The sequence below is a fragment of the Lactuca virosa genome, chromosome 3 (genome assembly GCF_052849685.1).
Source record: "Lactuca virosa cultivar CGN04683 chromosome 3, Lactuca_virosa_CGN04683_v6, whole genome shotgun sequence".
NCBI lineage: Eukaryota > Viridiplantae > Streptophyta > Magnoliopsida > Asterales > Asteraceae > Lactuca > Lactuca virosa.
Genome location: NC_136428.1, coordinates 100,072,714 through 100,144,802, shown reverse-complemented (window position 1 = coordinate 100,144,802; position 72,089 = coordinate 100,072,714). Strand labels below are relative to the sequence as shown.

Here is a 72,089-nt window from a genome sequence, read left to right as displayed (position 1 = left end):
ACTCATAAGTTATGGAAACCAAAAGTTTTTGAATTGTTCAAAACTTGTCCTCAAGTTTTGGAATTTGTAAAGTTTCCCCCCATAAATACTTTAATTCCAAGTAAACCCTTAGAATTTTAAAAGTTAAAATTCAATCCTTATACTATTATAATATTAATAGTTAATAGTTATATATATGTATAAGAACAAAGTCAGTCTTATTGGTTAGTAGGCCTCATTCACGAAGCCGGTCTATAAGGGGGGTATAAGGTTACTGCCTATAAAATGGCAGTTTAATGGGTGCCCACTCTCACCCACCACTTCCTTGACTGGTGGAGGGTCGTTAGCCGAACGGGTTTGACAGGGCTATAATTCTCCCTTCATTAAAAGTATAATGATAAATACTAAGTAACTAAATACTTATAAATTCCCAATCTTAGTTACTTAGGAAAATGTGAATTTGGTGCTAACCCATGAAATTACACTTTGTACCTTACCTAGTCGTTGGTGGAGCGTGTGTGGGTAACCGGCACACTAACATGGACTAGTAAGTGTGGCAAAGGGTAACTTAATGTTTATCATAGATCGGTGGAGCGCGTGTGGGTAACCGGTACATCGATTAGGTGATAAAGATTAAGGGTACCAAGTTAATTTGCATGGTTATTTACACCTTGTTTGTGATCCTCGGTATCCCAGTCACAAACTTGAGAGGGCACAATCGAGATTTAAACATGCCATTGAAAAGTTCAATGAATCTCAAAAGATCTAGGAGTTTCAAACCAATTAAAACCTAATACCTATTTCATTTTTCATGGTGGAAATTGGTGAATCGTCATTCTTCTACCTTCAAATATTTTATAGCTTGGATTACGGCATCCCTCTTCCAAGTTATAAAATGTTGTGGTGGGTCCTAGCCTAAATATTTCATATTGGGTGTTATATTAAGGACTTAAATCAACTAACTTGAATTTCTCCCATTGTCTAGTTCAGACAACTATGATCTTCCCAAATCCCTTGGAACAAGCTTTCCTAATGAAGATGATGTCCCGTGGTTGGATCATGGAAATCATACTTCAATTCCTCCACCTCCTCCAATTATTCTCCCTAACCCACAAGTTCTTGAATAGTTCAAGGTCACTCAAGCCCAATTGGCAAGCAAAGTCTATGTGTGCTCACATCATGGAGATGAAGTCACATATTGACAAACCGGTAGAGTTGGGTGTCAAAGTCTTGAGGAAGTTGGTTGTTGACTAGGTTCTTCAATCACTTTCTAAGTCACATAGTGAGTTCCTTTAGGACTACTATATGACAGACCATGGCATGACCCTTAATGATCTTACCTATTTGCTTGGTGCTGCTGAATCAGCAATGATTTGGAGCACTGGTAAAACAAATTAGATTGGAAGATCGACTTCCCAAACTTCCATGGACATTGACAATGGTAACATTGGAAATCCAGAAAAAGATTTCTCTTCCCGATGGAAAGGGATCGGCCATAGTCAACTCGGTTGACCAAATGGTAAAGAGAAAGGCTAAGTCCGAGATAGTCTCGTGTACCATTCCTAAAGAGTCCATATGTTTCTATTGCCAAAGGAAGGGGCATTGGTTGCGAAGCTGCCCTATTTACCTGAAAGATCATAAAGTTGGTAAAGTCAAAAAGTTTGACTCTACTTCGGGTAAAGTCCACTATCTGACTCTATTAAGTTCCTATTTTAAGATTCTTATTACATGATGTGACTAGGTCACATGTTGATGTTTTAAGAATCAAAGAAAAGAGGAAGCTTAAAGGAAGAATATGTTGATTCTGATCGCGAAGATGGATTTCAATCGCATAATCTGAAGATCAGAATATTGAGCTGTTGCTTAAGAGTTGTGATAGATTGCCTAGGAATAAATAACAACATTGTTTTCATATGCATTTGCATTGTAAGGATAAGTTTTTTCCGCAAAGTTTGAAAATAAAAGGAAAAAAGTTTTAATTTTATTTATTTTAAATATCCTTACAATGGCATTTGTGAAAAAATTGTTGTTTATATGATTCCATTGATAGCAATATTGGAAAATGGATTTGATTCTTTCGTTTGTGGTAGTGTCATAATTTACCAAATAAGGAAAGATTCTCATCACCCACGTTTTAGTTGGATAGAATCTTGGAATCGTGCAACTTGTATTGTATGATGAATGAGAATTTTCATCTTTGGGAAATTAAGACTAATTCCTTGATCACATGTATATATGAGTCAAGTGAAGGACTAGAAGATCGGGCACCCTTGCGTGTACGCTGGTCAAGTCCACCACAAAGAACGATAAGGCTATTCGTCATGATTTACTAAAGTTTAGTAAATATGGTTATGCTTACAAGTTTAAGTGTAATTTTGAAACATTGGAAAAAGTTTCAATGTATGGCAGAACGAATGAGAATAATCAAATTAGGCAGAAAGATAAAAGTTTCTCCAATCTGAAGAGATGGGAGAGTACTTGAGTATCTTGTTTTATGATTATCTCAATGATTAAGAAACCATATCACAATTAATCCTCTAAGGATATCTTAGTGCATTTGTTTGACTAAGAAGATGAATCGTGAATTGTTGAAATTGGTTAAAATCAAAAGGATGAATCATACTTCATTCCAAAATTGAGTTTTAGAGTAATACTCCAAGATTGTAACTTGAGTGACATAATCCTTAGAAGTTTTATAACACTTGTCAAATGTAGAGTAAAATGTTATCTTACTGTTGTACATTTGAAATTGGTAAGTTGTGATGTTTTGGATAAAACAAAGACCAACTGAGGCCAATTGTGTGAAGTGTTTGTCTTGATAAGAATCCGCACTAACTCTTGAATATTTGTTTTGTCAAGGAATAGTTCTTGACAAGAGAATCTTATATGTCAAGAGGTCAGTGGGAGTCTTAAAGATCTTGAAAAAGTTTCAAGAACTAATCAAGGGTATTGTTTATCACTAGCACACGACTTGAGGTTTATAACCTATCGTGTTGACATATTCTTATTTCTGTGCCCATTCCAGTCAAAGTTGACTATGCATGTGAGTTCCATGAGTTCTCAATTGTTTGCATAACTACTTGGAAGCAATGGTAGGCCCTTGTGCTACCAAGTGGCAAGAAGTTAAGATTGCACATGTTCAGTCCATATGAGTTTGGATTTGTCACTAACCTTGTCTTGTGATTATGGTTTTGACAAATTCACATGGATAGGAACACATACACCATAAAATCTAAGTGTCATAAGGTTTATCTCCGATCCATGAAAATGATGGTGAGGAAACGCTTTGACTAAGTAGATTTTAAGTAGATAGCAATTGTGATATTGGCATTCTCAAAGTCGTTAGTGGAGCGTGTGTGGGTAACCAGCACACTAACATGGACTTGTGAGAAATGGCAAAGGTCTGAACAATTGAGACTATGATTACTGCATCCCTTTTCCTAGTTCTAAAACTTGTTTAGAAACTCATATGAGCTGTCTAAGGAAAGGTGTATGATTTTGATAAAGTTTTATCAAAGCATCTCGTATCAGAAATATGAACTTTGGTAAGAAAGTCAATAGAGTATTGATTTCTAGAAGTCCAACTGATTTCTGGATACATGTCAAAGCTAGTGGGAGCATAAGTGTTATGCTAATAATTATCATGTTAGTGGGAGCATGATTATTATGTTGAGTTTTGCAATGTTAATTATAGAAAACAAAAGTTTCAATTTGCAAAGCTGCAAGGGTTGAAAAGTTGTTTTGCTATAATTAAGGGAGAGGAAATTATACTTCATTTCAATTCTAAAAGCTTAGATTGAGATTTTAATCATCTGTAGTCAAGGATATATATATATATATATATATGAATTTTATGTTGGAATGGTTCAACATAAGAAAGTTCTATATATATTGCGTTCTCAAAAATTCGATTATGATTACGGCATCCCTCTTCATAGTCGAATTATGAAAACATGGCAAATAAAAAAATATTGTAGCAAAAGACTGGTCTAGGATCATGTCTTTATGTGAGACATCATGAATCGTGTCCCATATGCTTCAGATATAGGATCGATTACATGTGCTATAATATTTATCCTTTCTAAAATTTCCAAATGCCTAGGGCATTAAGAGGGGAAAAGGTCTGGAATTGGATATGACTAAAATGATTAAGCAATTGTCGAGGACAATCTGAGGTTTACCAAAGATTGGTTGCTCATGGACAGCTGGAAGTATGGTGTAAATTTTTGGAAAGGACCATATTGACATATTCTGAAAGGAGGCAACTCTTGTTCAGAAGTAATAGTCAAAATGGGAATCTGTAAATGTTTCCATAGGTGGAAGTTATCCATTAAATCTGTGTAAGATTAGAAAACTTAATGCAAAAAGGATGTTCAAAGGAATGTACTTTGAATTTGAGACTTCGTTTCCATGGAATTGATCTCCATTGGAATACTCTGTAATGTCTGTTGACAAGTCTTTGTGACTTTGTGCATAGTCATTACAAGAGGATCAATGCATATAAGTTTAGAATCTAACAGATTTCGGTAAATGGCAGGATTTTGGAATTCTTACATTTACGATAAGGATTTGGATTGTGAAATGAGCATCATTGGAATCATGTTTAATTGGTCTATTTCACAAAGTAAGGATCATAGACAAACATAGTGTGCATACTTGGAGTATGGCATAACTATTGTTTGGACAAACATAGTGTGCATGCTTGGAGCATGGCATGACTATTGTTTTGATTCAAGTATAAGTTGATTATTTGAAACATTATACAATGAATAATGAGTAATCAATATGATGTTTAAAAAAAAGTGTTTTATTTACTCTCAAAGGTGCTTGGGGCCATATATGATTAGTATTATTCTTGTGTTTCACTTTGCATGTTTTGACTTCCCGAATAACTAGGTTATTCAAGCTCTCCACAGTCAATCATACTTTGGAAGTAGGTATGAATCAATACTGTCATGAATGGGTCTGTAGTTTGTCTAGGTGGCCTAGACATAGCTGCAGTATTCATGAGTGCTCCTGGAATAAGATTCAAGTATTGGATTAAACCCACGCTCATTTGACTCACTTCATGGATTTTATCACGAGTGATCATGAGACGATAATATCTTATATTCTTCAAACGGAGACGTGTGAGTTGTAGTTGCGCGTCGGTTGCACATTGACATATGTAAACGTAACTAGTAACTTGGTTGTTATAAAACATATCGTTGTGTGTAATTTGATGAGTAAGTACAAGCGAACATATGGGTCGAAGTTTATCCATTCCTTTTACCCTTGGAGGGATAAAAGCGATATCTGTGGGCCCCTCGATGATTTAGTGATGACAAACATAAGTGCTCGGTCGGGCCTGGACTGATTTGATTTGTTTAATTAGTCGGTCGTCATAAATCGAAAATAGGGAAACAACAAATGGACAGAGAGAATGATTATAATCCATGTCTCAGTCCATATGAAATCTAGAATGGAGGAATATATGATCTCTTATCTAATGGACACGTCATTGACTAGATCAGAGTTCGACAACGGCTTTTAAGAGCTACGATTGCTAGTCGGGTCGTACTTGCAATAATAGTTATTAGACTTATCCAAGTGGGAGACTGTTGGATTGGGTGTCTAAGCCCATAACTATAATTGGTATGTACTTGACCCGAAAGTAGCATGGTCCATTTGGGTTGCCTTCACCAGGACAATTTGATGGATTTTTGAGAAGAGCTTATTATGATGTGTTAATATATTATAAGTTATAATATATTAATAATCATATAATTTAATTAGTATTGATCAAGAATTAATTTGGAATTAATTTTGTGATCAAAAGAGTCTAATTAGATATATGGGGATTGATTTGGTAAATCGATAATTCTTATAGTGTGGGCCAATTGTTATGGGCTAAACCAATATGGTGGTCCATGGATAGTCCATGGAGGTTTAACCCATTGAGCCTAAGGAAATGAAAGGTCATGGGCATTAGGGTTTTGCATGGATGAAACCCTAGACCTTGTCACACTATAAAAAGGACCCATAGTCACCAAAATCGGCACCTATGCATTCTAAGGAGGAGATAGCCGATTTTGTGTGACAAGAAGCTTCTCTCAAAAAGTCATCTTTTGTTCATGGTGTTTGTGAACCATTTGAGGTGCAACACTTGGGGCACTAAGTTCTTAAAGGCCAAAGTGATTCAAGCAACACCAAACACATCAAGACTTCCAGCCACATAAAAGGTATGTTACACTAACTAGTATCTTGTGTAGTTTACATCTTTGCATGCAAGTTATAGGCTTAATACCTTGGAAATCATTTTCATGCATAATTAGTGAAAACATAGATCCAAGGTATTTAAGGTTGTATGTGCACCATAGGATGTTGTAGTATACTAAAACCCATCAGATAGGTCCCCGATATATTGGTCCGTTCAGGGTGATAGCCCGGGTGGGCAGAGTTGCGTACCGCTTGGATCTACCAGAGGAGCTTAACCAGATCCATAGCACTTTCCACGTCTCTCAGCTGAGAAAATTTTTGGTTAATGATTTCGCTGTGGTACCATTGGAGGACATTCAGGTGGACGATTGTATGTATTATATAAAGAGACCAATGGCCATCCTTGACAAGAAGACAAAGAATCTTCGAAACAAGGTTGTGGAATTGGAAAAAGGAGCAGTGGCAACACCGAAAGGGGTCATAATGGACATGGGAGCCTGAGGAGGAGATGAGAAAGCATTACCCAACATTTTTTGTAGAGGCGGACTTCAAGGACGAAGTCTGATTCAAGTGGGGGAGAATTGTAACGCATGATTTTTCTGGTGAACTCTTAGCGAGAACTATCTCATTTATTTCTTTGACTTGGACTCGAGTATGTTGGGCGTACATATGGTACGTCGGGCGTACTCCAATGCATGCATGATGCGGGGTGTTCCCCTGGTACGTTGGGCGTACCCTTGCATACGCAGGGCGTACGTGAGTTAGGGGAAAACCCTAATTTTTAGGGTTTGCACCCTATTTAAACACATTAAGCCCCCTAAACCATCACCTTATCAACCTTCATTGCCTTTTTGAGCTAAACCTCGGAACCCTAATTTATTTCACAAAAGATTGACCATTGAGTGTGTGTTTTGGTGTGTGTGGTGCATATAGAAGAGGAAAAAGACTTGTAGAGAAGCCTTGGACTAGAGGGAGCTTGTAGATCAAAAAATTTCAGCTTATTGGAGGTATAAAGTCTGAAACTTGTTCATCCTATGTCTAGATCTAAGTTTGGGGAAGAATTTAGCATATTTTGGTCCCATAGATGAACTCTTATGAGTAAATTCTACTCCTGATGTTATGAGGTGTCCTTTTGATGTTTTGAGGTCCTTGATCCATAAAGCTTGTATCTTGATGGTTGTAGATCAACCATGCATGAGTTAGTGACCACTTAATGGAAGTAGAGTGCTAAATCTATGACTTGAGTCCCATTAAGGCATGCTAGGGAATAAAGTTGCCAACTTTATTGTTTAGGACGTCTTTAGGAGGCTAGATCTGAAGTTGGACGTTAGGTATTAACTGATTAAGACCTTAAAAGGAGAACTTGGCCAACTGGGCGTATGTCGGGCGTACGCAGATGTACGCTGAGCATACACCTCTGGGATCCCGATCCTGTGAAGAATTCGAGTACGCCGAGCATACTAATGGTAAGCTTAGCATATTCACCATAGGGTTTTGGGTTTTAGTTTCAGGCCATCTTGCTTGGACCATAAGTCTTTCTGAATTGGGCCTTTACGGATTTGGGCCCATATTGGACCTGGAATGTCTTTTTGGACTTGGGGCTAGTTTGGATTTGGGCATTGGTATGTTAGGCCCAATAAGGGAAGAGTAAAGCAACCTTTTACCCTTAAAGCTGGGATTTATGATTTGGAATCTCGAGTTGGGTTAATGACCTAATTGCTAATTAGGGTTTTATTATTTATGATTTAGTGAGAGGATTTCACGATTCAACAGCTCGGGTGTGACTTGTTTACTTTCAGACTGAGGTGAGTTTTCTTCACTATACTCGTGGGTCGAAGTCACCAATATAGGCCCACTAGATTATGTTGGTAGGATAATAATTGTCTTTGTGACAATTTCATGTATTGCTTGTATATGTTTGTTATCCCTGTGACTCTTACTGTTATGATTAGATGCTAGCTGTAGGGGTGAAATAGATCCGCTATCGGTTGAAAGAGACCGAATGGGTTGAAATACACACACTACTGATTGAAAGAGACCGAAGGAGTTGAAATATACTCTGTACCGATTTAAAGAGACCGAATGGGTTGAAATATACCCAGTACCGGTTGAAAGAGACTGGAGGGGGTGAAATAGACCCATATATATTTTGACTGTATGTGTGTATGGTATGAAATATTTTGGGGGAGCTCACTAAACTTTCTGCTTACGGTTTTCAGTTTATGTTTCAGGTACTTTCAGCTCGAAAGGGAAGAGTCCGGATTGATCGCACTGCATCCGCCCATGTTTTCCGCCTTATGTGATTTTGGGATTTGTACTATAATATTATTTTAATATGATACTCTTTTGGCTGTTTTTGACATGATTATGGAATGTTTTGAAATGAATTAAAAATAAAATTTTTGTCTGAAATTTTGGGGTATTACAAATTTTTAGGTCTTTCAAGTTCTAGAGCCTAATTTTTGTTAACTTACACAGAACCTCTGAAATCTCGGAGTCGGCCCCAATGGCCTTTAGGATGTTCTTCATTTGATTTTAATCGAAATGGTTAAAGATGTGCATTTATGATGTTTGTGGGGATTGAACTTTCTTGAGTGTGAAAAAAAATAAAGATCATTTTTTAGAAATTTAAGACTTTCAAGTTATTACTAGTTTTCTATGTGCAACATAAGTCGTTGTCTTTTTTTGTAAATCAAACGAAATATGTATATCAATATAAATGCACATTAAACATGTATAACCCTCAAAATGGTTGTGGTATAGATGGTCAATATGATTGAATTCCTGCTTTGAGGGCCAAAGTGTAGAATATACTGTTTCATGCCTAAATTGTACTTTTTTTTTTCATTAATAAAGAAGACTCTATTCCCTTTGGACTTAAAATATAACACACTACAAAAAATAGGTCTAAATTTTGAACTTTCTTTTAATAAAATGGATTTCGGCAATGACCTAAAACCATAATTTTCTAGAACTTTGCTTATATAGAGGGCTCAAATATGATATACAACAAAGTTTAAGTGTAAGCAATGGGAAAATAATAACAGTTATGACTTTCAGGAGCAAGACATAACTTTTTGAAATTTAAAGGCCCTTTTGTGACTTTTAGAAAACATATAAGTAACCATTTTTATGTTCTAGAAGTGATTTTGTCTTTTTTATAAGAATGCAATGCAACTATGCAAAGTTACATGGGGTCCAATTCCAAATCTGAATAGATCCACTTGGCTTTCTAGGTTTCTAGCAATAGCAAGCCGAGCCAAACACCATCAACATGACAACATGGGTCTTGTTTGGCCGACAGCCAATCCCACGAAAGACAACATTGATTATAGGTTGTTTAGTCTGTATTTTTATCAATAGTGGTGTCATAAAAAACTACGTTGCAATAAGTTTAAAAAACACGTCAAACACAATCTTTATATGAGTTCTTTAGTTATTACTATCTCAATCAATGTCAAACCATCAACATCATTTTTAGCCACTAAAATGCGTGGCTAATCAATTGGGTTGCCTTTAAAGTTTATCACATGTAATGCTAGTGTTGTTAATTATAGGTTAATTCACATGTGATGTTAGTGTTGTTAATTAATGTTGGTTCGTTCATATTTTAGGCTTGTCCTGTAAGGGTTAAGTGCAAAAAATTACACTTTTTGTTTTATTATCTTTTAATTATCGTATTCCACGAATCTAGTTAGTTATAATTGGATAATTTTCTGAAAAAAAAAATCATATTGTAGTAAGGAAAATAAAGTATGACATTTTGATAAATAAAATTTAAATTTAAAAAATTATAATAAAAGTAATCATAAACCAGATGTTCTATACATAAATAAACCAAAGTACATACTTGTTATCAATGTGAGTGGATTCAATAGCTATTAATTTGTTTATGTAAATTTACATGTTTTTAAATGAGTTTCAATTAGTTTATGCAGTGAGTTATATGATTTTTAATTGAGTTTCAACTGACATACTTTACGTAGCCAATATAACAAAATAATACCTAATCTAGTGACAATCTTGATTAAAGAAATCAACTTGTTTGTACATAAATGTTTAGTCCTTACTCAAATGTGATGTTTGAAAATTGTGAGTACAGAATGTCAACCAAGCATATATCATCCATGGCGTTTGGCCTTTGCCTTTGACTTGGTCTTCTTCCCCACCACCTACTGAAATTTCAGCCTCTGTGCCCTACATAAATAAATTCTGTATTTTTTCACGGATTCCACCCACACCCACCACAAAATTCCAAAATTAAAGTAGGCGTGTTTTACATAATCCTGCATTGAAGTCCATGGTCAAGGAAATCTTAAAATAGAAAAAGGTGAAAGGCAAACAGCTTTCATATGTTCCTATATTGAAATCCTCACCAATACTCCATTTCCTGGGTTTCACCTCTCTCCTTCGTAAATTCTGATTTCTCCCCCACGGGAAATCAAGGAAAAACAGGGGGTTTAATCATGGGGATTTGCTGTTCTTCACGTAATAAAGTTCCTACCACTATTCTCGATCCCAGTTCAGGTACCAAAGAGAAATCTTCACCTTTTTCTTACAGATTTATAGCGTAATCATCGTGGGTTTCGTGTCAAACGTTGACTTACTGTTAAACTTGCATCATTTCATCTTAATTTCTTCGTTATCATGAAAAAATTCAATCGTTTCCCCCTTTTCTTATTGAACTTAGTACACACGTTTGTGGGTTCTGTATATTCTGTTGACTTACTGTAAAACTTGTATTGATTTCATCTCAATTTTGGTAAATTTCCAGCATATATTCTCAGCTCAAGTACATCTAAAGTACTACTTCACTTTTAGTATTTCCCCCAATTCGCATGAATCCGTTTCACTTTTTTTTTCCTTCAAAAACCAATTAATTCCTCTTTATCTTATGATTCTTATCCAATCGAATCGACCGTTAGTATTTTCAAAACTACTTGTTTTTTTTTTTTTTTTTTCCATTAATGGTTTTAGTTTAATCGAGATTATGGTGATACAATCGCAGGGATTTCACAGTCGGTCACCACTAACAATACTACAAGCTCATCATTGTCGTCATCACTGGGTGGTAGCAATGTCTCCCGGAACAGCCAGTTTTGGTCGGCAAGCAGCGGCGATGATCTTGGACCAGGTGGCCAGATCTTGCCTCATCCTAACCTTAAAATATACACCTTTGCTGAACTCAAATCTGCTACAAAGAACTTCAGAAACGACACAGTTTTAGGCGAAGGTGGTTTTGGAAAGGTTCATAAAGGCTGGATCGAAGAGAAATCGATTTCAAAACATGGAACTGGTTCTGTAATCGCTGTGAAGAAATTAAATTCCGAAAGTATGCAAGGAATCGAAGAGTGGCAGGTAATTACACTGTTCACCTGGGGAATCTACATCATGTGCATCATATCACACATGTGACATGTGAATGTTTTAGGGAATAAAAATGGTTAATGAAAAGCACCCACTTAATAATATAAGTTGTTGGATGCAAAATTAGTGCAAACAGAATGTGATTTGGTTATTCTTGTACTTGAAAATTGTTTACTTTTGTCCCCACATGGAATCTTTTCTGTTAGGAGCATTTGGCATTATGTAGAAAGACAAAACTACCCTTGCTAATGATGGTTAATTTTCAAACAGGCTGAGGTAAACTTTCTAGGAAGGCTTTCACATCCAAATCTTGTGAAGCTTTTGGGATATTGTTACGAAGGCAAAGAGCTTCTTCTTGTATACGAGTTCATGCAAAAAGGAAGCTTGGAGAATCATCTTTTCGGAAGTAAGAAATAACAATGTACTTTCATTTCTTTCTATTTTAACATGGTGGTTTAATTTTTTTTTTCTTATTAGCATATTGCACTTTGAAAAATCTTTCCAATTATAGAATTATACTTTGGATTTCATTTCTTTCTATTTATAGCATTTTACTTTTACAGGAGGCTCGACAGTGCAACCGCTTCCATGGGATTTACGGCTCAAAATCTTGATAGGAGCGGCTCGGGGTCTGGCTTTTTTGCATAGTGCAGATATAAAAATTATCTATAGAGATTTCAAAGCATCCAACATATTACTTGATGCGGTAAATTCATTACAACAAAATTATCTATTTTTCAAATGTGATATAGTAATCGCTAATTACTAAGAGGGTTTTTTGTTTTCCATTTTGACAGTCTTATAATGCAAAGCTATCGGATTTTGGGCTTGCTAAAATGGCATCATCTAGTCAATCGCATGTCACAACACGGGTCATGGGTACATATGGTTATGCTGCCCCTGAATACGTTACCACAGGTAATCTTAGTATAGATAAATGGTGTGTTTAAAATATTTTTGAGGTTATATATAATTATATATATAGCTGTTTTATGATTTTCAGGGCATTTGTATGTGAAGAGTGATGTGTACGGATTCGGTGTTGTATTAGTGGAGATGATAACGGGCATGCGGGCACTTGACCAGACCCGCCCGGCTGCCCAACAAAACTTAGTGCAATGGGTGAAGCCCTATTTAGCCAACCGAAGGAAGTTAAAGAATATAATGGACTCACGGTTGGAAGGAAGATACCCTTCAAAAGCTGCTGCCAATGTGGCCCAATTAGCCCTCACGTGCCTTGCACAAGAACAAAAAGGGAGACCATCAATGCAAGAAGTGGTGGCAATACTTGAAAAGGCTGATAGTATTAGTGAAAAGCCAAAAGTGCCTCGAATACATAATTCTTATAGAAATGATCGACAACAGCCTTTGCATCATCGGTCACCTCTTCATGTCAAGCAAGATGTAAGTCGGGGGAGCCAGGGCTCGCCAAGAGGGTTGTGATATATATATATATATATATATATATATATATATATATATATATATATATATATATATTAGTATTAGTTATTATTATTATTTTTATTGTTGTTATAACTGATTTTGGATTTGACGTACATATATAAGTTGGTATATGAGGTATTTTTGTGAAAGTGTCAATTAATGTTCTCTATAAAACATATAATTGAGGAAATATTTTGTATTCTCTTAAAAGTTATAGTGTACTATTTGGATCTGCGATCGGTTACATGTATATAGTGTTTCCAAAAAAGAACTTGCGTCTTGTAATGATAAAGCAAGATAAAACAACAAAAGATTTAGTTGATCGATTGGTTTGAGTACTTCAGTGTAAGAATTGGTTGCATAGTAAGTTTCGTTTTCATTACCATATACGGATGAATTATAAAGCATTAATATCTTTCATTCTACCAACAAGCAGAAGAGGTTTTTTCATATCCGCTTACAGTAAGTGATTATATTAGACATGGCTATGTTAAGGTAACGTTTGGTATGTGAGACTAGACGTGACATAACATAACAAGACTGTTGAGGGTAGTGTTTGACACGGATGAACCAAGTACAAGGTGGGACATAGAACAAGTCAAATGAAATTAAATCCTTAAATCTTAATCCTATCCAAAACCATGAAACAAATAATTTATTGCTAAAATATCCTTAAATACTGTGTAATCAAACTCGCCGCTCTTTCCCATTGCTTTCTACTATCTCTGTTTTGGTCTTTCCCTGACATTGCTTTACAAAATCAAATTTTCAATTCACATAAAGAAATTCTAACGTATGTAAAAAAAGGATTAGTTACTAAATGTGTACAACAAAAACTACAATAATCGAAAATAATGATTTGAAGTTTTGAACAAATAAGATATACAAAAAAAAAAGCTTTGATGACTAAAAAAAGCTCTTTCCCATATGCATAAGTTTTGTTTGTTAGGGAGGAAGGAGTTGTTGCTCTCCTCTCCCCGAAACCGCCATGGACATAGTCGAATCCGCCTAACCCAGATGCTACCGGACTCATCTTCCCAAATTCCTTCTTTGATTTCAACCTCCAACGGGTTCTCTAAACCGCAATACCCCTCTCTTCCTCTCTTGCTCTCATCCCACCCATCCCTCTCCTCCTCCAATTTGTTATGACTCCTTCCTCCCTTAGTACAAAGAAAAAAAAATGTATTTTTAATTTCTTTGCAATATTTCAAAAAGAGATATTTTTAAAATGTATTTTTTATTTCTTTTGAACTTGCCATCACTTTGTCTTTTTTTTTCTTATTAGTTTTAGGCCAATCCGATATGAGTTTTGTTCGAATACGTTATTTGATGTTGTTTTTTTGATATATTTTTTCGTTTTCGAGTTACACATAGGCTAATCAGATTTCGTAAACCGTTATGTCGTAAAAACCAATTTAGATTTAATCGAATCCGATAACTTAAAAACCGGTTTTTATATTTATATAAATAAACTTATGATAAGGAAAGCTAAAAACGATTCTTAAATAAACCTTTTTATTAATCTAAAGAAAAAAATAAAAATCATTATATATTCCTATTAATTAGAGTTAGAATTATTATTATTATATCTATTTTACTATTATAACGTAAAATTAACAAATTTATTTTCTTAAGGTCTAAACGAAAATATTTTGATCCCATTTAATAGGGAAAATGACTTGTTAAGGTAATTACCTTTTCGTCTTGTTTACTTTTAGACAAATTTTTTTGTATACATTTTATCATTTAGCAAGTTAAATGGTTAAATGTATACAAAAAAAAAGTTGCCTAAATGTAAACATTTTTTTTTAGAAATTTCTTAAAACTTTTTATAATTTTTACAACATTTTTATGATATTTTTTCCTATAGATTTTCTAATACAATGTTTTAAATTTTGCTTATAATTTTTTAAAACTTTTCATATAATTTTAATACAAGTTCTTTTAAACCAAATATTTTATAAATGTTTTAAATTTTTTAACATTTTTTTTATATTTTCATATAATTTTTTTTATAACTTTCAAACAATTATTTTTAAACTTTATTTTACAACATTTTTAAAGTGTTTCACATATTTTGTATGATAATTTCATATTTTTTATAACATTTTAAAATACTTTCGTTAAATACTAGTTTAAAAAGTTGTATTAAAAATTAAAAGTTTATAAAATTATAATTAAAGTTGTAATAATTTTAAAACGTTTAAATTATATAGATTTTTTTTTGTTTTCTTATTTGCTACGTAATGTTTTTTTTAAATTTTTTTTAAAAGACCTTCCATACTTATTGTTATATATTTAATTTTATTGTTTTTTAGATACTATTTATTTTAAAAATATTGTATATGCTTAAAAATAAAAGAAAAAAATATAAGAGGCTATATAAAATATTTCACAAAACAAGAACATATTTATTAATTAAAAAGTAAAGTTTTGAATCAATCAGTATATAATTATTATTTAGGAAATTATAGATACTTTAGAAATAACATTTGAAAAATAATACAAACAAATATGAAAAATAAAATCGCTATTAAAAGTGGAGAAAAGAACTTATCAAAGTATTTTATTTTTCGTTTTGTTCACATTTAAAAAAGTTAAATTGTTAAATGTATAAAAAACCGCATAAATATGAACAAACCTACAAAGACAAAAATGATTATCATTTTCCCCGTTTAATATTATGAGAAATGTAAAAATTTTCCATTATTCGACAAACCATGGGTGTCATGGTAGCTAACACCCTGCTCCCGAGTTGTAGCAAAGAAAAGAAGAGAAGAGAAAAGAAAGTAATGAGAGAAAAAAAGAGAAAATAAATTTGTCTTTTGTGTTTCCGAGTTGGAAAGAAATGGAAGGAAAGTTAAGAGTGCGTTTAGTTGTGGAAATTTTTTCATTTTTCTAGGGAAAATTTTCAAGAAAAATGGAAATTTTGAAAACGCGTTTGGTTCGTTCAGTTTTCCAAGAAAATAAAAGTTTTTAGTTTTCCAAATTGTATGTAAATTAGAAAAATGATTTTTACACTTTTCCAAAGTTTTCTGAATTTATAAGATGAAAAATGAAAAATCGTCTGATTTCAACCAAACGCGTTTTGTATAATTTTCATTGAAAATTAAAAATGAAAACTCAACTTTATTTTCTGAAAACATATTCTTAAAAAATGAAAACAAATTTCACTCATCCTAAACATTTTCTTCTTTCTCTTAAAATCCTTCCACGTTAGGAGAGAAAGTCCTTCCATCTTTCCAATTCTTCCTTTAATGAAACTTTGGAGCAATCAGTTTTTCTTACTTTTCCTTCAATGAAACCCTGGAGCAATCAATTTTTCTTACTTTCCTCTCCCATTTCCTTAGCTTTTTCTATCCTTTAATTACCTCTGGAGCGTGGTGTTAAATGTTTTTCTCTGTCTAAAATAATTACCAAAATCCATCGTTCATGTAATCTGAATAAGCTACACGGGTACACACTACACACCTTAACGCGTTTCTGAGTATCCTTTTCAGGCAACATAGGATTACAGAATAGGAGATACTGATCGCTCCCTGATGCGGACGCAACATTCGATCTGATCGAAAACGGAAATCATTTTGACCTCTACCGGCAAACGGCCATGAAAGCTCGATGTAGAAGATTAACAAATTCTTCATCTCGTGTTATTATATTCATTTTCCTGGTAATTATTTTTCAGTTTGAATTAACTTATTCTTGTATACGTATAGTTAAATCATCACATTCTGTCAATTAGGGTTTTTGATTGAAATGGGATCTCTAACACTTACGAATCTCAAGTAACAATTCCAATTGGTTCGGGATCCTTGACTGCGTTAGCCTTACTTTAAGTAACTTTCACCCTGATTTTTGTTGTCAAACTACGACTAGTCAGATGCAAAAGTGCTACTTTTTATGTGACAAACCGAGCACCGACATATTCTGTCTACAGAATTTGTGTGAATGGTAATGGTGGTCATTAACTTGCTTTATTATAGGTTTGTAATCCATCATCAAATTTGAACTTCTCATTTGTAAATTGTAGCCCAAGCTCAAAGCCTAGACTGATTAAGGATTTGAGTTATTGTTTGTCCTAAAGCCTTGCTGGAAACTGTAAAACTTCAATTTCATTTTGATGGACTGAGTATAAATTAATGAATGATTAAATGAAAAAGGGGATGGAGATTTGACTTTATGCATCATGCCTTAGTACTTGGACTATGATATTTCTGTGAACAGAGGAATGATAATAAATTGAACTAGTTTGGGTCATAGATGAAGGCCTTTTCAAGCTATATGTCAGTTCCCCTTAAAAAGTTTGATTTTTGCCATTGTTGAGCATGTTCACCTTTCTTCTGCTTTCTATAAGTGATATCTTATTTCACTTTACCATTTGTGATAGGGAGCAAATATTAACGTCCAATTTGCTTGTGATCTTTTGTCTTGTTTAATCATGTATAACATTCCCTTTCTTGATATATTGTAATCTTAAGTTTTAAACAATCCCTTTATATTTATGTTTACAAACAGGTCCCAATTCACATTACTTTAGTAGGAGCAGATGCATTTGACACTTTAACTATGTAAGATGCCAATCTTTTTTCTTTGTTTTCACATTAAAATTTCCAACTGTTATACATATAAATGTCGCTAAACTTGTTTAAAATTCTTCTACTGAATATTTACACCTTCATCATGTTGTATTTTCTGTTCTTTCAGTCAAAAAGAGATTAATGGCCATCGACCCTTGTTTGACTGTCCCCAGTGTATAGATAAGAAGGTACCATTCTCACCTTACCTTGAAGAACATAAAATAAAGCAATTTTATCTCATGCAAGTTATGAGTTTCTTCTTGGATATGCAGGAACAAGCTAACACAAGCTCTGTGACAGCTGGAAACCATCAAGTGGAGAAGGTAATCAACCACTTTTAGTTATCTTAATGGTGCTCATCAATGATGATGTCACTCTCTTTGTAATCCAATGCAGGATATTGACATAATAGTGACATACACAGACACTTCTGGTGCCATACGTATTAAAACCATCAAATCCAAAGATTTATCTCCTTCATGGGTCTGGAAAAATCCCATTGATGACAATCAAGTCAAAGAGGAGTCAAAGTTACATACACTAAAAGATCAGCCTGACACAAGAATTGAAGCCAACAACGAGCTTTTTGCAGATATAAACAAACAACCACATAAACCATTGTTTCCTGTGCATCCAACAAAGCTCAGGCGTCAGGTAATCACCAACTCCTTTTCTGATAGTAATCACCAATTCCCTTTCCGATGGTAATCACCAATTCCGTTGTAGGCTTTACGCCAGGAAAGAAGGGATCGTCGAACTGCAGAGTTGATCCAAATAGGCGAAAAGAGGGACATTCAAATGCAGGAAGCTGCCATTGAACGTGCTAAAAACTTTGACATACATGTCAAAGCTAAATACAGTATTTGGAGACGAGAATATGAAAGCCCTAATTCCGATTCCACTGTTAAACTCATGCGTGACCAAATCATAATGGCGAAAGCATATGCAAGTATTGCAAAAGCCAAAAATGCAACCGGAATCTATGATTCCCTAATTAAACATTCCAAAAGAAGCCAACAAGCAATTGGAGAAGCCACTTACGATAGCGAACTTAACTCAAGGTATTTCTATTTTCTCAATTTACCGTTTTACCCTTTAATTTTTCATTAAAACTTTCAAACGAATTTCTTCTTTTTCTTATTTGGGTTTTGTTGCGTTGACCAGTGCAGTTGACCGGGCTAAAGAAATGGGGCATATTCTATCTTTAGCAAAAGACCAATTTTATGATTGTATTTTAATGGCAAGAAAATTAAGGGTTATGCTTCAGTCAACAGAGTCAAACGTTGAAGAAGTGAAGAAAAAGAGTGCATCTTTAACACAATTAGCTGCAAAAACTGTACCTAAACCCTTACATTGCCTTCCTTTAGTTCTCACAACAGATTATTTCTTGCTAAGTGAAAAAGAAAAGAACTTTCCAGAAAGCAAGAATCTTGAAGATCCGAATTTATACCACTACGCGATATTTTCCGATAATGTCCTTGCAACATCTGTAGTTGTGAATTCGACTGTTTTACATGCAAAAGAGCCTGAAAAACATGTTTTTCATATTGTGACAGATAAGTTAAACTTTGCAGCCATGAAGATGTGGTTCTTGGTCAACCCTCCTGGAAAGTCAACGATCCAGGTTCAAAATGTGGATGAGTTTACTTGGTTGAATGCCTCTTATTGCCCTGTTCTTCGTCAGCTTGAATCCTCTAGGATGAAGGAGTATTATTTTAAGGCGCACCAGACATCGACATTGACAGCTGGATCGGATAATTTGAAATATAGGAACCCGAAGTACTTATCGATGTTGAATCATTTGAGATTTTATCTTCCTCAAGTGTACCCAAAGATGGAGAAGATATTGTTTTTGGATGATGATATTGTGGTTCAGAAGGATTTGACACCGTTATGGAGTGTTGATTTGGGAGGGATGGTGAATGGTGCTGTGGAGACGTGTAAGGAGAGTTTTCATCGGTTTGATAAGTATTTGAATTTTTCTAACCCTAAAATTTCGGATAATTTTGATCCGTATGCTTGTGGTTGGGCTTTTGGGATGAATATGTTTGATTTGAATGAGTGGAAGAAACGCGATATCACTGGAATTTATCATGGCTGGCAAAATATGGTAAGACAATAAACTCTTATATATGTGCTTTAAGTCTGTGTTTTGTTATACAGGACATGACTTTAATAGTCAAGCTTTCTAGGGCTATTTTCGATGATCAGGATGAGAAGGGCATTTATGTCTTTTTACATAGACGAGAGACCGAGAGTGGATCCCTGTTCTACCTTTTTGGGTGGTACAAAAAATTGCAATTTTTGTCCCACTAACATCAATCTCAGTCCTAGTCCGATGCAAGACATTTGTTATGTCTATGTCCTATATAACAAATGGGCCCATTTGTTACTTAAAATAGGACAAACAACGTGTTGCATTGGACTGGGACAGAGACTGATGTCAATGAGACAAAACTTGTAATTTTTTGTCCCACCCAAAAAGGTGGTACAAAGATTCGCTCTCGGTTTCTCGTCTATGTAAAAAGACGTGAATGACCTTCTCATCCTGATTATCGAAAACAACCCTAGAAAGCTTCCCATGTAACAAAACACTGCCTAATGGTGGATTTCATGATGTTGATAACTAAGAAATATTTGGTTTGGTAGAATGAGGAAAGGACTCTGTGGAAGCTTGGGACGTTGCCACCTGGACTGATAACATTTTATAACCTGACGCATCCATTGGAAAGGAGCTGGCATGTGTTGGGGCTTGGATATGATCCGGCTCTTAACCAAAGTGAAATAAAGAATGCGGCTGTGGTACATTATAATGGGAACTATAAACCATGGTTAGATCTTGCGATTGCTAAGTACAGGTCTTATTGGTCAAGGTATGTGAAGTTTGATAATCCGTATCTTCAACTTTGTAACATTAACAGCTTCATGTTATCATGATATTCTTGTCTCACATTTTTGCTTCTTAGTATATGAATTACATGTAACAAAATTTGTGCACAGCATGAGCATCATATAACGTGATTTACATATTTGGGATGGAGTCGCATGTTTTATACTTCTGATGTTTGACTTTTGTCTTGATAATCTTATGTTTTTCTTAACAATCATATAACTAGAAAATTTTAAGGTAAAATTGGTAAAAAAAAAATGGTGGTTGAATGAGTATTGAAATGCTAACATCTCATTCATTTGCTTTTATTGTCATTTTGTTAAATAAAATTTATTTTTAATAATCTACATACCGACAACCAAAAATATATTTTAAAATTAAGAGAATTATAAAAGGTTGTCATTGATTTTTACGTGTAGAATACTTTACTCATTAGTCAAGTGTGCATGATGTTGAAGGCATCTCAAAAGCCTTGATGTAATAAAGTAGTAAGGCAGGGGCATTTTCGTCATTCTATTAGATTAGGTCTGTTTGTGCGAGTATTAATAGGAGGTCGATATCAGGAAATTGGTATCTTGAAACGTATTTTGTGAGAAATCATTTTGGCACTTGGGAGAGATGTTGACCTTTGGTGTCAAGAATAGTTTGTATTCTTTCGATTATATCTTCGATCATTCAATAAACTTTTCAATTTAAGAAAGTAAACCCTAATGTGTACCATAAAACATAAGCTAGAATTGAGTTGTGATTGGTTGGATCCTAAAGCCGATGATGAATTAAAGGGGGAGAAAGGAGGAACACATGCAAAAGAATAAAAAGCTCAATAACAAAAAAAGTTGAAGCTGAAGGAGCTAAGACAAAAAACCTAGTTTCAGCCAACTCAACAACATTGTAATACAAATGATGGATAATGTGAATACGAGGACGAGACTTTGAATTACATGAACCTATGATAATACACTTCACTATATGATTATAATAAATATGTAACTTTAGGGACATTTGTCACACCCTATGTTCCTAACTATCTAATTTTCTCGTCCATCCCAATTGTCTCCAATTTAGAGAAGTTGAAACATTTTTTTTAGAAATCCTTAATGTTTACTCCTTCATATTTAAAAATTTATTTTATTTTACTCGTGCAATACATAAGTATTAAACCTAGTTAAGAATACGATAGCACACCATAGATATTATGGAATTTTCAAGATGATTTGAAATTATCTTCTCGATCAAGTCTTTATGATTCACTTCCCAAAGTGGAACATGTTTCCAAATATACATGACCCACTTCATACGACTTGCGTGCGAATCACTCGAGATGTTTCCCAAGACATTAATGTCACACCACCCAATGTAATCACAAGTACTTGCAACATGAAAGTCAATTACACATGTATCTTTGCAAAATATAATCAAGGCATCACTAAATAAACAAATAATTTGAATCCTATTACTAATTAAATTATCTCAGATTCTAATGAACTCAGATTTGCAATCTTTAGAATTATTCTAGGCCAGACTTCATGATACAATGATCTAACGACAAATATCGACCACCATCTAAATACACTATCCGATAAATATTTGAAGCTATTCAACACAAATCTTCATGACACAAGGATCTAGTGAAGTTCCAATAACATTGTACATCTCGAGGTGATGTCTAATTTAATATTTGATATGATTTGTTGATTTTACTAATTTATATGAAATAACACTTTTTTAGTAAATAAAATAGTTAGTTTAATATAAAACTCATTTTTTTTTTCAATTATAGAAATAAAATGGTTAATATTAATGATCTAATATATACAATATTTTATTCAAACAATAATCATTACATATCTAAAACAAACTTCTTATATGATAAAAACAACAAAATTGCATAAAAGAATACGAAGAGCAAATAATATCAGTCCACCAAAACTCAAGACGTTGCTCGAGAGACTGAGCTTGGGATATTGAGATTGTAAGATGAGACGCGAAGAAGGACCAAATGATGGTAGGTGAGCAATCGTAATGATAATTGTAAGTTATATATATTCTATTAAGAAAATGAGAAATCACACATTGGAATTTATTAAATACATATGATGTCTATTATAAACAATTATCACATATAATCATTTTCCAAACAAATGCTTTATTTGATTTAAACATAAGCAACAATAAGCTCGAATCATTACTCAAATCCATCAAATTACTATTATTATGTTTTGTTTGGAAAAGTAGCAAATTAATTTTCTTGGGTTGTCCCAATTTTTGAATGTGGGCTCACCGATTTTGACCCTTTTTCCCTTTTAATTTAATAATAAATCAACCGATTTGGCAACTCATCTATATCTTCTCCATCTCAATTCACAAATCTTTTATAGTACTTCGTTTCAATCGCGGTTTGTTTATGTGGAATTGCGGATTCCGTTTCTAGTATTAGGGTTTTTGTTTAATGGGTGTCGAGGGAGAGTCAACTCAAACGGGTGTCTCCACCGTTGACGGTGGCGATGCAGAAATCGCCCTCAACATCCGATGCTCTAACGGCAATAAGTTCTCGGTGCGAGCGAGCCTCGGATCAACCGTCGTCGATTTCAAAGATCTCTTGGCTCAAAACTGCGATGTCCCTGCCAATCAACAGAGGTTGATTTATAAAGGAAGAATCCTCAAGGATGATCAAACCCTAGATAGTTACGGTAAACACTTTTCTTAATCAATTCCGTTATTCGATTTGCGAAGATGTTATCGAATTTATCTGGTATATTTTGTTGACGATTCTTATATTGTTCCGATTAAGTTTCGATGTTGCAAAAAAGAGGTTATCTGCCTGAAACTGTTCTATAGTTCTCCATAGACTCATACATTGCAAATCTAACAAAAGCAGTAACCTTGATCTAACATGTTTACTGTTCTGTTTATAATACTCCGTTAGTCCCTTACGTCCAAACAAAAGCTATAATTTCACTTGAAGACAAAGAGAATACTTTTCATCTCCTAAGATAAGGATTTAATGTTCCTAAAACAAACCCTAGAAGATTAATACTACAAACTGTTGATGATTTTGGTTTACTACCTAAGTTTTCATTTATACTTCTATCTGTAGGCCTGCAGGCAGATCATACAATTCACATGGTGCGTGGTTCTGCTCCTGCTCCAGCTGATGCTCCTCCTGCCATTGGAAACCCTAATACTCCATCACTTGGTTCTCAAGGTGGTGTTCCCAATGAAGGGCTGGGCTTAGGAGGTCCTGGCTCAGGTGCACCCCTATTTCCTGGCCTTGGTTTTGGTGGACTTGGTGGCTCTGGTGCACCCTTTGGGTCTGGACTACCTGAATTTGAACAAGTTCAGCAACAACTAACCCAAAACCCAAACATGATGAGAGACATGATGAACATGCCAGCTGTTCAAAACATCTTAAACAACCCTGAAATCATGCGTGGAATGATCATGAGCAACCCTCAGATGCGTGAAATCATTGACAGAAACCCTGAGCTTGCTCATATCCTGAACGACCCTGCAATTTTAAGACAGACACTTGAAGCTGCAAGGAACCCTGAACTTATGCGTGAGATGATGCGTAACACTGATAGGGCCATGAGTAACATTGAATCATCTCCTGAAGGCTTCAACATGCTTAGACGTATGTATGAAAATGTTCAAGAACCTTTCTTGAATGCCACAACAACTGGTGGAACCACAAATGATCCCGGGTCTAACCCGTTTGCAGCCTTACTTGGGAACCAGGGTCCTGCTGTTAATGTTAACAACAACAACAACAACAACCCTGAAACAACTCCAGGCTCTGCAGCTCCTAATTCTAACCCACTTCCTAACCCTTGGGGTGCCCCTGCTGGTATAAAAGACATTATAAATTTCACATTTAAGACCTTTTCTTTTCTTTTCTTTTTTTAACTATTATATTCTATCTATGCTGAATGTTAATAGGTGGTGTTCAGCCAACAAGGGCACCGAATGTATCTGGGTTAGGTGGTCTTGGTTTACCAGGGGCAGACAGGACAGGTGGCATGCCGGACATGAGCCAGCTGTTGCAGAATCCAGCTGTTTCTCAGATGATGCAAAGCTTGCTTTCAAATCCCCAGTATATGGAGCAGGTATGTTATATATGATACACTATGGTTGAGGTATTGAGTTTTTTATAATTTTTTTTAATGGTGGTATCGGTGATATGAATTTGTAGATTGTGAGTCAAAACCCTCAACTTCGCAGTATGTTCGATTCTAACCCTCAGTTGAGGGAGATGATGCAGAATCCAGAGGTGCTTCGTCAGTTAACTTCACCTCAAATGATGCAGGTATATATGTTTTGGAGTAATTTTGGTTTGTTTTTGTTAACTTTGAGTCTTTGACTGATGGAAATTCGAGTTTGATGATAACTTGATTTATTTTATACAGCAAATGATGTCTTTACAGCAGCTTCTACCTCAGCTTAATCAACCACAATCAACTTTGTAAGTGGAAATCAATTTTTTTACTGTAACTGATTTGATTCAAGTGCCAAAATGATCCAATTAAGTTGGTATTTATGTATTAAGTAAAAAAGAATCACTTGAATGTATCTATTATTAAGTCATGAGTTGGTAAAGTAGCTGAAGGGTTACTGATGTTGTCTGTCTGGATCAACTGTTGTATACATGAGGCCTGTTTCTTTTTCTAAATGACCATTTTAACCTTCCATTTCAAAAAACAAATTTCACAATATTCGTCAATTTTAAGTGCTCAATCTATTAATTTTTCTGTTTCAGGAATCCTACTCAGACTGGTGCTTCTCCAGGTACTAACTAGAAACCTCCATTGTTAATAATTTTTATAAATCATATGCCATTTTAGTATTATTTCAAGTTTTTAATCTGCAGGATCACAAAACAATATGGGATTAGACATGTTGATGAGTATGTTTGGTGGACTTGGAGCTGGTGGCATGGGAGTCCCAAATGTTCCTGATGGTAAGTCAAGTTCTTTTGTAAATTTACGTTTTTACCCCTGAACTTTTATTTATGATGATGATGATGATGATTGTTTTTAATTTGTAGTGGCACCAGAGCAACTTTATGCAACTCAACTGTCTCAACTTCAGGAGATGGGGTTCTTTGATGTGCAAGAGAATATTAGGGCTTTACGTGCTACTTCGGGCAATGTTCATGCTGCTGTTGAGAGACTTTTGGGAAACTTTGGTCCATGATGGTGATGATGTGGCATTCTTTTTGTTTTATTTAAGGATGACCTGTTGGGGCATGTAATGTTAGTTGGTTTTTTCTTTAAAGTATTCTTTGTGGACAAAGAAAGGGAGGGAGGGATGTTGGATTTTGTGTTTTGAGGGGGTGGTGGGAGTGTGAATAATGAACAGACTAGAAAGAATTATTATGGTTGGTGGAGTTTAAATTATTGGTCTCCCTTGAACAAATCTTTTGTTGTTTATGTACAAACAGATTTCATAGTTTATTGCTGCTGTTTTTTTTTTTTTTATCATGTTTCTTTATGGATTTCATTTACTCATGTATGCATCATCTTTGAAATGATTTGAGGAGACATGTTGATTCATGGATTTTGACTTTAGGGGATTTTTCAAAACTTTTGCAAAAAAAGCTGTGAAAAAGGTTCATTCCCCTGTTGTGGGAGGGAGCTTCTTACTCGAATCTTTTTCAACCAAACTTGTAAAATCACAATTTCTTGGTTGAACATTTTTTTTATTGTTATGGTAGGTCTTGTAGTTTTAGAGCCAATTATTGATAACCAACCCATATAAAAAACAATAAAATATTATAGATCAAAATTAATGTGTAATTAAAAGTTAAACGATCTTAATCCATAGGTCTTGCTATTAACCCTTATATGTATTCCCATAGTTTTGTTTTCCTCGTATATAATTATACACTTAGTATTCCTTTCTAAGCTCTAAAACCCTAACTTTTAGTTAACGGGTAAACATTGATGTTCTTGAACTAAAATATGTAATATATGTGCATTCATATATAAATATTACAAATATACCATTGATGTTCTTGAACTAAAATATGTAATATATATGTGCATTCACATATAAATATTACAAATATACCATTAGGGATGACAAAAATATCCGAACTCGGACACTTTTGGGATGGTTATGGTTATGAGATCGGGTATGCGATTTCTTCTAAATTTTTTTGTAGGTTTGATGATATTAGAGTTATACCCGTCCGATTACCTGAACCCATTTATCCGTCCCTATCTCCATCCCCGAACCATTTATAGTTTATGATATTATATTTTTATTATTAATATACATATGATTTTGGAAATTATTTTACAATATTATATGTGAAATTAGAAATAGAAAGTTTGTTATGTAATTACGGCTTACTTCTTAATATGAAAATTGTTAATATTATTTTTAATATTTACGTTACGACTTTGATTAGTTTATTATGAAATACGAATACCATAATTTTTGTATGGTCATGATTATATTAATGTAAGATTTGTTAGAAATTAAACTTATTGATATTGTTAGAATTGAAATTATTAAAAGAATACAAGTAATTTTTTGAGTCAGGCTATGATCGGATTTTAAGTAATGAAAGTTTTAATGGCTAAAATTTAACCTATTAAAATCATAAGTAAGATACTCGATACCCATAAGAGCCATAAACCTGTGATTATTTATTGGGAAAATGACTTATTAAGGTAATTAACTTTTCGGTATGTTCACATCTGGGTAACAATCTTTTTTTTGTATACATCTAGGCAACAAACTTGTTGGAAGTGTTCACATATGACCATTATGACCTGCTATAGCAGGTTAAATCCTAGATGTGAACACTTTCAACAAGTTCGTTACCTAGATATGTACAAAAACATAGTTACCCAAATATGAACAAAACGAAAAGTAAAAGTAAATTACACGAATGGTCCCTGTGGTTTGGGGGAATTTGTGTTTTTAGTCCTAACTTTTTTTTTAAATCTGATGGTCCTTACTGTTTATTTTTGTTACGCGTTTGGTCCATGTCTTACCTAAAAAGACTATTGTGCCCTTATTAATTTATTTTTTAATTAATTTTCTTATTTATGTATTTATTTTTTATATATTTAAAAAAATTAATAGACCCCACATATCTGTATCTCCTCACCATCCCATCTCTCATCTTCCTCAACTTCTATTTATTTTCCATCTTTAGTGATATCGACGTCTTCATCATCCCTTCTTTTTTCGGTCCTTCAACTCCGTCGAATCAACACCACAACCCAGTAAAGATGAAGAGACAGTAGGTTATGGTGTTGGTTCGCCAGAGTTGAAGTACCAAAAGAAGAAGGATGATGAAGACGTCGATGTTACTAAAGATGGAAAAGAAATAGAAGTTGGGGAGGATGAGAGATGAGATAGTGACCGGTAAGACCCAAATTAAAATTTTCAAATGTGGTTTCAAGTTTACGGTGAGGAGATACAGATATGTGGGGTCTATTAATTTTTTTAAATATATAAAAAATAAATACATAAATAAGAAAATTAATTAAAAAATAAATTAATAAGGGCACAATAGTCTTTTTAAGTAAGACACGGACCAAACGCGCAACAAAAATAAACAGTAAGGACCATCCAAATTAAATTTCTCAAATGTGGTTTGAGGTTTATGGTGAGAAGATACAGATATGTGGGGTCTATTAATTTTTTTAAATATATAAAAAATAAATACATAAATAAGAAAATTAATTAAAAAATAAATTAATAAGGGCACAATAGTCTTTTTAGGTAAGGCAGGGACCAAACACGTAACAAAAATAAACAGTAGGGACCATCCGAGTTAAAAAAATAAGTTAGGGACCAAAAACATAAATTCCCCCAAACCACAGGAACCATTCGTGTAATTTACTTTTACTTTTCGTTTGGTTGGTAACGAACTTGTTGAAAGTGTTCACATCTAGGATTTAACCTGCTATAGCAGGTCATAATGGTCATATGTGAACACTTCCAACAAGTTTGTTACCTAGACGTGTAAAAAAAAAAGATAATTATGCAGATATGAACATACCGAAAAGTTAATTACTCATTTCCCTTGTTTATTTAACCTGGGTATCCATAAGGGATAAAGACCGAATTCGGATACGATTATATACTGAGATCAACAATACCTCTCTAAGTACACATATATACCATAAATGTCAAGGAAAACATACCAACATTGGTGGCGTTAATCCTTTTATGGATCTTATATAAAGAACCAAGATCAATTCCGTCAACGCACATGTTTTAACGGCAAATTAACGAACGCCTTTCCAATCCACACGCCAAACCTTCCTTCTCTGCCACTTTACAGACCCAATTTCTCTGCTTTCCAATCCTCCATTGCTCTCAAGGTAAGATTCTCTCTTTCAATTCCATTAAATTTTCCATTTCCTAAGAAGCGCACTCATTCATACCCTCATAGGCTTTGAATTTGTTCCCGTTAGGTTAGCTGTTGATGTAATGGAACATCTAAATCTCCTGAATTATTTTAAAAATCGATGAATTTTGCTCCCTTCTGTTATCGATTTCTTAAATGCTTTTCAAACTTCTTTTGGGAATTTGATGGCAATTCGTATAGATAGATCTCGTGAACTGCTAATGCTTATTATTTGTTTGATTGGGTGATTTCTAATGGATGTTGTCTTTGTGTATGATTCTCAAAAGGATTTGTGACATATATACCTTCAAAATTCAAATCACATCTTATGAAGTAACTCTATGTTAAACAATTGATTTCAATTTCAGAAAATTGGAGTGCAAAATCTGGGTTTCCAAAGTAGGCTTTTTGAGATTTGAAAGATGAGAAAAGGACCATTGTGCCCTAGCCAGAGTGCCTAATGAATAATGAACTCTCCTCATCAACAAACCCCTATCAGAAATAATGGCCTGCATCTGGTCTATGTACGCAGAAAACCAGAATCAGAACATCATAAAAACACCATCTGTAACAACAAATCAAAACATCTACCAATTACACTATCTGAACAGGATGACAACAATCAACAACAAGAACAAGAACAAGAACAAAAACAATCTCCCATGAAGGATTCACCAATACATATTCCAGAGCCTTCTTCTGCACTTCCTTCAGTAACCAATATCACCTCCAATTCTCATAAATTGGATTATACAAAGAAACTGAGTGTTCAGAATTGGGAAGAGAGATACGTTCTGTTGCAAAACTTTTTGAAGGCTGTTGATCAATCAACACAAGATGATTATCTCCAGAGTATGTGCTTGAATGCATTTAGTAATTTTTACATTTTCATGTTTGCAAATTTTGATCCCTCAGTGACAGTGTTAATCTTATTTGGTAGTGCTTCACTCTCTCTCCTCAGTTGACCTTAGTAGACTTGCAGTTGAACTAGAAAGGAGAACGATTCGACTCTCAACGGAAGAAGGTAATATTTATCTGTAACCTTTATGTTAACAAAAAAAAGGTAAATTGGGGTGGAAAAGGTGTCAATATACATAAAAAAGAAAAACTCTATTCATGTGTGGCTATTGGCTAAAAGAACATTTGGAGATTTCATTCCCCACTTTGATATAGAATTACACCATTTCAAGCTTCACACCGGGAAACTTCAAAGAAATTAAATACCAATAATAAATCCTAACACACACGACACGAACACCATTTGTCTAAAGTTTGCATCATTTTGTGTGTATTTGCAGCAAAAGAGATCCAACGTGCAAAGATTTTTGATGCCCAATGGATAGCCGACTCAAACAAGTGAAATGACATGCAAAACTTACTACTGATACGTATAGTTTTTTTTTTTTGGTTCTTAGAAGTCCTTGATGGAATTGTTAATAATTGCTATATTTTTATTTTTATTTTTACAATTGAATAGTCATTATATTTCCATGTGATGGTATTGATTTGTAAATAATATACTGAGCGTGTTAGGATAAGGTTTGGGTACTGTTTTTAATCTAAATAAGAAAGAGTACATTTACATGTATACAACATTTTATTTTGTTCTAAATTTATATAACAAGATGATATTTTATTTATACGGAATGTAAAAGGACAGTTTCATTTTAGGCCATGCACATACAATTAACATTTTATTGGTAAAGGGTAATATGTTTAATTAGTTAAAACATGGCTGCACATTCGTGTCTACTGTATAAATTGGTAAAAAAAACAAAATATTGTGGCACAAATTGATAAATTCTTATATAAATTTATAAAAAGTACAAAATATCACTGCATAAATAAATATCCAATGAGTGCCATGTCGTGATCTAAAAAACCTTTTTTTTGTGTGTTGATCAGTAAAAACAAATGTTATTGCGTAAATGCACATTAAACTGTGAAAAAAAAACAGTTAATCAAATTGAACTGCATGTAATTATATATTTTTTAAAGAGAAATAGAAACAGTATATTCTATACTAAATACCAACGAGGAAAAACTCTATATTGCGTATAAAGGTTAACCATTAACCATTAACGAAGGTTAATAGATAAATCAGTATTAAATGAGAGATGAAGGGTGGTGACTGTAAATACAAAGAACAACCTCCGAAAAGCGTGGCCCAGTCTCATCTTCCCGGAGTCCATAGCTCCAAAAAGATAAACATCAAACATAACTGAAAATAACTACCCCTCTCTCTCTCACACACACTTACTGTGTGTAACCGTCGCCACCACCACCACCTTAAGTAACCCCATCGGCCACTTCTTCAACTTTTTCCCATCTCTCTCTGTTAGCAACCACATTATGAACACACACACGATCATGGGTGCCACCACCTCCACTACTTCATCGGACTTACAACTCTGCCCTGCGTCCCCTGATGCTCAAGAGATTTTCCGGCCAACCCTTGACACCTCCGACATCTCCGTCGGCCACATCCAACCCATCACCACCATACGCCCCCACCAACAAAACCCCAGAAAGAAACGCACAAAGATGATCCGATTCCACAACAGCAAAGCCATTGTTGGCGTTGCAGGCGGCAGTTCAACTTCCGGCAACCATTCCGGCATCATCACAAAGAAAAAACCCGACCCAAGTGCTCCAAAAATCACTCGTCCCTGTACTGAATGTGGGAAGCGGTTCTGGTCATGGAAAGCCCTCTTCGGCCACATGCGTTGCCACCCTGAGCGACCATGGCGGGGAATCAACCCACCGCCAAATCTCCACCACCACCAGCCGCCGCCGGATAATCACGATTTCACCAATGTAACAACTGAAGAAGACGAATATGTGGCCGCATGCTTATTGATGCTCGCTAACTCCACCACCACCACCATAGCCGCTCATCCATCCACCAGTCACCACCACCACCAGGATCCGGATACCCGATTTGAGTGCTCGAGTTGCAAAAAGGTATTTGGGTCCCACCAAGCGTTAGGCGGGCACCGGGCAAGTCATAAGAACGTGAAAGGCTGTTTTGCAATAACAAGAAACGATGAAGTTGAAGATGGAGAATTTGAAGGTGTAGATAACAACATGAACATGGTGATGGTTTTGGGCAGCGGGCAGCAACACAGATGCAGCATTTGCTCAAAGATCTTTTCAAGCGGGCAGGCACTCGGTGGACACAAACGATGTCACTGGGAGAAAGACGACGCCGTTAATACACCAATAACAACACCGTTTAGGTTCGATCTGAATTCACCCCCACCTAATGATCATCATTCCACGTTTCCAATTTCAGATTTAGATTTAAGATTAAGCCTTTAAATTATGGGTGTATTGTATTATATAATATTATTATCTGTTTTATGTATATCTATACACATATATACGATGATCATCTGTACTTATGTAATATATATAATCAATGATCCATCTTCATAAACTCATGCAATTCTTTAACCGTATCACGTATTTCATCTAACAAAACTTGATTTCTATCTCCTGCAACAAACCTACAACTCTTATTATTCACATTTATCATACTAAATCCAGCCACAATCTTAACTTCTTTATCTCTCATCAACCCTCGAATCCTTGCAACATCTTCCCAAGATCCCAATTTAGCATACATGTTTGATGCAAGCATGTAACCATTTGAATTATTGGGTTCCATTTCAAGAACACAAGACACCACCTTTTCTGCAATTCTTTCATTGAAGCTCAACCTGCAACCACTCAACAATGCTCCCCAAGCACTCGCACCACCTTTCTCATGTCCTTCCACCATTTTCATTGCAAGATCAAGATTCCCACTTCGACTTAATAAGTCAACTAAACATGAGTAATGTTCTACACCAAGTTTGACTTCTAGGGTTTCGGTCAACTTCCGGAAAAGTGATAGCCCTTCGTGTACTAAACCTCCATGGCTGCATGCTGATAACACGGAGAGGATGGTTATGGAGTTGGGCTTTACACCATGTGTTTCCATTTCGGTGAGTAAAGATAGAGCGGAGTGAGGAACACCGTTCATACCGTATGCCCCAATCATCGCACTGTATGACACAACGTTTTTATTCGAAATGATTTCAAAAACCTTTTTTGATGTCATTATATCGCCATATTTCGCGTACATATCCAAGATTGAAGTCCCAACAATTGCATCCGATGCAAACCCTAATCTGATCGCGATCCCATGACCCGATTTTGGTAATTTTAAATCAGAATCATATGAACATGCTTCGATGAGATTCAACATAGTGATGGCATTCGGTTTATGTTGTGACTCAATCATCATCTCATGGAAAACCCTAATTGCTTCATGAGGGAATCCACAGTATGTGAAAGCTGCAATCATTGTGCTCCAAGAAACAACATCGTGGTTCTTGATCAAACTGAAGAGTTTATGTGCGATGAATATAAGATTGCATTTTGCGTATGTGTCAATTAGAGTGTTCACTACTAACTCATTTAACTCGTGGTTTCTTCGGATTATCACAGTGTGTATGCTTTTGCAAATTAAAGGATCTGTAAAATGTTTGCATATTTGTAGGAGGTTCACCAATGTGACTGCATCGGGGTCAATTTTGGCATTTTGCAATGAATCGAAAAGATGAATGGCTTCAGAATGCTTCTCGTTGTATACTAATCCGGATATGATAGAGTTCCATGAAATGATGTTTCTAAGAGGGATTTCTGTAAAGGATTGTAATGCGGAATCCGTATCATTGCATTTGGAATACATATCAATCAAAGAGTTTGCTAGAAATGTGTCATGATGAAAACCTTTGTGAAAGATGAATCCGTGTAATGTTCTTCCTGTAATAAGATTCTTTAAATTGGTGCAGGCTTTGAGGGCGCTTAGGATTGTTTGCTCATCTGGTTCAGGTCCGGATTGTGATAACATTTTCTTGAAAATCTCTAGAGAAAGATGGGTTTTGTTAGTTTTAACATAGCCTGAGATCATGACACTCCAAGTGATAACATCTCTGTTTGGCATTTCATCGAACAGCTTCTGTGCATACTCCATTGTCGTATCTGCATACATGGATAAAAGAGAGTTTTGAAGTGAAGAGATGGCTAGAAACTCGGTTTTAATCATATACCCATGGATTTTCTGTCCTTCGTGTAAGGCTTTGAGTGTTCGAATTGTTTGAATTACAAGGACTAAGGTGGAGACATTGGGTTCAAATCCTGTTGCTCTAGCTTGAATAAACGAACGTGTTCCTTGATCCAAATCACCATGATCAATCTGCCCAGAAATGAGAATATTCCATGAAACAGAATCCCTGATCTTCATGCAGCCAAAGAGGCTAATTGTGGAACTCATATCCCCAGCTTTTGTATAGAAGTCCATGATAGAGTTTCCAATAGATGTGCTTGATTCCACTCCGAGCTTAATTACAGATGCATGAAGGGACTTCCCATGTGCCAAAGATATTGCCGAACAGGCCTTTAAAATCGGATGGAACCATGAAGGTTCTGTCAATCGAACACCTGCTTTGTTCATGTCATTGTATAACGACAATACATCTTGCCATCTCCCACTAAACGACGACTCTTTGATCTTTGAAACCCAGTTGGAAAGTTTTGAACTTGATATAACGGCTAAATGATGCATAGCCCAAAAGAATCAAAACTAATTTCAAATGTTAAATTTTCACAACAAGGCGATACGATTTGTGGTGGTTTCCAAGCCTCCGATCTAGTACAGCCGTGAAACATAGGCGACACCCGCCTGTATAAAGAAAGTCACCTGCCAAATATAATATACCATGTTTTAACAAATATTCTAACAAAATCAATTTTAAAAATCGGTTTTTTAGTTGAACCGCTGTGACGATCGGTTACCGGTTCAATCGGTTTAACCGGTTCGACTGGTTTCTATTTTCAAAAATTAACCAATCGTCCATCGTGCACATGCCAGAAAGCGTGTTTAGTCATTATTTTCAAAAATTAACTCGGACCGTTACTCGGGTTGTTTTTTCTTGCATGCTTAGTCCCTCCGCACATAAAAAGACCATTTTGCCCTTGTTTGTTTCTTTTTTTGATTTGTTTATTAATTATTAATTAGTAATTTATTAAAAAATTGTTTAATTAAATATAAACACCACCACCACCATTATTATATCTCTTATCTTCTTCTTTCTCAACTCCGACAACCACCACTAGAAACCACCACCTGTCACCACCGTTAACCACCACCATAAACCACCATATGTCACTCCTATTTCTCTCCCACCTCCTGCCACCATCCACCTATAGCCACCAGCCACCTCCGGTGCCTCCACCTATCACCGCTAACACCTCATGAACAACCGCTAGTCAACTACAACTAGAAACGACCATCTACCACCACTTAATCAAACCAAACCAAACTTGAAACCCTAGGTGGCATTCGAAACCCTAGGCGATGGTGTTAAAGAAACCTCAGATTGGAACCCAGATACAGTGAAGGTGGTGATGTTCCAACCATGAGACGATGAAGGTTCGAAGCAACTCACCTCTGAGACAAAAATGGTACACATCATCCTCCAGATTTGTGATTTTTGACGCACTACCACCTTCATCTCCCGATTTGATAGTCCATCGAACCACCACTTCGAGATCTGCAAGCTTCAACGAACAGGTAGTGAAAACGAATGTGTAGATTTAAGATGATGTAGATCTGAGACGAAGAAGGTTTTCAAGAAAAGAAACAGTCACGAAGATGAAGGCGATTGTGACAGAGACGACGATGGTGTAGATCTGATGAAGAGGTCACGTTCTCTGGCGACGCGACAATCACGACAACGTAACAGTTCCAAAGAAGGTGAGGCGTTTTTGAACAATGAAGCTTTTGATGGTGGTGGAGATGGAGATTCAGGTGGTTTTTTAGGGTTTTAGACAAAGATGTGAGATGGTGGTAGGTGACGACAACACACCGAAGATAGAGACTTTGGTGGTGGTTCAGATATACGGCGGTGGTGGTGAATATTCCCGGTGATGGTATCGAGAGAGAGAGAGAGAGAGAGAGAGAGAGAGAGATTATATTAAGAGTTTTAAAAAGGTGGGGCCATATTTTTTTTTTAATTAAAAAAACAATAACATTAAATTTATTGGAAAAGAAATAGGAAAAGGGCATTATGGTCATTTTAGATCTGTCATGGACTAGATGTGCAACAAAAACTTATATCAGGGACGAAAAGTGCAAGTTTTATGCAAACGGGACGGTCCGAGTTAACTTTTGAAAATAGGGACTAAACATGCTTTCTGGCATGTGCACGAAGAACGATTGGTGTAATTTACCCATTTTTCTATTATCCTACACATACATAAACATCCACAAGTTTAAACATTAAAAATATACATAAATACAAGTTGTAGATCAATTCAAATACATTAAAAAAACACATAACCATAAGTTTTATATCAATATACGTACATCAAAAATAAAAGTAAAATATAATATGGAAACAAAATATAGTTTTAGATGAATACAAACGCATTAAAAAACTTCATAACATTACTATATGTTTTTATTCAAAGAAATATAAATAGATGTAAACAGAAACACCAAAGTTTGTTATGCAAAATGATTTATTTTCATATGTTTTCATTTAATTTAACTGTTTCAACCGAGTTTTTGTAAAAACCGGCTGTTCATTCCGGTTCAAAAATAGACATAAAACTAATGCTAGTTGAACCGCTCATTTCTCCGGTTCCCAGTCCAAATGGTTCGATCTACCGGTTCAAACTGGTTTTTAAAACATTGACAAAAGGTTAACTAGATAAAGTTATTATGTTTTTATAAAAATTCCTATTTGATGTTGTGTTATGTTTTCTTTATAAGTCATTAATTTTTTTTTTTTTCAATTTTGACCATTTGACTGGTAAACCCAGTTACCACGTGTCAGTTTTTGGTAACGTGACATCCTGACATGATACTTTTTGGTTATGTTGTGCTACCGTGACATGATGATGTGTCAAAACCGAAAGAAAAAAAATGATACAAAAGGCACTAAGTTTTTTTTTCTTTCAATTTTGACATTAAGTTTTCATTTTTTTTTTAAATTTTGACCTACTTTTTTTTTTCTTAAATAAGATGTTGAATATATATATATATATATATATATATATATATATATATATATATATATATATATATATATATATATATATATTTACTTTTAGTACATTAAGTCGTATTTTCATTTATTTAGTATTTTTGTATTTATTTTTCTTAGAAACCATATTGTAACATTAAAATTACATATTTATATGTAAAAATACATATTTTTTTGTATTAAAATGTCTATTTAATGAAAATACGGTTATAATAAAAATAATACATATCTATACATAACATTATTGGTTGAATATATAAAACTTTATTTATATAAAAATATGATTTTAAATATAGTGTAAAATCGAAAAAAAAGTGAAAACTTGGTGTATTTTGTTTTGTTTTTTTTTTCATTTTTCACACGTCATTATGTTACGTCACCATCAAAGTACCAAATAGTGTCATGTCAGCACGTCACGATACAAAAGACTAAAACGTCAACATGTCATGTCAGCATGTAACTGGGTTGACCGGTCATATGGTTAATATTAAAAAATTAAAAGATTTGGTGAGTAATTTTTAACAAAAAAAAAACAAAGTTATATCAAAATTAAATTTTTATGAAAACATAATGAAGTTTTGAAATTTTTTATTTTTACAAAAAATAATGCTCATAATCCTTTGAAAATATAAATTGTTTAATTTGTTAACTTAAGATGTCCTAGTCTTTATTGTTTGATTTCAAAGAAAAAGGTGTGATTATGAAAAATTAAGATGAGTGCATCTTTCTCTGCCGCGTAACAATTTTATTATACATATTATTTTCATAATATGTATCATGCACACATAGTTATGCTTAGTATTATATGTGACAATCTAAAGAGCAGGGGCGGAGCTTTAACATATGATTTGGTGGCCGAAAATATAATATGTATAAAAATCGGTGAGTAGGGGGTTATAGCCAAAATTTTATATTTTTGGGTCTAATATGTATAAAATTAAATTATAGAGGACAATTTGTAACAAAAAAAAATCAGGAGAAAGCTCCGCGCATGCTAAAGAGTATAGATTTTTTTTAGAACCGACAAATATTATTATTATAAAATTGAAAAAATAAGGACCGCCTAGCAAGATACTAGGCGGGACAAGAAGAGAAACAATACATTGTTTATAATTTTACAGACATCGAAGTGGACATATAGTCCATTCTACCCACCTATAATGACATTTAGTTCTCCTATGTATCAGCCACGAGTATACCAGGGTCTTGACTTTGTCCACTACCAACATAGGATTGGAGTGAATGTTTTTGAACACCCGATCACATCGTGATTTCCATAACAACCATATTGTGCCATAGCAGACACTGATGAGGTTGTTTCTCCTTTTTGGACATCGTCCCCAGTTCATTGCAAAGCTGATAAGGTCGTCAATGGTGTCAGATTGTGGGTCAGGGATATTACACCACTTAAAGATCAATTCCCATATTTTCATCGCCAAGGGGCACCGTCCAACATCTTCATCATGTTGTAAGCATTGTGGGCATAATGTATTTTGGATTTGAACTCCTCTTCTCATTAGTGCAACATTGGTCGGGATACGCCCCAAATTTGCTCTCCAAATAAAAATTATGGTCTTTATTGGAACATCATGTATCCATGGTATGATTACTTCAGAATTCGCCGGTTCTAGTTGGTCAATTTTTGATCTTAGGTTGTTCACATGGTACACCCCATCACTAGATAAGTTGCATTTCCATTTATCTTCTTCCAAAGTTGGTTGAAAGCCGCCGATTGTAGAGAGCAACATTTGGAGACTGTGCATCTGATTAGCCGAGATAAGAGGTGTTCTTCAATCCCATGTTTGGCTCACCAATTGTATTCTCTCATTGACTTTACATGATTTGTGCCGCTCCAATTGGTATAGATCTGGGAATTTATTTTTGAGAGACTCACTGCCACACCATGTATCCATATAAAACAGAGTATCATCTCCATTATTCACCTTTTTCTTTAGGATATCCTGGAAGTTTATTCCAAACTTTTGTAATTCATTCTTTGCTCCAGCCACATTGTTCCACACTCCAGAATCGATTTCTTAGATAACCAATCTGCAGTCTTATTTTTAAGATTGTGGATGCCCATAATAACTTGTATCCATAGTGCCGATTTGTCTATTTTTATTCCCCACCACCATTTAACTATCATTGATAGGTTAAAGGCTCGAAGTGAGCCCAAACCCAAGCCGCCTTTATCCTTTGGTGCCACTATTTTCTCCCAAGTAACCCAACTAATTTTGTGCTTATTATCATTGCCACCCCAAATAAATTGTCTTCTAATTTTCTCCAGGACTTCGATGACTCCAGATGGTGCAACAAATAATGAAAAGAAGTAAGATGGTAGACTTCCAAGTACTGCCTTAGCGAGGATTAGTCTACCTCCAAAAGAGAGGGTCTTTGCTTTCCATGGGGATAGTTTCGCATAGAATCGCTCAATTATGGGCTTCCAATGTCTCTTTAATTTCATATTTGCTCCCACCGGGACTCCTAGATATGTGAATGGCAATGAGGTAGGTTCGCACCCTAGTGGGGATGCCCAACGAGTAACTTCCTGCATATCAACTCCAATGCCGAAAACCCTTGACTTATTGAAGTTGACTTTTAGTCCTGTTGCAACATGAAAACATCTCAACACGCTTGCTAGATTCTTTATGTTATCTTCACTCCATTCTCCAATGAATAGGGCATCATTAGCATAGAATAAATGCGAGATAATGGTCTCCGATTGTGGTATTTTGACTCCCTTGAATATACTTTTATCACATGCCGCCTTCATGGAAATGTTGAGACCTTCCATTGCTAGTATAAAGAGGAAAGGTGATAGTGGATCACCCTGCCTCACACCCTTTTGCATTTCAAACTCTTCTGTTGGAGATCCATTTACAAGCACCGATAGTCTTGCTGATTGAAGGCATCCTCTAATCCACATGCACCATTTATCTCCATATCCTAGCTGTGTAAGTATTGATTCGAGATATTCCCAGTTTACCGAGTTGAACGCTTTGTCGAAATCTACCTTGAACAATAGGATTCGTTTCTTCACTTTCTTTGCCCAAGAGCATAATTCATTGACTATGAGTGGTCTGTCAAGAATGTTACGTCCTTCCACGTACACCGATTGGACTTCTCCTATATTCATGCCAATCACCCCTTTGAGCCTATTAGCAAGAATCTTTGAGATTATTTTATATAGACAACCAATTAGACTGATTGGTCTATAATAACCAAGGTGTAATGTATCTTTGATCTTTGGCACTAGGGTAATGAACGAGGCATTACACCCTCTTTCGAATATCTATATCTATGTGAGACCTTTTTAGATATACAACCCCATTGTAGATTATGTTGTAATAATTTAGTGTCATCGAACCTGTTATTTTGGGATGATACATCCATGTTATGTGCACGTGTTTATAATTTGGACCTTGCAAACGTTGTTCATTCATAGTTGCAACCCGTGTGTTACGTGATTTTGCAGGCGGTCCAAATTTGGGATCGATAATATTTGTGTTATAGAAAAACTTCAAGATATTATTTTAGAAAAGTGTTCCATATGATCCAACTTTGATATTCAATATTATTATTATTATATCACGATCTATAATGATTTATTTATATGACTAAACCAAAACAAAACAATGTAACATTATCTTTTGTATATAAATTTATAATTTATAATCTATCTATTATCTATTATCTATATATATCTATATCTATATCAATTAAAAATTATCTTTTCCACGCTTCGCAAGGGAGGCAGATCGGGAGTCTACGTATGTCTGCTTTGCGGGTGATGCATAAATTTCCAATTTGGTAGGGATCATTTTTGTATATTTTTAAACACATGGATTGTTTTGTAAAAAATCTACACATGGACTTTTTTGTAAAGTATAGAGACAATTTTGTAATTTATTTTCTACATAGGGACTAATAGATGCCATTTAATGCATCTTTTAGGATAGTTTTTATTATCATTTAGCATCATAATTTGTACATTTGCATGTCATTTGTTTAAATAATGTTCAACTCATGTCTTTTATCAGAATTCTCGTATTGCTAGCAATTTTTGTGTCAATTTCAAATAGTTCGAGTGAAGCAGTACTTTGGGAGCAGTTGGATGCATATTTGGAGCCTAAATGGAGTTGGAACTAAAGGAGGATGTTGAGGAATGCTTGGAAAATGTTTTGGTGAAGAAACATTCGATCGAATTGATCACACGAAGATAGATTATACAATCTGAAGCTAAAGGATGTTGCTGACAGCTTTAACCCCCTGTCAGTATTTTGACCATATCTCATGAACTGTAACTCCGATTGATGAGACTCAAAATGTTATGAAAACTAGAAACAATTTCGGACGACTTTCATGTTTGTGAAAAAGGCCAAATATGCAATTACATATGCCAAAAATGCGATTGCAGGTATGATCACATGTTTTTCCTACGATCGCATGTTTGCCACGAAGTTTCCCAGGGTCAGAATAAGTCGTCTGGAAGTCATTTGAAATAAAAACTCAAGACCTGCAATCACATATGGCAAACCTGTGATCGCATAAACGGCCCGAAGTTCCAGAAACGTCGAAAAAAAAACATCCTGCATCATTTAGGGGCAAATCTGGAAAAAAATTAAAAACCTACGATCACATATGACCAACCTGCGATCGCATATTTCAGTTTCTTTCTCCGGAAGTTTCCGCCTTGAGTATAAATACAACCCTCATTATCAGATGCGGAGGAGAGAGACGATCCAGACGACAAAAACCACTTCTGAAGGCGATTTCTGATATCTTTCAACGACTTTTGAAGATCTGAAGAATGCGAATCATCTCACACATTTAGTTTAGATGATTTATCAGTAAATGTTTCTTTTATCTAGTTTAGTTTCGTTTTTAGCCATGTCTGGCTAAACTTTAGTTTTCAGTTCTGCATATGCTAGTACTTTTCATGTGATTTGTTTTTAGATATAGTTTTCGTTTTGTGTTTCTATTTGGATTTTTCAGTTTTGAGCTTAATGAATGTTTGATTTTTAATTCTTGTTTGTTTGATCACTTAGCTAGAGTTTTATCATTCCAGATAATCAGTTAATAGAATCTGTAATTGTTCTTGTCAATCGGTAAAATTAATAAGTATCAGATTGGTTCCGTTTTGGGATTTAACTCTGATATAAATTGAAAAATCATATATTTACGCTTCCAAGCTTGTGAGAAGTATTGAGTATTGTTGGGAATTTTACACATAACATAAATCTTCTTTTCTGATTTAATTAATAGCTTGTTTAATTGAATAGTAAAAAGTTAGGGTTAATTTAAAGAGTTTGTTTTGATTAACTAATTTAGGTAAAAGAGATTATACTAGAATTTGTTAGTTTTTCTCAGTAGCAGCTTAGATAGAACGCATTCTGAATAACCATATCTGAACTAATTGCATGATTAGGGAAGTCACAACAGAACTGAAATCGTTTTTATTATTGATTTTCGTTTAATTTAATATCACTGCAAATTTTAGATTTTTTAGTTAATTCAAATACCCCATTTTATATTTTCTGTTTCTTGACTAGAATGTGCCTAATGCAAAAAGGCATTGACCGTTAGGCTGTGTCCCTGAGGATTCGACCCTGCTTCCCTGTGCTATATTTTTAGCGCAATCAGCAGTGATTATTTAATTTTGTTTAAATGGCCATTTTCTTAACAAGTGGTATCAGAGCTCCGAGTTTTGGAGGAGGTCTCAGTTTATAGGTTTATCTTATGCTATGTGGTTTCATATTTGTGTGGTTGCATCTTTTTCTGATCTTCCACAACCTCGAAACGAATCTCTATTGGTCGTATTGGAAGGTGTCTCAGTAGTTTGAAGGTTTGTCTTATACTTTGTGGTTATAGCTCTAGAGATAACTATCTTATGTACGATAAAGTTATATACAAGTCAGGAGTACGTAATGTCCATGCAAGGTTTTGGCTAGGAAAGACCTAATACTTAAGTGTGGCCACTATAACTCACCTCTAATTTCTAGCAATTCTTTTTTGGGATGTAATACTTATAAGCTTGGTGTATATTTTTCCAGTATACAATACTATTTAGGGATAAAATACGATGTCAAAATACAGTCCGATAAGGTTCGATGTAGAGAAATATTCTTGAAGAATCAACTTTGGTTTGTGGAAAGTTCAAGTAAAGAATGTGTTGATTTAGTTTGAATTATACAAGGCATTGAAGGGGAAACCAGACCCTGTTTCTCTCGGTGATTCAAGCAAAACCAGTAAATTCGATGATGGATAATGTGAAGATTTGGATTTGAGAGCAGCAAGTGCGATTTGTTTGTCTCTAGCAAAGAATGTTGTTGAATGTGCATGTGATATCAACAAAAAATGATCTTTGGGAGAAACTTGAGTAGTTGTATCAAGGAAAAGACATCTCAAATCGGTTGTATTTTAAGGAGCAGTTTCATACTCTTCGTATGAATGGAGATACAATTTTTTTTTTCAGATCATCTAATTGTACTTAATAACATCGTGTGTTATCAATGTGAAGGTTCAAGATGTGGATAAATCACTAAGGATCATATTATCTTTTCCACCTTCCTATGAGCATATGAATCCCATTATAATGTATGGGAAAAAGACCCTAAAGTATGCAAATATTACTGGAAAGCTCTTGTCCAAGGAGAATATATTGGAGATTAACAACCATGCTTTGTTAGAAGGAACGATTATGATATAAGTCACAAAGGATTCTGGTATGCTGGAAGTGTGGACAATCTGGAAATGTCAAGAGTAATTGTACAGGTGGAGCGGATTCGATAAAAGGCTCTGATACAACTAACAATGTTTATGTTGTTACTAACAATGATGATTTCTTTTTAAGTCATGTCATCCCCATGGATATGCCCATGCTACCATGAAAAGGGATGTAGTTTTGTTAGAGGGTTCACTATTCACACATGGGAATTGTATTGGCGTAAATGCAAGAGGTGTGGCGAAGTTGATGTTGATAGCTGATGAACTTTTGGGTATGGCAAACGAGGAAGTTGCACCATAAATTTTCAGCAAGTTTTTCAACATGTGCCGAGGTGAAATTCTTAGAATGGTTTATTCTAAGTGGAAATACCCTTTTATGGTGGAGTATGATAATTCTCTGTTTTTGGAAATATGATTTTCGGTTGAAGACGATGTTCCTTTTTATGTGGCTGCGGTTGTCTTTCATTTATCCAACTAGGCAAATGCCTGCGCGTTGCGCAAAAACACCTATATAGTTGAAATCTTTACAAATATATGTTTTTTTAAATATAACAATAACGTTGTTGTTAAATTTGATATAATAATTCGTATACTAAATTGATATAATATATTGATTATTCTAATATATACATCTATTATAACTGCATAATCTCAACCGTTTGAATGACTTCTACCCGCGAGTTACTCGTGAAAAAATTAAATATAATATATGGTTTATTGTTATTTATAGTTGTTGTTATTGTTAATTAAATTTTTAGAATTTATTTGCTTAACGTTTTAATTTATATCATTATAATTATTTAAAACATTAAACATTGTTTTTCGATTTTAAAGGTAACAATATAATCATTTATATAGAGTTATTTTTAACTATTGTTATTGTAATTTATTTTAAGCAACTTATTTGAAAACTTTTATCGATTATACAAATATCTTTAGGAAATATTTTAGTTAAATTGAGATTATAATTTAGTTTTTACATTTAACACTACAATTTATCACTTTTCACTATTCACAAAATATTCATTGAGTTTTTTAAGTGGAACTATATATTTAAGTTGACACTGTAATGTTATATTTCAATTAACAATTTAAGTATTTTTTCCAAACTGTTCAAAATTTGTAGCTTTAAATTGATAATGGTTTACATACAACAACATATTAAATCTAATAAATTAAGTATAATATGTTAAAAGTTAAAGACATAACTTTATAAAAGAAGTAAATATATTATTTTAATATTGAAATTTAGTTTATTTATGATTACACTTTTGGTTTGATATTTATTTAACCTTATTAACCAACTTATAATCATTATTAGAAAGACACTACAATTTATCACTTTTAACTATTAACAAAATATTCTTTGGGTTGTTTAAGTTAAATATTTATGTTGATCCTATAATGTTATATTTAAATTTATAATTTAAGTATTTTATACAAATTGTTCAAAAGTTGTAGCTTTAAATGATAATGGTTTACATCCAACAATATATTAAAACTAATAAACTAAGTATAATATGTTAAAAGTTAAAAAACATAACTTTATACATAGAAGTAAATATATTCTTTTAATATTGAAATTTAGTTTATATATACACTTTAGGTTTGATATTTATTTAATCTTATTAAACAATTTATAATCATTATTAGAAAGAAATTGAAAAGTCATGAGAGTTTCAAATGAATGTGGTGAAAGGAAAAATGCTTCCTTTATAAGTATACTAGGCGAATCCCCGCGCGTTGCGCGATAATAGAATTATATAGTTAAAATAATAAGTTTTACCAAATTATTATTTAATATTTCTACTTTGAAACAAAATGTTAGTAGTAAAGCAAACATATAGTTAACGTATTAGTTTTATTAAACATTATAGTTTAATTTTTAAGTCATTGTGATATATACAATTATTTGATAATTTTATAAACCGTATAAAATTGTATAAATTATATATCAAATGAATGATAATATAACGGGTAACAAAACGTATGAACAAAAATATGAACTGCAACTTTTAGTAACATAAAAATAGAAAAACATTTATTATAACATTTGTATTAAAAAAGATATATATACAACGAATAATAAAAAATATGAAAAATAAACACTATAACTTTTAATAACATAAAAACACTAAAACATCTATTATAACATTTATATTAACTCTTCATATTTAAATCACAAATCTCTTCAAATACATTAATGTTTTTAATGAGCAAAACTTTACAACCTTATAAAAGAAAGGAAAATAAAAAGTTATTAGTGATTACTAATTAATAATCATAAGTTAAAAACTCTTGAGTTGTAACTAATAAATATACATAAATTAGAAAACTCTTGAGTTGTAGTGTGAGTTTCAAATGAATGCGGTACTTGGAAATGTATATTTATTATTATTATTATTATTATTATTATTATTATTATATTCGTCTAAATAATTGGTTTTGATGCATCATTTTAATCCCTTCAATTATTAAACATAAAAATATTTAATTATAAATTTATAACATACATAGGTGCATATACATGTTAAACAAATCACATATAATATATATATTTTCGTAAATGTCATATGTAATTCTTGTCGTACTAATATGGATAAATTACTTTCATATGAAGAACATATCATGATAAGTCTATCATAATTACATATCAAATGTTCAAAATTATGTTATCTTTTAAATATTGTCTTTTAAATATGTTGTGTAAGATAACAAAAAAAATAATAGAAAATAAACATAATCAAAATAGAAAAACAAGAATCAAATAAATAAGAGCATTGGGTGGTTGAATATATAAATAAAGATGTTACATAAACATACATTTAAATCAAAAGAAAAAACTAACATTCGTCAACTTTGCTCAAACAAAAAAACTTGTATCCTTTTTATGAATATTCTTTCTTCATTTAACACCATTCAACCATAGAAACTTGATGACAATTCTTCACTAACCTGCAATCAAAAAATTTTTCTTGAAAAAGAAGAATCATAAAGATATTCCAAGCAAAACATTGATGTTTGGAGAGTCACATTCAAGACTGAGTAATACACACAAATCACATATAAAGATTAAATGAGAAACTGAATATAAAGAAAGAATAAAAAAGCTTCATTTGTTTTGGTTGAAAGAAAGAATCATATTACAATTACCATCGATGCGACATAACCAATTTCTTCAAATCATCATATTTGGATCGTGGATGCTTCAACTATATGAAAACTTTTGAATCACAATATCTTCAAATCCTTCTTACATGTAAGATTTTATATAACACAAAAGACACAAAAGATTGGCCTTTTTATAGTAAACTTTTCACTAAATGGTAATTAAACATAATATAAGTTATAAAACTTTTGAGTGTTAAATCATAATTAAGAAAACTTTTGAGTTGCATTAGTTAAAAAAGGGGGTTTCAAATGAATGTGGTTTGAGGAAGTTAAAAAAGGGGGTTTCAAATGCATGAGATTCAAGAAAAAATGCTAGCTTTATAAGTATGTATGACTAGTCGAATCCCCGCGCGTTGCGCGTGAATATAATTATTTAATTAAAATAATAACATTTAACAAATTCCGATTTAATATTTATACATGTAAAACCAATGTCAATAGCAAAACAAACTCTATAGTTAACATATTAGTTTTATTAATTTTAATAAATTTATATCATTAGTTATTTCCCCTATTAATTCATGATTTTATAGACCATTTTATGTTGTGTAAATTATATATCAAACATATATTGATTCCTATATATAAAAAAACAAAGTAGTATGAAAAAAGAAATACTACAACTTTTGATGATTTTATAGAACGTTTTAAGTTGGGGAAATTATATATAAAACATATGTTGGTTTGTACATAAAACAAATAACAAATAGTATGAAAAACAATATAGTTTTTAATAAAATAAAAACACTACAACATTATAACATTTACATCAAACAAAACTTATTAAAAACTTATAAATCATTCAAAATGAATATTTAGAAATCAACATACATTTGATATATAGAAACATTGTTATAAAAAATTTGTGTTGAAATAATCGTTGATATGACAAAACTTTTTTTTTTCAACTCATTCATTTTGAATCACAAATCTTTTCAAACATATGATATTTTAAAAACTTAATTATATACTACTAAGACTGTGGGGAGTGGTGCGGTTTCTACCGCACCTTTTGCCACATAGGCAGGGGAACACCGCCCCCTGAGTGCGGTTTGGGTGCGGTCTTGGCCGCAGTGCGGTAGAAATTCTCTCCATTCTCCAATCTCTCTCTCTCTCTCCCTCTCATCTTTTATTTGCTCTCTCTCTCCTCTTTCAACCAATCACCTTCCTTATTCTCTTTTTTTTGTTTTCTCTCTCTTTACCTTATTCCCACACCCACCATGTGGTTTCATAGTGTTAAAATGAGAAAAATTATGAGTTGGCGTCTACGTGGCATATAAGGGAGTGCGGTTTCTGTGGCACCACTCCCTCCAGCCTAATTTAGCTACAATGTGTATAATAAATAAGTGGAAAATAAAAAAGCATTACACATTAATAACCATAAGTTTAGAAAACTTTTGAATGTAGTGGAAAATATAAAGGCAAATTACATTAAATTTCAAATCATAATTACATTTAAATAAAAAAAAACTATTGAGTTGTAGTGTGAGTTTTAAACTCTTGATTTGTGCCCAATAATGTAATATAAATATTAACAATTATATGTTATAAAAACAATATTATAAGTATTTATCATTGAAATAATAATTTTTATATTAAGTTGTAACTAATATTATAATAATTTTAAGTATACGATAAGAAAGATATAAAAAATTATGTTTGAATCAAATTGAATTAAGTTGTTACTTGTTTATAACTAATTTATAACTAATTTATTTGAATATTTTTTTATTTCCTTTATTATTATTATTATTATTATTATTATTATTATTATTATTATTATTGTCATTATCATCATCATCTCAAATAACAATAATTTATTAATATAATATATTCTATTATTTAGTTTTACGTTATTTTAAACAATTATTACTTTTTACTAATTAAAAACTACTTATTTGAAAATTTTCATTAATATATTTAAAAAAAAGTATCATACTTTTTTATTGTATTTTCATTTTTTCCTTAAAGCTATAAAATATTGGAAGAGAATGAACGGTCCAAATAAAATGGTAATTTGAATTTCAAAACTATAGTAATTGTTATGTACTGCGACTAATCTTAAAAACAATATATTAAGAGTGTGTTAGGGGAGGAGGAGTGTTACACTTGAGGTATATTTTGATCACTTATATTTTCTTATGAAAATATTAATATTTTATTTATTTTAATTTTCCTTTACGATAAAGAATGAATAGGAAAAAAGGAAATTGACAAATGTAATAAGATAATTTATTTTTATTACTATAAAAACATTTAAATTTGGGTATATCCATATAAGTTTTGGTAGAACATAAATAATTCATTTTTATAACACACATAATTATTGGTTTTCAACAATAAAGTCAGATCATATTAAAAATCATTCGCTCTAATTCGTCATTATCATCAACAATTTGGAATAATAATTGTAAACTCCTTTATCAAAATTAATTATAAAAACTCCATCGATGTTATTTAGAAAATAAGCAACAGAAACTAACATAATATATACATAACATAAAATACATGTTGAATAATGTTCTCTTGTACATAAAATATATTTTCTTAACATAAAAAAGTGAGAGACAGCATAAAGATACATATATGTTAACAAAGTTAATTACTCTAACTTATAAATAGCTTGATGGTTGATTTACCAAAAGCTCATGAGAAGTAATTATCAATCTCACTTCATCATCATGTGATTATAGAAAAATGCATAACATATAAACTTAAAAAATGATCTCAACTATACCTTTACAAACATACCTAAATTTGAACCTTGGTTAATATCTAGAACTTTACATGCACCCAATTTGATTTTACATGAATTTATATTTGGAAAAGTTGCAATTGTTATCTTACATCCATGGAACCACTCATACAACTCTTCAAATCCTACAAATATAATTTATCATTTTGTGTTGACATACATGCAATATGTAATCTACAAATTTCTTATATAGGCTAAATATTTCATTTAACTCATCAATTAAATAGCATGATTTGAAGAGTTTTAGGAGTTACAAATCATAATATTTCAATTAATCATAAATTAATTTGTATAAGTTGAATAGTCTTGGAAGATTCAAATGCATGAGGTTTAAGAAAAAATGGTCTTGGGAGTTTCAAATGTATGAGGTTCAAGGAAAAATGCTAGTTTTATAAGATATATATAGTAGGCGTAACCTCGCGCGTTGAGCAAGAATACATTTAAGTGATTAAAATAATTATGGGAAAAAATAGAAATATGTTGAAATTTACGTTATTAGTCATGTTTTGGGCAATAACCGAATTATCAAATAACATAAAAATCCATCAACTTATATTTTGATACTATCTAATATAGTCCATACCTTATAAACTTTACTTTTACTTTTATAATATCCAATATATATTATAAGTTTTGTATAACATTAATATAATCAACTTTTTTTTATTTCCGATAATATTTTTTGGATAAAATAAGAAATAAGTTGTTTTGAATGAGCTATTAATAAACAATATTGAACTAATAAACTTATTATTACACTATTTATATTACACCAAAACATCCAAGGTTTCATATATGAACTTTCAAATATTAAACATTGAAATTAAGAATGAAGTCATACAAAATATATCATTATACATAAATGTCATCAAGAGTTTTAAAATAAGTCGATTAGTAAATATGATATTTAATTTTAATTACATATTTTGCAAGGCGTACGTTTGACTTTATGTTGGTGCGCCGACAATCCTCTTCCTTAGTTTGTACCTAAAAAATTAAGGTGAATAGAAATACAAAATAAATATTACTAAGCATTAATATAAATAATTAAAAAGGGTATGTGGATCTCCTACCACCGGTTAAAGACAACATACCTCTCTAGTGGTATCGATTTCTATGTGAAATTGAAGTGGTCATTCTATGTACACCTTGTTTTCTAATTACATAAACAAATATGACTAACCAAACATAAAAATGTTATCTTTATGTAGGAAAAATATTTTAGTTAACTAACAAATTAAATAATATAAGTTTAAGAGTTAGGAGTTTCAAAACATTAATATTTTTATTAATCAATCAATTAAGTAACACATGTTGAAATTTTTACAATCATTATTAAAAAACATTTGAAATATTGGATTTTAAATGAATTTTGGTTGAAGTGTTTTGACCTCTATTATAATATATATATATATATATATATATATATATATATATATATATATATATATATATATATATATATATATATATATATATATATAGAGAGAGAGAGAGAGAGAGAGAGAGAGAGATAGATGGAAAATATAAAAACAAAGAAAATATAAAAACGAATTAGTATAACAAACTTACAAATTAAAAGCTCTAAGATAATAGCATATCTCCAAAAGTGGTCATAAGACCTCAACCAAACACAAAAACCTTTAAGTTTGTTTTCTTTCTGAAATTTGTATATGATTTGTATGCATGTCTTCCCAAAAGATTGGTCTTTTTTATAGTAAACTTTTCATTAAATGTTAATTAAACATAATATAAGTTATAAAACTTTTGAGTGTTAAATCATAATTAAGAAAACTTTTGAGTTGCATTAGTTAAAAAAGGGGGTTTCAAATTAATGTGGTTTGAGGAAGTTAAAAAAAAGGGTTTCAAATGCATGAGATTCAAGAAAAAATGCTAGCTTTATAAGTATGTATGACTAGACGAATGTCCGCGCGTTGCGCACAAACACCTATATAGTTGAAGTCTTTACAAATATATGTTTTTTTTAAATATAACAATAACGTTGCTGTTAAATTTGATATAATAATTCGTATACTAAATTGATATAATATATTGATTATTTTGAATTATATGATAATATATACATCTATTATAACTGCGTAATCTCAATCGTTTGAATGACTTCTACCCGTGAGTTATACATGAATAAAATTAAATATAATATATGGTTTAATGTTATTTATATTTGTTGTTATTGTTAATTATTTTTTAAAATTTATTTGCTTAATGTTTTAATTTCTATCATTATAATTATTTAAAACATCAAACATTGTTTTTTGATTTTAAAGATAACAATATAATCATTTATATAGAGTTGTTTTTAACTATTTTTATTATAAGTTATAGTAAGTTACTTATTTGAAAACTTTTAACGATTATAAAAATATCTTTAGCAAATATTTTAGTTAAATTGGGATTATAATTTAGTTTTTGCATTTATCACTATAGTTTATCACCTTTAACTATTTACAAAATATTCTTTGGTTTTTTAAGTGGAACTGAAATTTATATTTAAGTTGACATTATAATGTTATATTTAAATTAATAATTTATGTATTTTGTCCAAACTGTTCAAAAGTTGTAGCTTTAAATTGATAATGTTTTATATACAACAACATATTAAATCTAATAAATTAAGTATAATATGTTAAAAGTTAAATACATAATTTTATAAGTAGAAGTAAAGATATTATTTAAATATAAAATTTAGTTTATTTGTGATTACACTTTAGGTTTGATATTTATTTAACCTTATTAACCAAGACAATTTATCACTTTTAACTATTTACAAAATATTTTTTGGGTTGTTTAAGTTAAACTAAAATTTATATTTAAGTTGACCCTATAATGTTATATTTAAATTAATAATTTAAGTATTTTATACAAATTGTTCCAAAATTGTATCTTTAAAATGATAATGGTTTTTATCCAACAATATATTAAAACTAATAAATTAAGCATAATATGTTAAAAGTTAAAAAACACAACTTTATAAGTAGAAGTGAATATATTATTTTAATATTGAAATTTAGTTTATATATGATTACACTTTAGGTTTGATATTTATTTAACCTAATTAACGAAATTATAATTATTATTAGAAAGAAATTAAAAAGTCATAGAAGTTTCAAATGAATGTGGTGAAAGGAAAAATGTTTCTTTTATAAGTATATATAGACTTGGCGAATGCCCGCGCGTTGCGCAGAAACACCTATATAGTTGAAGTTTTTACAAATATATATTGTTTTTTTTAAATATAGAAATAACGTTGTTGTTAAATTTGATATAATAATTCGTATACTAAATTGATATAATATATTGATTATTTTGAATTGTATGATAATATATACATCTATTATAACTGCATAATCTCAATCGTTTGAATGACTTCTACCCACGAGTTACACATAAAAAAAATTAAATATAACATATGGTTTAATGTTATTTATACTTGTTGTTATTGTTAATTAATTTTTTAAAATTTATTTGCTTAATGTTTTAATTTTTATCATTATAATTATTTAAAACATCAAACATTGTTTTTTGATTTTAAAGGTAACAATATAATCATTTATATAGAGTTATTTTTAAATATTTTTATTGTAAATTATTTTAAGCTACTTATTTGAAAACTTTTAAAGATTACAAAAATATCTTTAGGGAATATTTTCGTTAAATTGATATTACAGTTTAGTTTTTGCATTTATCACTACAATTTATCATTTTTAACTATTTATAAAATATTCTTTGGTTTTTTAAGTGGAACTAAAATTTATATTTAAGTTGACATTGTAATGTTATATTTAAATTAACAATTTAAGTATTTTGTCCAAACTGTTCTAAAGTTGTAGCTTTAAACTGATAATGGTTCATACAACAACATATTAAATCTAATATGTTAAAAGTTAAAGATATGAATTTATAAGTAGAAGTAAATATATTATTTTAAAATTGAAATTTAGTATATTTATGATTACACTTTAGGTTTGATATTTATTTAACCTTATTAACCAACTTATAATCATTATTAGAAAGACACGACGATTAATCACTTTTAGCAATTTACAAAATATTATTTGGGTTGTTTAAGTTAAACTAAAATTTATATTTCAGTTGACACTATACTGTTATATTCAAATTAATAATTTAAGTATTTTATACAAATTGTTCCAAAATTGTATCTTTAAAATAATAATTGTTTACATCCAACAATATATTAAAACTAATAAATTAAGTATAATATGTTAAAAGTTAAAAAACATAACTATATAAGTAGAAGTAAAGATATTATTTTAATATTGAAATTTAGTTTATATATGATTGCACTTTAGGTTTGATATTTATTTAACTTTATTAACCAACTTATAATCATTATTAGAAAGAAATTGAAAAGTCATGGAAGTTTCAAATGAATGTGGTGAAAGGAAAAATGCATGGGAGTTTCAAATGAATGTAGTGAAAGGAAAAATGCTTCCTTTATAATATAGTACTAGTTGTGAGGCCCGTATATTATACGGGTTGATTAAAACAAAATGTTAAATAGGAACGATTGAAAAGTTTATTTGAATTTAAAATTTGAAATAAGTGAAAATTATGAGAAAAAAACATGCAAAAAATAAATAAATTAAAATTATGTGTTTAGTTATCAGACTCATGTACTAAACAGGTTAATTATAGCAAAATGTTAAGCACAAAGGTTTAAACTGTAAATTTATTTGAAATTAAAATTAAAATTTAAAATTAATAGTCATTAAGGTAGGTTTAATTTATGGAAACTAAATTAATGATATATTGGAAATGAAAAATGAAATAAATGACAAGTGGAAAATAAATATGTTTCAAAATTATGACAAAATGACATTTGACAAATTGAATGGAAGAAGGACATGTGACAAAATCATTTTTATTTATTAGGGTAGATGATATGATGATATGATGATGATATGATATGAAGTGGAGATTTGTTGAGTTTTTGGCTATACGAAAGAAAGGCTTCCCATCCCACATTGTTACAATGATGAAACTTTGGGTGGACTTCAAGCTTCTAAATAGAGTCCAAGGCTTTGGTTTTAAACTCTAGAGGCCAGTGGTTTTTCTATGGTTATGGAGTTTCCATGTATATTCTTGAGTCTTGTTATTTTCTCAATTATTGTTAATGCGAGGATTGTTGGGGATTCTTGAGACAATATTCCCCTCTTATCAACCCTCTGGTAGTAAAAAAGATTTTGGTTTTTTCATGGTGCGACCCCATCGTGACAAGCCTGTCGAGTATCCACATCACTCACTCTTAAATTGGGAGCGAGTGGTGTCCCTAATATGTAAAAAATGTTTTGATCCTATGTTTCAAAGTTTTCCTTTACTAGAAACCATAAACATAAATGCTTTTGGTCAGCCAAGACGCCAACCAAAGTCTATGTCCACGCACATTCAATCAAGGGTAGATAGAGAAATGCCAGTTGCTATTTCCTTGCATCGTATTCTTCAGCTTATTAGACAATCCAATGAAATGAGTGCAATCATCTATCCCAAATGGATTGTCGCCCTCAATAGCAACTTGATTCCAGTTTACTGGGATATATAGAAAGTTGTGTAGACAACCTGTTATTGTAACATGGCTAATGTACGCAATCAAGAGCACTAGGTAGTCATCATAGTCTTCAGAAATTAGATCAAGTTTAGCTTCAAATTCAACATATTGATTGTTTGACACATAAATCAAAGAACGCCTAATATCTCTATAGAGATCAACGAACCAACTTGAAACATAAACTCTTGAGGCATGTAAGGATGAAGAAACATCGAAGGGCCATGTAAATTTGATATACATACATATAATAACATTAGATTTTCTTATATAAAAAAACATTTGCGTTTTTTTAAAGGGTGAATTTTGTATATGCCCTTGTTAAGTTTCAAAATATCGTATTTGTCCAACTTATAATCTAAATATTACATTTGCCCTCTTTAACTATTAAAATATCGTATTTACCCAAATTTATTTTTTAAACATTTTTTTAAAGTTTTTTAATCACTTTTTATATTTTATAATCATTTTAATTTATAAAAAAAGGCAATTGACCAAATTACCCTTCAATACTAAAAACCTTTTGACATAAATTGAATTGACCTAATTACCCCCAACTATCATATCCCTTCTTATGTCACGTACATGGAGCATACTCATACTCTGATCGACATATTCTGATAAACACACAATGCACGCATGCAATCAATAGCTCTTCATCGTCACCTTCATCCACTGTACAAGAACGAAGCTGTTTCAGGGAAGATGGGAGTTAAAGGCGGATCAATATGGAATATGGATAGTGATTGCCAATTTTGATTTTTTTAGACAATTCTGATTCATAAGGACTGATATTATGGATAATGTGTACCTTGGAAGTTCCCTTGTTGACATGTATGTGAAGTGAAAAATTGAGAAAGGGTTATCAATTGAGACCAAAATCCTGGATTGAAGAAAATTGAGACCAAAATCGTATGCCTTGACTGAAAAATCATCATCTCTGTTAACCAACAACAAGAAATTGACTGATAAGAGTAGGAGCTAGTACTAATATAATGAGACCATCTAGACAATAACCTAAATAATGAAAACCCATTAATTGACTGGTAAGAGTTGGACATGGAAGAGATAGGAAAAGGTTATCAATTTCTCACATATAGACTCATTACCAGGAAGAGATGAGATAAAAGTTCTTCTCAAAAGGTACCATGTTGCTAAAGTCCTGCATTGGTAAATATATACTATCCAAGTCCCCTTTTAGAGCCACTACATCGTTCTCCTCTACCTTCACCACCACCAATTCATTTTAGACACCTAACGATTTCATATTATAGTTGTAATTATTTACATAAAATCCCATGTTCAACCAATATGCTTAGAAAAATACAATTACGACAACTCAAACTTTTTGGCATCAACTAGGAGTTCACCTGATTAAACGAGCATGAAAGGATATGATTTATATATTCTTAACACCAACTTGTAGAAATATGTTGCTTAAAGTTCATATACTTTTATCTTGCCACCACCAACCGTTGCCTCAAATGTGAGATGGTAAATCTTACCATCAATGGATCAGAGTTTAATAAATCCCAATCTGGAAATGACATACAGATGGAAACCCTAGAAACTTAGAATCGAAAGAAGCTACTTGAATCAAGATATTAAACAGAACTTGAAGATGTCGAATAATGTCTTGAGTCTTAGTGAAAATGAATGTTGACGAAGATGGCGACTGTGGCTGTCGTTCCAATTTTAGAAGGCATCCATGTACGTAATGAAGAAGCGTTAGGATAGTTTTGGGAGGATAATTCAGTCAATCCATTTTATGGCAAAAAGGTTTAAGTATTGAAGGGCAATTTGGTCTATGAGCTCTTTTTTATAAGTTAAAATAATTATAAAATATAAAAAATGATTAAAAGGCTTTAAAAAATGTTAAAAAAATAAGTTTGGACAAATATGATATTTTAAAAGTTAACGAGGGTAAATACGATATTTAGATATTAAGCTAGGCAAATACAATATTTTGAAGCTTAATAAGGGTATATATGAAATTCACCTTTTTAAAACATGCCAAAACCTTGTTTGCGGTTTTGTTCATAATAAAATATGATAGCCAAATTCATGATTGTGTGTTGTATCCTTTAGTAAAATATGATAGCCAAATTCATGGTTGTGTGTTGTATCCTTTATTGCCTGAATCAAGAATTATATTTAAATGATATTTTGGTGTAATATATTGAAAAAAGTGTTTTAGAAAGTATTAATAATGATACAATTATGAAAATATTTCAAGGTATAAGACCTCATCGAGTATGATTGTAAGAACTTTAATATAACTATTGGATATATGTTTAAATATTTTTAGGTATACGATTCGACCCCCAAGTAGTATTTAACTCTTTCATTTTCATCGGTTTCACATAAATAGGGAACCACATGGTTTTCTGTTCTACATTGGTTACTAGGAAACATGGTGGTGTACTTCCTGAACCCTGAAGTTGAGTGCTTTATAAAGGTATAATATTGATTAAACAGTCCCACAACAACCATCAATTCAACCTAAAACCTCTACTTTATTTTGTAATAGCAATGTCTTTTTATCCTTTGTTCTGCGAATATAGTCCACACCTGATGCACACCGAAACATATTAGTGAGATTCTGTCATTTTCTTAAACTACTCATTTTCTGTTTGGTTAGTTTTGTGGTCAATCCTTTTTTCGACTTAAATGGGTTATGTAATTTAATAAAGAACAAATTACTGAAATCGTTCCTGTGGTTTACCAAAATTTCGTGTTTGGTCCCTATATCTAATTTTGCACTCGGATCGTCCCTAGGTTTTGATTTTGTTACGTATTTCGTCCCTATCAAATATAAAAAGACTATACTCTCCTTTTCTATTTTCTATTTTCATTTATTTATCATTTATAAAATTAAAAAGTAAAATGGATACCCCTTACCCCCACCCTTTAATCAGTCAATTGACCCCACCCCTTCTGAACTCTCAGTCTCCCTTTTATCTCTCTTCTCACTGTTCCCGAGTTTCATTAACAAAAAGAAAAGAAAGGGAAGGAAAATATGGAGAGAAAATAAAATGAGGGGAAGGAAGTGATTAACTTTTTCGTGTTCCCGAGTTCGAAGGAAAGGAAATGAAGTTTTTTTTAAAAAAAATGTGTTTCCGAGTTGGAAGGAAAAGAAAAGAAAGGAAAGCTAAACAACAACATTACAATTTTACCCTTATTTTTTTTAGCAATCATATTACATACATAGTTCAAATTGGAAAAAAAATGTTGATCTGCATGTCATCTTCATATTTTGTGTCTTCGCATTCGTTTACACACATACATACATATTTAGTCAAATACCACCAACATATAATATTCAATTAAAATATCAATGGGCTGCAAAACATAAATAATATTAAAATGAAAACATGAGTGACTATCTTTTAATAGCATTTGTCTAACTGAAAAGAAACCAAACTATAAAAATTGTCCAAAACAATGCAGTTTAATCAGACTACGTCTCCAAAAAACAGCCACACACCAAAAATAGGAGCAAGGGCAAAATAGTCCAGCGGGAACAACAAAGAAGAACAAATAGCATTAGAAAGAAGGATTGAAAACAGAAAGCAACAACACATTTTGGTTTATTATTGCTGATTGGTAACAACAACAAAAAACAGCCACACACCAAAAATAGGAGCAAGGGCAAAATAGTCCAACGGGAACAACAAAGAAGAGTCGCAAAAAAAGAAAGCAACAACAATCACATTTTAGAATATGACAATTACTCGTTGCTAGTGATAGGGAAAAAAATGAAAATAGGAATGGTAAAAACATTCAGGTTCATGTTATTTTAATATATAAATGTGGAGGTAATACAAAAGGAACAATTGTTTTTTATAAGAACGAGTTTCAAACACTTACAATCTGTTAAGGAAATATGTGATTTTAAGTGGCATAAGAAGCCAAGCACAACTCGTAAGTAAACATGCATTAGGCTGAACAAGCATAAAACTATTTTAATCATTGGAAGTGGTAATGCTATAGTTTCCATACATACATGACAGTGGTTCAATTTAAACAAAAAGATGGGAACAAACACAAGATAATTAGAAATTAATTTTAATTTCCGATAACTTTATATATGACTTGATTGATCAAGTGTGGTTGGTTGTTCTGGACTTCATATATTGGACTTCATATATTCTGTTAAAAAGCAATAACCATTACATGTTTCTTGAAACTTAACCGAAGGCTGCTACTTTGGGCTTATATTTAACATTTTCATGTTTGTTTTTGAGGATGATTTACGTGGATTGCATATATAAATGTTAGAGGTAATACAAAAAGAACACTTATTTTAATATAACACTTTCTTGTATACACAGAAGAACATGAAAATAATATAATAACAGATCATTCTCTTGTATACATAGAAGAAATTGCAGAAAAATAAAATAAAAGAAAGTTTTACCTGTGAGATTGCAGGGACGAAGATTGATGCTGATGAACGGTTAGAGAGTTGAGAATGCAAATCGTGTTTTCTGGTTTGTAGCGTGCGTGTAAATAGTGATAAGAAAAATAATTTGGTAAACTTCAAATAAATCGGATGGAGATGTAGTCGACTTCTCTCCATATCTCTTTAATTTGGGAGGAAGATTAGGAGGGAATATCTTCTCTTCTTTTCTTTCCAAATCAACCCAAATAAAAAAAACTCGGGAACAAGATATCTCCTCCACCCCGTTCCCGAGTTCAACTTAACGAGAGAAAAGAAAGGAAATGGATGGAAGTGAGAGGAAAGTAAAAGAAATTAGTGTTCCCGAGTTTCATTAAAGGAAGGAAGTGAAAGGAAATGGAATGATCACTTTCCCTCCGAACTTTCCTTCCGATTTGGACGGATTTGGAGAGAAAGAACAAAATGTTTAACATTCCTTTCACTTCTCTCCGACTCGGGAACATGAAATACAAATTTATTTTCCTTTTCTTTCTATTCTTTTCTCTCCTACTTTCTGTTCTGTTCTTTTCTTTTTCTTTGCTAAAACTCGGGAACGAGGCGCTCATTTCCTCCCGATTCCTTCCGGTTACCTCCCCTTCCCTCGTTAAACGAGACTCGGGAACATGGTGTAAAGTGCCGGCAACGTCTAACCATTTGAATCAGTTTAGGCTTCCACCGGAGATCGATGTCGACAACCTCTTCACCATCAATGCTTGTATTTCCATTTGCAGCGGTTTAGGAATCCACCAGAGACCGATGCCGAAAACATATGCACCACCGGAGACCTAGATTCGTCAGTGACCTCACCCATCTACGTTGCCGCCACCGGAGCAAACAATCTGCCATCCGACCCGGTTGCAGACTCCGATTTAGTGTTAGTGTTTTTTCTATGAGATTTGAGCAAACAATTCGTTGTTCAGATCCACGGGTGCTAACCCCGCCACTGCCGCCATGGGCCTCTTCTCTCTCACCCATTTACTCCGCCACCAATCCCCACATCCTCTTCATGAAATCGATTTCTTTTATCATTTCTCTTTCTGAAATCTAGATTGAAAATTGATTTGAAAAATGGATCATATTATTTCCAGGTTTCCGATATAAAAAACTGATTTAAATGTTATTATGTTATAGATTTGGATGTTCGTATGTTATTTCTAGATGGTTGCTGAAATGGTTTTCATCGATGAGAGAAATAGGGGGAAAATATGGTGGGGTTAACTGGTTATGGTGGGTCCATCTTTGGGTAGGTCTGTTTGGTGGTGACTTCAGAATAACGAAGGTGCTGGCTTCAAATCGGAGATGGTGGTGTCTTGTGGTATTGCTTCGGCGTTATGGTCTCCCCAAATCTGATAGTGGGCAGAAAGAAAAAAGAGGGAGAGATCTTGGATTTGTGTTGTAAGTTATGGTTAGAGGTATGGGTGATTGTATTCCGACGGTGACAGCAGATCTCGATTGTGGTGGCGTTGCAGGTTATGAATTTATTTTCCGGTAGCCGGTGGCGGATGGTGAAAGTGGTCGCCGGTGGTGGTGACCGGTGGTGGGAGTGGGAGTAGGATTGCAAGTGGGTCTTATTTGTCAATAAATCAATTAATTTATTTTCTTTAATTAAAAAAAATAAAAATAAAAACTGAAAAATAAAATGATAAAGGGATTATAGTCATTTCCAATTAGGCAGGGACTGACACAATGTTGGAACATGCTTTGCTTATGATCAAACATACATGAACATTCACAGTAAAAGCAAAACAAAAAGATCTCAAGGTGGGACAATTTTTCTGTGTATCACTCATTCATTAGAAAACAAAAAATATATACATACACGTCCTACTACTGCTAGGAGATAAACCCTACTCTATTTATACTAATTAACATCCTAAGAAGAAGGAGAACTAACAGCTAAGAAACCTTAAAGATTGGACTACCAAGTCCACGTTGATGAAATCCCACCAAACCAGGTCTTTCATTAGACCAAGTCCTGATTATTCAACTTGTGGATAAAGAAACTGGAGCGACCCATTCGAATCCGTACCCATGAACAACTTTACCCATCAAGATTACCCAACATTCACCCCCGTAATCTTGCTCTTGTCATAATTCATGCATGTTCTGGTATTTCTTGCTAGACTTTCAAGTTAAAAAAAAACTCAGTTTCTTGATCTCGTTCTTGCCTCTTTCGATCTTCTTGCTTCTTGCTACCCTCTTTCTTGCTATCTAGTTCTTGCTTCTTGCATTAAGAACACACAGTTCTTCTATCTTGCTCAGACTTCTCATGCATTTTGTTTCTTGTTTGCTACTTGCTACAAACCTGAAACTCTCTTCTTGCTATGATTGTCTTGCCTACTACTTGCTACAGACTATGCAACAACCCTTATTGTTTGTTACACTTGCAATTGTTCATACAAAACAATTTTGCTGCTTCTGATCACCAAACGTGATCAGACTTGCTTCTTGCTTTCTTGCTTTCATTCTTTTATTCATTCATTCTTTCTTTCTTTCTTTCATTCTTTCTTCTTTCTTTCTTTCTAATTTGCTGCTGTGCAGCCTTTCTTCATGCTTTCTTCCTCTCCATTTGATTACATACGGTTGTAATCAGCCCTTTCTTTCTTGCTATGAACCAGGTATGAACCTGGAGGCTCTTGCTTACGAGCCACAACTTCTTTTGATCTCCCTACCATAATTCTTCTCCTGTGACATTCTTTCCACCGGTCATTCTTGCTAAAGTCTCTTTCGGGTCTTGCTATCATCCTCCGAATCTTGTTGTTTCCTGCTTCGATTTTTGCTTTCTCTTGCTTCTTTTCTTTCTTTCTTGATCAAATGTGTTTGCTTGCTGCATGCTTCTTTCTGCCAATCACAACTTGATTAGCCTTTCTACTTGCTTTCTGCTTATCATAAACTTGCTGCTTTCATGAACATTTGATCAACCCTTCTTCTACAACCCATACTATGAGCCTAGGGCTCTGATACCAATTGTTGGAACATGCTTTGCTTATGATCAAACATACATGAACATTCACATTAAAAGCAAAACAAAAAGATCTCAAGGTGGGACAATTTTTCTGTGTATCACTCATTCATTAGAAAACAGAAAATACATACATACACGTCCCACTACTGCAAGGAGATAAACCCTACTCTATTTATACTAATTAACATCCTAAGAAGAAGGAGAACTAACAGCTAAGAAACCTTAAAGATTGGACTACTAAGTCCACGTTGATGAAATCCCACCAAACCAGGTCTTTCATTAGACCAAGTCCTGATTATTCAACTTGTGGATAAAGAAACTGGAGCGACCCATTCAAATCTATACCCATGAACAACTTAACCCATCAAGATTACCCAACAATGAAAACCTAAGGAAGGTCCGAATGCAAAAGAAAAGATAGGGACCAAACACGAAATTTTGGTAAACCACAGGAACGATTTCAGTAATTTATTCTTTAATAAAATACAAAAAAAAGACCATATAGAGTCGATCTCATATGTAACATAATGCAAAGAAATAACATACACACATTGCCTTTATTTATGGATAAAAAATTTAAGTACGTTGTTATTAATGCTAAAACATAAAGTACGTTATTATCAGTAACAAAATGTAAGTATGTTGTTATATATGATTGATAAAAAAAATAAGCAGTTTTAGGAGAAGAAAACAAAGAACTGGAAACCTTTAGTTGTATTGTCATTCATTATTAATTGGATGTTCATGGGGCTTCCTTGATTTTAAAGTCTTTGGTTATGACATTTTATTCAAAAACTGGCTCATCTTCCCAAAGAAGTTCCATTTTTTGTGGAACTAGTGGTTAAGGAGGTGGGCAACTTTCAAGTATTTGTCTTTGCTACTAGCAGCCCATGGGATAAAATTAGAAAAAACTATTGGAAGGACACGGGTTATGATTACTGATGTTGAAGATGATTGAAAATTTGAGGTGATACATGATGAAAAGAGTTCTATATAGCAATATATGAGATTACCCCAAGATATATATATACCATACATAAGGACCGTTCCAAAAGTAAATATGATTATGATTAAGAAGTTTAAGCTTCACTTTCTCTTTTTTTCCTGAAAGAAAAGATGGTTTACCTCGCAAGCAGTCCCCATGTGAAGCAACTGAAGGCTTTCGACATACGTATCCATATCAAATAAGAAAGAAGCATCATTAAACTTCACTAGACTTGATCTCGATCTTATCTTAGAATTATAAAATTGGAGCCCTTGGAAGTAAGTGTCTAGCAACAAATCACCGTTGTTGGTCAGTTCCAAAACTGTCCTTACCCCTGCTTGAATTTGATTTGTTTTCGATTTAAAAATCACAGACCAAGAAGCATCTGCATCTGCATCTCTCCTCACCCAAATCCAACTGTCATCGAAAACCTTTTCCATAGAAATCACAGCTACAGAACCTTGGATGGTTGTTACTTGGTGGATTGGCCAACTGGGTTTTGGCAAAGCAATCATGCCAAAAACATGACTGCTCAAATCGAATGTCATTATATTATAACAAAGTTGTATTTTTTCTGAATTACGAAAAGGATGTCCCACCACCCAATGCAATGCACCATTGAGATAACTCGTCCTTGATTTCACTATAGAATACAAAGGCATAGACGAAGCAATCGGACGCCAAGCACCGGTCTTCATGGCGTAAACAAATGATCTTTCTCCACTTCCATTAACGGGTATACTCACAACCTTGTTATCATCAGTGATTGGGTCGAAACCAAGCCCGATTGTGCATCTCTGAAGAGGACAATCAGGCAGGGTTAGCTGGCGCATGATTGAAGGGTTCCATAGACTAAGTACACCATTTTCACAATGAAGCAGACACAGAATTCCATTACATGAACCAACAATATCGACACTTCTGCATGGAAACTTGACTGGTGTTATGCCTTTGTATCCACACAATGGCAATTGGTCTTCCGCATGTAACGTACAAAAGGAGGCAACACCATATTCTTTTATGTGTTCACGTCTAATTCTGTGTGTGAGCAGTAGCCTTTGTGGGGATCGAGAAGTGTGCATGCGGATGAAACCATGGCTATCAATACAAGAACATATTGATTTGGAGGCGGATCTAAACCGGAGGAGGGATTTGGGAGGTAGTCTTGTCAAGATTTCAACCATCAACTCTTCACATAGATTATCTGACATTGTGTAACTCTGCGTTTTCCAACAAGATAGAAATTAGTAGTAGTATGATATATTCAAAACCATTGGGGAAATGAAGCTACGCATAATGAGATATCATACCATCTTTGTTGCTTTTCAAGATTTCAAAAAGTATTTTTGTTTAATCAAATCATACCTTCTTTTTGAAAGAAATCTTCAAAATATTTCATAACGATTACTAAAGCACAATGACAAATCCAGGATTCAAACTAACATGTATCAAACTTAAACTTATCAAAAAAGTTTATTATCAAAAAAGAAATCTACAAACTTAAACTGCATGCTTTTAAGTAGAGAGGTGAACCAACCTCCATATTTATTTGCTATCTTACTTCTTTTACTTATTTCTTATTAGTGTAGAGGTGTTCTTTTTTACAAAATTACCTCTTCTCCTTTTTACTGATTTCTGCTTGCATTTTTCTTAATCTATTTATCTTTTCAGATTTGTGCTTTTTTTTCTTCTGGTTTATTGATTTAACCTAAAACAACATGTGTCCAAGGCCATAAACAAAGGGTATCCATGACATAATATCAAATAATCTCTAAATATATTCTGAAAGGTGCTAATTAATATCTATTTAAATTCCTCTTTGCTAGAGCAATAGTAGTATTCACTAGATAAGCATAAAACTTCAAATTGAACTGTGTTGCCTTTGCCATGACAGTAGAAAGAAAATTATATTCCATTACTAATTGTTAAATTCAAAATGGATTTATATTTCTCATCCAGAACTTGTACTTTAGTGATGCATGTTGATCAAATTTTATTTAAAATCAATACAAATCTTACTTTTACTATGTGGTTTTGTATAAACACTCTGATTTGATCCCGACCTTAGTCAACTGATTTGTTTACATACCCTATTTATAAAGCTATCTAAAGAGAAAATATCGACTTTGATTATCAATGTTAGCTACAACATGCAAAATCGCAAGTTAACTACACAATACTAATAAAGTTATTATCTTTTTCGTTGTGTTTTTCAACTTGTAACTAAAGATCGTAATTAGCAATACTAATTTAGTATCCTATTTTCACATACGGACATATCTCGTATATATATAACTCAGAAAAATTATATCTTTAAAAGCCTAAGCAAATTATTATCCTCACAAATTTAATGAACCAAGAAAATCAAACAGAGTATAAAAAATCACTTACCGGAAAAGAGGAACAGTGAATTGGACTGCGATGAAGAAGGTTGTATTAACTAAGATCCCGTCGCTTACATGAATATGTCGGTCGGTGCAAGGCTTTATAGGGCTTATATGCGCCACAATTAACACAGGTTTCACTAAATGGGCTGACCCGTTATTTGCTTAAATTGGAAAACCTTATTATTAAACAACCAAAAAAAGAGAAAATTCATCAAATGACCAAAAAGAGAAGGGTGTTTGTAGCAAATGACCATAAAAAAGAACATTATTAAATGACCACAACTTCCGCAGAGAGGGGCTCTGCAGAAGTCCTTATGCTCTGAGGAATGGGAAAATCGCTGAGAAAATGAGGTGGCAAGGTTAATTTCGTAAAATCACCAACCATTTCCACAGAAGAGGAATCATTCCTCAGAGGTGTACATCATTCCGCAGAGACCTGCTCTCTGTGGAAATGTTAGAAAAAAATTAATGCTTTCAGCTACCATTTCCTCAGAGGTGTACATGCGTTCCGCAGAGGCGTACTCATTTCCGCATAGCCCCTTGGAACTATGTAAAACACTTTTTTTTGTCTTTTCCCCATGTGTCCGATTCCTCAAAGCGTAAGGACTTCGACGTCATTTAATAAAGTTGTGTTTTTCATGGTCATTTGCTACAAACACCCCCTCCTTTTGGTCCTTTGATGAATATTCTCCCCAAAAAATCAATGCCTAGCAAGGCACTAGGCAGGAGAAAAACAATAAGGCAACAATTTACAACATCAGTGGCGGAACTAGAAATTTGCATTAGGGGTAGCACAAAATTTTCGACAGTCTATGTATACAAGGTATCCGATACAACTATACAAGTTTTAGCAAGAATGGGACAATTTGGTCAATTTGCATCTTAGAACAACCACAAATTGTCTAAGCTATGGATTTTGAGCAAAATTTGGTAGTTTAGGAGATGGTTTTATCACTTTATGTTCTCCATTTTAAGCATGAATCTGCAAACAAAAGCTGCAACACTATACCTTAAAGATTATGGAGTTTAAAAAAAGAAGTTGCAAGTGGTTTTGTCACTTTATGTTATCCACTTTAAACATCACCTTATGATTGTTTGCAGCTAAAACTTGTAAGGTTGTAACAACATTTACAATTTACAGTTTACAAGCCAAAGGCTTATATAAGTTTAACATTATTATAAGGCTAATTTTGGGTGAAATTTAAAAACCAAAACCCATGGGATAACTTGAATTGAAGCATAAATAACAACAAATTTGACTCCAAAATCAAATCAAGATAATGGAAGATGGCAGTGATAACATTAAACAAGTAGAACCTGATTATTACTTTGAACTCGATAATAAACAACTAAAACCCACATAAATGTAAGGCAATAAGAACATAACTATAATCAAATTAGAATTCAAATTCAAGAATATACAACTGGTTAGACTATCAAAGATACCTCCAAAATGGTAGCTTTCAATTAATAAGTTGAAGAACACCTGAATATACCTTGAAATCACTTGGGAAAGTAATAGGTAATTATTCAATTCTTTGAACATTCAATCATACAACCAATTTTTCCCTAAACTGTTACATCTTCTTCTATTTTGTATGAATTTGGTATCAAATTGGTGTATCCTGGCATCGTGAGGTTTGATTTCTGATTATCAGCGACTCAATTTTGGAATACTAGATCAACAATTAAAGCAGCGGTTTTCAAGAACGCAGGAGTAATCTCCAACTGCAAAATTGTTTCGATTGCTAGTAATCTCAAACTGCGTTTTTGAGGAACGCATCTGGACTTAAACGCTTCAAGTAACCCACCTTGTAATCAGTGTTTAGGGTTCCATGAACCCGTCTTTCTTAGTCAACTTTATCAATGTTTGGATGTCCGATAACTTCTGGGAGTAGCGTTTCATCTTTCTCTGCACCATGAAAACAATTTTATACTTCTCGGACAAACTTGAGGGGTAGCACTACCCCTGGCTACTAGCTGGTTCCGCCCCTGTACAACATCACAAACAAGAAAAAGGAGAGCATGACCAAGTCACCCAGTTACAATTTCCATTTTTCCCCCTATGTTTAAACCATTTACACCAACTCAATTATATCATCTACAATTTTAGTAGGGGAAGAAGACATCTTGTTAAAAATATTTTCCATATAAGCCATAGGGACCCGTATACTATGGTGAGATATAATTTCCTTTTCTTCGGACAATTGCCCTGCAAAGCAGGCGAAATTGATAAGCTCTTCTACCTTGGAGAGTGAAGGAAGGGGAATGTCACACCATTTAAAGATCCATATCAGCACCTCTTTAGCAAATTAACAGGCAAGATGCTAAGATGTGATCATCAGTCTCACTTTCAACCTTGCACATTGGACAACAGGAAGAACCAATATTAATTAACTCCCTTGTTTTTAAGAGCCTCTCCAAATGAAGCATAAGACTTTTATAGGAACATAATTAATCCAATATATCGGTGAAGCCAGGACCAGAAGTCAACTTTGAATCAATTACACACCTAATAACATCCACATCGAATTGACCATCCAGGAATCAGGATGAGAAGAGGGAACAAAGCTGCTGCTCACTTGATTAAATTGCTGCAGTTCCATGACTTCCATCAAACTACTGGGTTTTTGCTTCCAGCTCATCCCATAAAAGTCCGTATCATTGAACTCTCCTTTTTCCAGAACAAATAATGAGGAAATCGGGCTTCAGACACCCCCACCCCCACCCCTTTCCAGTTTTCTTTTCAGAGCCCACTTGACAGGAAAATAATGAGTTAAGATCCAGCCCCATACCATCTAAATCAGTCAACACTTTAGAGATGCTGTTCCACACACCATTGAGAGATTTTTCTGCCATGTACAACGATGATTTCCTGTGTAAATTAAGTATATATACTTGCAATGACAATATTCCAAAGAGAAGTTTTTGTCGTTTTTTAATCTCCAAATCCATTTAATTAGAAAAGCTATATTAAGAGCTTTAAGAGAACCGATGGTTGCCAGGACCACCCTCTTCTTTAGGGGCAAAAACTTTGTCCCAAGCAACTAAATTAATTTTGTCTCTGCCCTCCCCACTACCAACTCTGTCGTACAAATGGGAATTATGCCGGTCCCTGTCCCGAATTAGCCTCTTTTGCCCGTCAAGATCATACTCAGAATGCCAACTTAGCACATGCATTTCGTGTACAGTGTCATGTCTTAAATGATTCTCCAGACTGGTTTGTTGATTCTGGTGCCTCCTCTCATATGGCCTTATCCACTGCTAATCTTGATTCGCCGAGCATGTGGTTTTCGGAAATGGTAATACTTCTCACATCTCTCATATTGGCAACTCTTCGATTTCCAAAGATCTTAAGCTATCAGATGTTCTTGTGGTTCCCAATCTCACCAATAATCGTCTTTCAATTAGTAAATTGACAAAGGATTTTTCGATGGATGTCATATTTTTTAATCTGTTTTTTGCCTTTCAGAACCACGCAACAAAGAAAATAGTAGCAAGGGGAAGATGTGAGAATGGTCTCTATGTTCTCAAGTATTGTTATCAAGTTTTTCTTACAAATTTAAGAACTTCAAAGTTATGTTCTTCTTACAAGTTATGGCACACTAGATTAGGTCATGCTGCTTTTGATATAGTTTCTTTATTAAATAATTTTGATTGTTTGTCGTTTACTTCACTATTGCCCAAATATGGTGTTTGTTCCTCATGCCAGCTTCCAAAAGCAAATAATTACCGTTTACAGTTAATGACAAACGATCCTTACATTTGTTTGATCTAGTTCATTTTGATTTATGCATGTTCCTTCCAAAGAAGGATACGTATATTACTACATTTTGTGGATGACTTTTCTTGTTTCACGTAGTTTTATCCCTCACGGTTGAAATTTGACTTTTATAATATATTCAAAATTTTTATTGCTTTTGTTCAAACTCAATATTCTTGCAAGATTAATTAAATCTTTTCAAAGTGATGGTGGAACCGAATTTAGAAACAATCGTGTTTGTAATCTTCTTACGGAAAATCACACACACCACTATTTATCTTGCCCCATACTCCGCAACAAAATGGCAAGCTGAAAGAAAACATCATCATATTATCGAAACCAGCCTTACAATGCTCTTCAATGCTAGTGCACTGGCTGACGCCTTCACCTCGGCCACTTACATTATCAACCGTCTTCCATCAAAAATTCTTGCACAAAAGTCCCCATTCGAGATGTTGTTTCACTCACCACCACATTATGATATTTTTAGGGTTTTTGGTTGTCGGGTTTTTCCATATTTACGTAACTATTCGGCTAACAAATTAGCTCCTCGCAACAGTTCTTGTATTTTCATCGGATCTATCCCCCATTACAAGGGTTATCGTTGTTTGGATCCCACCTCCAATCGAATTTACACAACAAGACATTAAGTCTTTGATGAAAACACCTTCCCGTTTAAAGGAGTTTTGCCACATGTTGATCAAGGAAAGTTACTGTTCATAGATTTTCAAGAACCAATTGTGACTCCACCATCACCATCATTACCAGCTCCTCAAAGCCACAATTTGGAACCAGCTCCATTGTGCTCCCTTTTTCCAAATAAGAACTCTTCTACAGCTGATCAACACCTTACGTCCTCTCCGTCTATACCTGCATCGCATCAGGTCCCTCACTGTCACCCACTGCCTCGCTAGAACCTCTTCCAGCTGTTACCTCAGCCTCCACTCACCCTATCATAACCAACCCGGTCTTCTCTAAGAATTTTTTAAACCAAGACATCTTAATTGTACACCTCGCATACTTGGAGCATGCGCTCTCTTTGCTACAAAAGAGCCCCGACAGTTCAAATCTGCAGTCGCTATGGAAGAAGAAATGAGTGCTCTTAGATCCAACAACATTAATTTGGGATCTCGTTCCTCGCCCGCATGGTTCAAATATTGTGGGTTCCAAGAAGCATCTCAATCTGCATGTCTCCTCACCCAAATCCAGCTGTCATTGGAAACCGTAGAAATCACAGCTTGAGAACCTTGGATGGTTGTTACTTGGTGGATTGGGTTATGGCAAAGCAATCATGCCAAAAACATAAGTGCTCAAATCGAATGTCATTCTATATATAACACGCCCTTGATTTCACTAAAGAATACAAAGGCATAGGGCCCCAAACGCCTGTCTTCATGACCTAAACAAATGTATTTTCTACAATTCCTCCAAATATGGTATACTCACAATCTTGTTATCATCAGTGATTAGGTCGAAACCAAGCCCAAACCCTAGCCCATAAATGCATCTCTGAGGGCACTGTGGCAGGGTTAGTTGGTGCATAATTGAAGGGTTCCGTAGAGTAATAACACAATTTTCACAATTAAGCAGACAGAGAATTCCATTACATGAACCAACGTACAATATTGACATTTCTGAGTGGAAACTTGACTGCTGTTATACCAATGTATCCACACAACAGCAATTGATCTTCTGCATGTAACGTCAAAGGGTGGCATAGTGATATCCTTCTATGTGTTTATGTTTAACTAGGTGTGTCAAGACGAGTCTTTGTGTGGATCGAGAAGTGTGCATGCGGATGAAATCGGGCTATCATAAGTGCACATACAATAAGAAAACTGATTCTGTCACTTCTGATGTAGACTTTAGCTTTACTGAGACTTCTTTTTAAAATCTAACTGCATCAACCGGTCATTAATTTTACTTATGTGCTTTAGCTAACATGTTTGATGTATGATGATTTAGGTTTATGGTCTTTACTCATGTGGAGAATTGTTTGACTGGCATGGAAGCCAATAACTTGATATACATATATTGTTTTCTATGTAAGTAGTTGCTTAAAAGGAATGAATTTGTTGATTTGTTTCGGATGAAAATACCACAGGTGAAGGCATATTTCTGCCCATCGGGATATCCCCTAGTTTTATTCAAAAGCTGACTCAAATTGTACTTTTGTGTGAAATTAGTGGTTAAGGAGTTGACCAACTTTTAAGTATCAGTGTTTGCTGATGGGATAAAATTAAACGAAACTCATGGATGAAATTCGTAGATTAGGTTATGTAACCAAGAGGCATGGGATAGTGCTTGCTATTTGTCCTTATCTTGATTTTCTATTTCGTTAAAGAAAAAAAATGTGATTTGCTTATGTTTTTTACTATGTTATGT

General features: G+C 33.2%; 7 protein-coding genes across 8 annotated transcripts; 5 read left to right on the top strand and 2 right to left on the bottom strand.

Annotated features, from left to right (window-relative positions):
* Positions 1-10,403: 10,403 nt before the first annotated feature.
* Positions 10,404-13,312, top strand: LOC145166282 (putative serine/threonine-protein kinase PIX13). Its single transcript, XM_079085222.1, has 6 exons — positions 10,404-10,704; positions 11,186-11,535; positions 11,815-11,950; positions 12,108-12,250; positions 12,342-12,462; positions 12,548-13,312. Exons 1-6 carry the CDS (start codon positions 10,644-10,646, stop codon positions 12,985-12,987), a joined length of 1,251 nt encoding a protein of 416 aa, XP_078941348.1. The 5' UTR covers positions 10,404-10,643; the 3' UTR covers positions 12,988-13,312.
* A 2,910-nt stretch (positions 13,313-16,222) lies between these two features.
* GAUT3 (galacturonosyltransferase 3) lies at positions 16,223-20,622 on the top strand. Its single transcript, XM_079085221.1, has 8 exons — positions 16,223-16,660; positions 17,506-17,558; positions 17,695-17,755; positions 17,840-17,890; positions 17,964-18,221; positions 18,294-18,628; positions 18,732-19,677; positions 20,217-20,622. The coding sequence occupies exons 1-8, from the start codon at positions 16,598-16,600 to the stop codon at positions 20,502-20,504; spliced, it is 2,055 nt and encodes a 684-aa protein (XP_078941347.1). The 5' UTR covers positions 16,223-16,597; the 3' UTR covers positions 20,505-20,622.
* Positions 20,623-22,796: 2,174 nt separating this feature from the next.
* LOC145166280 (ubiquitin domain-containing protein DSK2a-like) lies at positions 22,797-25,910 on the top strand. Its single transcript, XM_079085220.1, has 8 exons — positions 22,797-23,147; positions 23,555-24,304; positions 24,397-24,563; positions 24,650-24,763; positions 24,864-24,919; positions 25,214-25,242; positions 25,325-25,414; positions 25,502-25,910. Exons 1-8 carry the CDS (start codon positions 22,907-22,909, stop codon positions 25,648-25,650), a joined length of 1,596 nt encoding a protein of 531 aa, XP_078941346.1. The 5' UTR covers positions 22,797-22,906; the 3' UTR covers positions 25,651-25,910.
* Positions 25,911-28,615: 2,705 nt separating this feature from the next.
* LOC145166278 (uncharacterized) lies at positions 28,616-30,468 on the top strand. 2 transcript variants are annotated; one of them, XM_079085219.1, is made up of 4 exons: positions 28,616-28,802; positions 29,197-29,680; positions 29,790-29,852; positions 30,127-30,468. In XM_079085219.1, exons 2-4 carry the CDS (start codon positions 29,296-29,298, stop codon positions 30,186-30,188), a joined length of 510 nt encoding a protein of 169 aa, XP_078941345.1. In that variant the 5' UTR covers positions 28,616-28,802; positions 29,197-29,295; the 3' UTR covers positions 30,189-30,468. The 2 variants fall into 2 exon arrangements, with proteins under 2 accessions (XP_078941345.1, XP_078941344.1); XM_079085218.1 differs by having other exon boundaries at positions 28,619-28,802; positions 29,769-29,852.
* Positions 30,469-31,176: 708 nt separating this feature from the next.
* LOC145163876 (zinc finger protein ZAT2-like) lies at positions 31,177-32,149 on the top strand. Its single transcript, XM_079082625.1, has one exon. It carries the CDS (start codon positions 31,181-31,183, stop codon positions 32,147-32,149), a length of 969 nt encoding a protein of 322 aa, XP_078938751.1. The 5' UTR covers positions 31,177-31,180.
* Positions 32,150-32,246: 97 nt separating this feature from the next.
* On the bottom strand, positions 32,247-34,545 carry LOC145162508 (Tetratricopeptide repeat (TPR)-like superfamily protein). The gene has a single exon (XM_079081630.1). The coding sequence runs from the start codon at positions 34,440-34,442 to the stop codon at positions 32,247-32,249; it is 2,196 nt and encodes a 731-aa protein (XP_078937756.1). The 5' UTR covers positions 34,443-34,545.
* A 25,044-nt stretch (positions 34,546-59,589) lies between these two features.
* Positions 59,590-66,033, bottom strand: LOC145166277 (F-box/kelch-repeat protein At3g06240-like). Its single transcript, XM_079085217.1, has 3 exons — positions 65,946-66,033; positions 63,695-64,774; positions 59,590-62,445 (listed from the first exon to the last, which is right to left on the bottom strand). The coding sequence occupies exons 2-3, from the start codon at positions 64,763-64,765 to the stop codon at positions 62,320-62,322; spliced, it is 1,197 nt and encodes a 398-aa protein (XP_078941343.1). The 5' UTR covers positions 64,766-64,774; positions 65,946-66,033; the 3' UTR covers positions 59,590-62,319.
* Positions 66,034-72,089: the final 6,056 nt, after the last annotated feature.

Excerpts from the sequence above, each read along its gene's own strand:
- LOC145166282 (XM_079085222.1), top strand. The coding sequence starts at position 10,644 with ATGGGGATTTGCTGTTCTTCACGTAATAAAGTTCCTACCACTATTCTC. Across the intron at positions 10,705-11,185 it reads TATTCTCGATCCCAGTTCAG|GGATTTCACAGTCGGTCACC; the intron begins GTACCAAAGAGA and ends ATACAATCGCAG. Across the intron at positions 11,951-12,107 it reads GGAGAATCATCTTTTCGGAA|GAGGCTCGACAGTGCAACCG; the intron begins GTAAGAAATAAC and ends TTACTTTTACAG.
- GAUT3 (XM_079085221.1), top strand. The coding sequence starts at position 16,598 with ATGAAAGCTCGATGTAGAAGATTAACAAATTCTTCATCTCGTGTTATT. Across the intron at positions 17,891-17,963 it reads GAAACCATCAAGTGGAGAAG|GATATTGACATAATAGTGAC; the intron begins GTAATCAACCAC and ends AATCCAATGCAG. Across the intron at positions 18,629-18,731 it reads GATAGCGAACTTAACTCAAG|TGCAGTTGACCGGGCTAAAG; the intron begins GTATTTCTATTT and ends TGCGTTGACCAG.
- LOC145166280 (XM_079085220.1), top strand. The coding sequence starts at position 22,907 with ATGGGTGTCGAGGGAGAGTCAACTCAAACGGGTGTCTCCACCGTTGAC. Across the intron at positions 23,148-23,554 it reads TCAAACCCTAGATAGTTACG|GCCTGCAGGCAGATCATACA; the intron begins GTAAACACTTTT and ends TTCTATCTGTAG. Across the intron at positions 24,564-24,649 it reads ATCCCCAGTATATGGAGCAG|ATTGTGAGTCAAAACCCTCA; the intron begins GTATGTTATATA and ends ATGAATTTGTAG.
- LOC145166278 (XM_079085218.1), top strand. The coding sequence starts at position 29,296 with ATGAACTCTCCTCATCAACAAACCCCTATCAGAAATAATGGCCTGCAT. Across the intron at positions 29,681-29,768 it reads ACAAGATGATTATCTCCAGA|TGCTTCACTCTCTCTCCTCA; the intron begins GTATGTGCTTGA and ends CTTATTTGGTAG. Across the intron at positions 29,853-30,126 it reads TCGACTCTCAACGGAAGAAG|CAAAAGAGATCCAACGTGCA; the intron begins GTAATATTTATC and ends GTGTATTTGCAG.
- LOC145163876 (XM_079082625.1), top strand. The coding sequence starts at position 31,181 with ATGAACACACACACGATCATGGGTGCCACCACCTCCACTACTTCATCG.
- LOC145162508 (XM_079081630.1), bottom strand. The coding sequence starts at position 34,442 with ATGCATCATTTAGCCGTTATATCAAGTTCAAAACTTTCCAACTGGGTT.
- LOC145166277 (XM_079085217.1), bottom strand. The coding sequence starts at position 64,765 with ATGTCAGATAATCTATGTGAAGAGTTGATGGTTGAAATCTTGACAAGA. Across the intron at positions 62,446-63,694 it reads ACATGGGGACTGCTTGCGAG|AAAGAAGCATGCAGCAAGCA; the intron begins GTAAACCATCTT and ends TGTGATTGGCAG.